This window comes from Dermacentor silvarum, chromosome 5 (assembly GCF_013339745.2).
Source record: "Dermacentor silvarum isolate Dsil-2018 chromosome 5, BIME_Dsil_1.4, whole genome shotgun sequence".
NCBI lineage: Eukaryota > Metazoa > Arthropoda > Arachnida > Ixodida > Ixodidae > Dermacentor > Dermacentor silvarum.
In genome coordinates, this window is record NC_051158.1 from 141,101,116 (window position 1) to 141,173,204 (window position 72,089).

At 46.2% G+C, this 72,089-nt stretch overlaps 2 protein-coding genes and 1 long non-coding RNA gene across 4 annotated transcripts; 2 read left to right on the forward strand and 1 right to left on the reverse strand.

Annotated features, from left to right (window-relative positions):
- Positions 1-8,074: 8,074 nt before the first annotated feature.
- On the reverse strand, positions 8,075-9,421 carry LOC125945780 (uncharacterized). The gene has a single exon (XM_049668070.1). It carries the CDS (start codon positions 9,263-9,265, stop codon positions 8,075-8,077), a length of 1,191 nt encoding a protein of 396 aa, XP_049524027.1. The 5' UTR covers positions 9,266-9,421.
- A 12,240-nt stretch (positions 9,422-21,661) lies between these two features.
- Positions 21,662-27,360, forward strand: LOC125946034 (uncharacterized). 2 transcript variants are annotated; one of them, XM_049668507.1, is made up of 4 exons: positions 21,662-21,978; positions 22,765-22,860; positions 23,761-23,923; positions 27,236-27,360. In XM_049668507.1, exons 2-4 carry the CDS (start codon positions 22,819-22,821, stop codon positions 27,313-27,315), a joined length of 285 nt encoding a protein of 94 aa, XP_049524464.1. In that variant the 5' UTR covers positions 21,662-21,978; positions 22,765-22,818; the 3' UTR covers positions 27,316-27,360. The 2 variants fall into 2 exon arrangements, with proteins under 2 accessions (XP_049524464.1, XP_049524463.1); XM_049668506.1 differs by having other exon boundaries at positions 22,786-22,860.
- A 5,158-nt stretch (positions 27,361-32,518) lies between these two features.
- On the forward strand, positions 32,519-36,258 carry LOC125946036 (uncharacterized). Its single transcript, XR_007467336.1, has 3 exons — positions 32,519-32,568; positions 33,633-33,713; positions 36,050-36,258. It is a non-coding gene; the product is annotated as an uncharacterized LOC125946036 (long non-coding RNA).
- Positions 36,259-72,089: the final 35,831 nt, after the last annotated feature.

Genomic DNA, 72,089 nt, shown 5'->3' on the forward strand with positions numbered 1-72,089 from the left:
TCATTGAATAAGCGCCCCAATATCGGAGATATTTCTGGCTTCAATGTGCTATACAAAGCCGCACTTAGCCCGTCAGGGCCAGGGGACTTCCCGGGATTTAGGTCTTTGCTTTCTCTACCTCTACTACCAAGTTCCAGTGTATCCTTTGTTTCGTCATTTATTTGTGGCATGAAGGACAAAAATTCACCTTTGAAGTGGTCGCCATCTACAATACCTAAAGAAAACATAGCACTATAATACTCGTAAAAGGCTTCCTCAATATCGTCTTTCGCGCTTGTCAAGGCACCATTTTATGTTATTTCGGCAATTAAATTACGTTGCGCGTAGCTTTTTTCCGTCCCTAGGCCTTTCGGCCATTACCGTTTTCTGTGCTCTCGCTCTTGTATTGGCACCTCGAAATCTTTCCATGTATAGCAACTCCAATTTTTCTTTCACCACACGAATGATCTTCCTTAAAGGTTGCAGGTGTTAGACACTCTTCTTGGACAATAGTTTGCAAGTTGGAACGTAACAGTATCTCATGAATTCGTTCTTCATGTTTAAGTATTTTATTTATTTATTTATTTATTTTTAAATACTGTCAGCCAATGATTTGGCTCGAGCAGGAAGGGCTTTATGTAAAATGCAAAAGTACAGTATCGAACAACGCAAGTGATGAACACAAGAAATAGTACGTATCGTAAAAAAATTAAATCCGTCTCATGAAAATTGTTTAACAAATGTGGTCATAAACAGGGAAAAAACACAATACACATGCTGTAGAAATACCTAACAAAATAACCATAAGCATAAAATAAGTAGAGAGGTAACAAATTCAAAACATGGAACTGCATTTCATTAACAAAATCACCAGACGTAAATATGCTGGCTGGCAAAGAATTCCACTCCACGACTGTGCGTGGGAAGAAACTATATGAAAATGCATTTGTGCGAGCGAAGATTGGAGCTAAAGAATGTTCATGACTGTGTCGCGTTGTCCTCGTACTAAGGCGCCTAACTGATTATGGGAGAGCTAAGTTAATTTTTCCAGAAAGGCAGTTATGAAGGAATGAAAGGCCACTAACTTTTCTTCGGGCTTCCAACGTCGGTATAGTATTGGGTTTCAATAAATGTGAAGGAGAATCTAGGCGTTTGTACTTAGCGAATATAAATCTAACTGCTTTCCTTTGAATTTTTTCAAGTTGCATAATATCTTTTTATATTGCGGATCCCATACGACGGAATCATAATAGTATGCTGGTTCTTTCTACAGCTTTCATTTAAATTTTTTGCCTAAATGTTGGCACCGTATTCTCACACGTTTTTTATATTGATCAGTGTACAGCGCAGTAAGAATGGAACTGTACGGTAGCCCCACCATTCACGGCCTTTTGTGGTGGTTGTAGAACATCCCTTCCATCGCAAGGCGTGTTCGGATACGGGAACTTCTGAGTTATTGTCACGGTACAGTTCTTGTATGCCCTCATGTACTAAAGATTTGAAAACATAGTCATCAAGTAGTTTATTATTATTTTCCGTGAATTACAGTTACATTTTCTATTTCTTTATTTTTTGCTGCATATGCTGAACATCACGAGGTAATGGTCAGTGAAGGAGAGAGGGGTTACGCAATAATCCTTACACAGAGGCACAATATCCAGCGGCACATATGCACGATCTAAGCGTGCGTGACTAGAACCTTGAAAATGCGTGAATTCGACATTATGCCCACTGAGAATACATTTTCCTACAGCTTCAAGAGCGAAATCGTTCCACATCTTCAAGAGCGAAATGATATCCATTAACTTTATCGTGCTAGTCTCACGATGCGGTGTAGTACTCGTCTTGTCTCGTGCTGAGCATACACAATTAAAATCACCGAGAAGGATGAGTATACGATCAGTGTTACAATACTCACTAACGCGGCAGATAAAGTTAAGACGCTGTGCAACGTCGGTTCGAGCATACAAACAAACCAAGCGCCATTCATTGTCAGCAAAAACAAAGTCAAAACTACAAAGCGCCCCGATGGATAACTTATAAACGACTGTATAACAATCCCTAAGCAACTACGCACAAATAATACACACCCTCCTGACGTCCCCACCGCATGACTGACGCACACACTATAATGCGCCGAGAACGAGCGTAACATGCCGTCGGTCTGGTCCTCGCCTTGAACTATTGTTTCCTGCACGGCGATTATATCCAATTCTTGTTCTATCGAAATACGATAGAACTGATTTTGCCTTCTTTAAGTCGGCAATCCACGTACATTAATTGTTCCTACGCGCAGGGACCTTTCCAACGACACAGTTTTCCTGCCGGACGAGACCGCCGGCAAGACGCCCTCATTTTCCATCTCGACGCTTTGTGCAGTCGCCATATTGGCGTCTAAGGAGTTCACCTCTTTGCCGCCCCTTGTCAGGGACTACCCACGCGTCCGAACGGCGCTGCGAGGTTTCTTTTTCACCCCACTCGCTTCCAGCGAAGCTTCGACCTGGCTCAGACGCTGCTCCTGCGACAGTAGTAGTTGTTGTTGTTGTTGTTGTAGCCTATCACGCCTGTGGCTCCTACCCACGGAGGGGGATTGGCCAAGAAATGGGTGGATTATTCCAAATTAATATTGAGGATACATTTCCGAATATCTATGAAATTAGTATTCAACAGCGTAGAGTTGTAGTAGTAGTAGTGATTTTATTAAAGAAGATGACGCTTATTTCTGCTGCCCAATATAGGGAGCACGGCGCAGCGTCATGCTGCTGCGACACCGCAACCACATCGTCATTGCTCCTGCGACACCGCAACCACATCGTAATTGCGACGCTTTGCAAGGGTTGCCTCCGCGTCCATCTTTCCCACAGTACTTTCGTCGACCGCTGACTTTATGCTTGCTGCCGGCTGCGTTTGAGAGACGCTGGTCGTGTCCGAGGACTCTCCCTTGGGGCCCTCATCCTGGAGCACCGGACCAATGCCAACCGCGTTCGTTGTGGCAGTCTCTTGGTGCTCACCGACGCTGGACACCGTCATTGCCGGCGTCTGCAGCCCCGAGACGCGGTCTTCCTTGCCTGCTTCCTGATCGGTTCCGCTGTTTGCTTGCTCGCTTGCTTGCTTGATCCTCTCCTGTGGCGCTTACCCACTACGTGGATTGGCCAAGAGGCCGGTGGTTAAAGGTTGAAGGGAAGGGGGAGACGGAAGAAAACTAGTGAAAAAAGTAAATCAGGGTGAATTATAGCGTTTATGATAATTTGTAAAGAGATTAACAGGGCAGAGACGGAATTAAAATCATTGTAATTGTATATAAACAGCGAAAAATTGTTGCTGGTATTAGAGTAATTTCCAAACAACAATAAGCGATTTAATGAGTTATCCAATGATTTATTTCGAGAATTACCTGGGTAGTCTTTTTGTGTCACAGATATAGTCACAGATGGCCACGCAGATGTTCCTGTGGCTAAAGCCCATTGAAGAAGCCCGGAAGGAGAGGATATTTTGAGGGAGTGGTTAACGATATTGGAGGGGTCTCGTGGGGAGGGGTCAAACAATATTTTTAACATACCTGATGTAATGCGATCTGGACCCGGAGCTGTGTCAGGGAGCAGCCGAATAACGTGCTGAAGTTCTTCCATTGATACCTCTATAAAGTCATTCCGTCATAGAACCCCTATGGAGTTTACCTGCAGCTGAGTTCTAAAACGCTATTCTAAGGATTTTGCTATCTTATTTAATGATTCTAATAATTATTTTGGTGGCAGAACCACTGATTCAATATTTATGGGCACTGGAAAGGCCTTATGAGATCGAAGAAACCTAAATAATGTTGTTTATTATCACTTTTTTGATAAAAAGTTGTACCGTTTGTCATCATAATTATACTTCGCTAAGGAAAGTGTTCTTTTAAACGTAGCAGAAACCTATTTATAATTATTTCAACTAGTAGGGCACTGATTGGAAATAAGTTTCTTCCATGCAGCTTTTCGGCGTCGATAATCTCGTGCGCAATCACTATTCCACCATGGACAATCAATGCGCTCTTTCGTTGGTGATACTACAAATTCTGATTTTTTAATAGTACCCTTCAAAATTACACAAAGGCTCATCGCTTTAATATATGTTTCCATATCTGGCCTAGAAAACAAAGTTGACTGTAAATTATTTTAAAATTTTCAATAGTCACGAATCTATGCGCATGGTTATTTAAAGAAATGAGAGGGTTGTTAATATCAACGACAATCGGGCGGTGGTCACTACTAGTGGCGGCATCAACCACACTCCAAGAAGAAATGGAAATGCCTGAGCTAGCAAATGTCAAATCTAGGACAGATCGTGACAGCCAACGCACGAAAGTGGCAACTTGAGCATTTAAACATGTAAAATTGTTAACATTTACCCAATCCCATAAACGTTTTCCAGATGAATCCGTGCGGAAGCCCCATGACACATGATGTGTGTTGAAGTCACCCGCAAGCAATATGTTATTTTCGCAGTATTTTACTGCGACGTCAAGTGGGCGTACGTTTTGCACTCCAGCGGGAAAGTAGGAGTTTATTATAGAGATCGGGGCGCAAACCGGAATAGTTTTTTCTAATATTAAGATTTCACTTTCGGATGATAGGGTGTGATGCGAAATTTTTGCTTTATGACAGAATTTAGACGAAATTAAAAACCTAATCCGCCACATCGGGAAGGTATACCCAATCGAAAACACTAATAATTGTTTAAATGAAAGTCTTGGCCCGCGGACAAACAACTTTCTTGTGATAGTATACCGTCTGGCGATTGTTGGGAGATTATATATAATAAATCTGTAGTTGCAGAAAGTATTGGTCGGCAGTTTCACTGCAGCATCCTTAGGCACCCTAAGTTGACGGTAGACAAGCTGCCACAACTGCTTGGTCCGGGATACTGTCTTTTAGGAAGTCAGTCTTTGTAAGTGATTCTTTCACACACTTTTCTTTTTTTTGTTTTAGAGTTAGGAGAATGAGGCATTTTGTTGTTAGGCGGTCTTGTACGTTTAAGAACTCGAGTGTACATATCTACATATCGATTGCCTAGAGAGTCTGAATTGGAATGGCATTCATGATCAACCTGAGCGGAAGTCGAAGGACGTACTGAATCCAGACTGTTAGAAGGAAGAGCTGGCTGATATTTAGGTGATGTTGCAAGCCAGGCGGCCGAAGTTTGTGCACAGTTTGTTAGTGTCTGAGATATACCAGCCGATTGCGTTGATATTACTGTAGCCAAAGATTCATATAGATTTAGTATAATTTTTTCTAATGCCTTTTCCATCGCTCTTTCTATTTCTGCTGTAATTGCCTGGGGCATTGACGGATCCATGCCGAGTGACTGACGGGCTTTTACACCGGCATAACCCTGGGTCCTGCCCTGAACTTCATCAAGAGCTTCTCGACGAGAGCACCGCCGCCTCTCAATTATTTCGATCACCTGGATTTCTTTCGATCTGGCAGGGCAGTTGGAGTTGTCGGCAGCATGATTCGCATTGCATAAACAGCATGACTGCTCCTGAGACGTGCAATCGTTGGCATCATGTTCTCCGCATAATCGACATCGAACACTTGAACGACAGGCATTAGCGCTGTGTCCGTACCGCCAGCACTTGAGACATTGTAGTGGTCGTGGAGCTAAGGGTTCAACCCTGTAGAATAATGGCCATGCCTTTATCTCTGATGGGAGAGCCGTCCCTGCAAATGTCACTATGATTGTTTCTGTAGGGACCCTCTTACTGTCTACAAGTCTGGTACAGTGGTACACGGAAACTACACCTGCTGGAGAAAGTATCTGTAGAATTTCTGGTGGAGTTAAGCTTATGTCCACACCGCGGACTAGGCTTTTGCAGCAAGCTAGATGAGGAGGGATGAAAGATCTCACCGGCTGCGTGGCAAAGTTAGTGCATTTGAGCAGATCCTGTACACAGGCCTGGTCTGGTGAACAGCAAAGGATTCCCCCCGTTCAAACGGTCTGACCTCGGTGATTTGCTGAAAGTGAGATGAGATTGCTCGAAGTTCTGATTGAATAGCCTTGGGGTTCTTCATACGGATAATTCCTCTATTGTTAGGTACCAAAGCCACGGGAGTGCTACTGGCTTCACTGCGAAGAAACAATTCCACCGGTAGATCCTGAGGGGGAATAGAAGCAGACCAGAGGGTCAGAGATGAGAGGCCCAGAAGTGAGACAGACATCACCTTATCAATAACCACAGTGTATCTCAAGGGGATAAGAAGGAAACAATAAAGGTAAGAAAAGTAAAAGCCGGCTACTTGTCAGCAATCCCGGATGAAGACCGGATCAGGGCACACCAGGGCAGCGTCATTTGAACAGGAACAGGAACAGAACCAACAGAACCACAGCTGCAACAACGCTTCGCTTTCAATTCCGCTGCTGTCAGATGTCGCGGGTGCCGCAGCTTGCTCTGCCTCTTCCTCGTCCATGACAAGCTCGCTTTAATCTGCAACCATAGATCTGCCCACGGCTTTGGCGTAGCTGCGAGTACATGCCTCCTGCTAATGGCCAAACGCATGACATTCGGCGCACTTCGGTACCCTGCAATTACGCCGTATATGACCCAATGAAGGCAAAGAGGGGCTCGTTCTGGCGCCACAATGAGCACTGTACCGCTGGAAAGACGCATCTGGTGCGATATGTGGTCCAGTGCGATACCTTCTTTCAAAAACAATCGCACAAACTTTGTAAGAGAGTCAGCACAATCGAAGCCTTCTGCTTCCCACCTATCATTGGTCACCTCCTTCACTTCGCCGTATTCACTGAATGCCCACCGAATGTTATCATTCGTGACATCCAAAGCCACTCAATGCAACTTCAGATGGACCTCCTGCCTGTTGGGGTCGATGACGATGCAAAGACGATCCTTGACGACCAACCTTCCTGCTTCTATGAGCTTGTTCAGTTTCATCCGTCCGCAGGTTAACGAGCCACACTTGGGACATCTGGTAGGCACTTATTACAGGGTGATTCCATGTAAGATCGAACAAAGGATGGCCGGTCGACCTTTTAAATTTAGTTCAAAATTTTATATATTGTTGCCTGATGAGTGGAAAGAAGAGATCCGCAATGGGTTTTGATGCCAAAAATTTTTTTGAAGCACCGCGAATCAATAATGACGAAGTGGAAGAATGACACGCTTACCTGTTCTGCTGTTTTGGCCAACTTTGGTTATGAATTACACAAAACATATTAAAGTTAGGTAGCTGAAATTTCTCTAAATAATTATATGCATGTTCTTGCTTGTGTTCAGTTATTTTTGGTTTTTGTGGATAGTGTAGATGTTTAAAAAAAAACCTCAAAATCGGCCCAGGAAACGTTTGTTTGTCTACTTTGCAGGTCTTTATCTCAAAAAAGGCTTGTGGTAGAGCGGTAAGAATTCCGCATTCCGCTCTAAGCATACTTATTTACCAAACTGCTAAAGCTTATATTTATATCACTTTTCATTAAAGAGATATTACCGGTGTAACTTCAAGAAAACACCGAACAATGTAAATTTCTGATGACAATTAAAAAAAAGCACCATTTTTGACATTACTTAAACTTTGCTCACTTATTCTCCTCTACACCAGCTTTCATAATCATTAAAAACATATTGCATAATTTTGTTCCATTCGTAGTTACAGCACGTCGAATGAGGCCCCTACGCAAGGCTCAGCGCACCATGCAGGTCTGAAGATTCTATGACATTTGTGATCGCGTACGACCTTTAAATTTTGGCATGATATTGTATCCAGTCATTTATGCCTTAACGCTGCAAATTAGCTGTGGGACAAACCGCAGTGAATGATTCAGAATCAGTTTTGTACGCGTGGGGTTCCTGGTTGCGCTGCGGCATCGGAGAGCACACAGATGTTTTGCGCAATTAACCTCTACGAAAACGCACTCAGAAATCGATACCCAGCTTTGATAATCCAAAAATAGGATAAAATTCAATAAGCAAGCAACTGTATTCCAAATAATCTTTAGCGTAATGAAAAAAATTGTGAACGTAACGGAGAACCGCTTCATTAAAACAGAATTTGTTTCTGGGTTGCAATCGTTTATTCGAATGATTCAATAACGATGATTTCCTTCATTCCTGTACACATAGTTTCTTCCATGCAGACCCGGCTATGCGTGCCACGTACAATTCAGGAGATGCTTCCGTTGACCTGGATAGCTGCCAGGCATGCCAAGACTGAATGCCATGGAAGGCGGGCACTTCCATCCACTCATCCTTCTTTAAGTCGCGGAAGGCAACAACTTCTTTTTCTTCAAGATGTATTAGATGCACACCCTTCAGTTTTTCTGTTAAAATTGTTACAAAGTCTCTAGCTGCCCGAATTGCACTTTCAGGGCTTGTTCTGAAGTTGTTGAGCATTGCTTGATGCTCGACGAGTCCTCCAACTCCGTCGCACGCGTTTTTCCCGTGTCCAGTTGCTGAGAATATCCATTGGGTATTGGGACAATCGCTCTTTCCGAACTCGTAAAGGCGGTATCTATTTTTGAAATGACTGGCGGCTCCATCACTCACATACGTCACCTTGGAGTACACCGGCAGGTTATCGTCCACCCATTCTGTCGCTTTCTTTAGAGCCAAGCAGGCGTGAGCGGAGTCGTGGTTCAAGTCGTCACTAACAATAGCGAAACTCTCCGTAGATGTTTTCGTTGTTACCACGCATGTAAACACGGATACTTGCTGCTTTTTCCAGTGGTATGCCTGAACTTCGTCAGGAAGCACGACAGTCCAGTTTTCGGCAAAATCAAAGTGGAATACAATGCTCCCACGCTGTGTACATTGCTTTTCCTCGTAGATAGCTTTGCCTTGTGTCTTCCTGATGTGGTTGTGCACGATCCACTTTGCCACTAGAACCCGAAGATGATTCAAAAAAGTATCAGCATCCAAAACCTTTTTCACAAGGTCGCCTGCCTCCCACGTCACTAGCTGTATTTCTTCTTCTTCTTCTGGGATATTAAGTTCCTCCACTGTCAGGGACCCGCCTTTTAGACACTGATTGCATTCGCCTAAAAGGCACTGTGCTGATGACGGAATGCAAATGAATGCGGAGTGAAGGTCATCAGAATTGATTCTGTGGCCAGTAATGTTCTCAAGAGCGGCAAGGCAAAGTTTATAGTTGGCGCAAATGACACAAACGCACACATCATGCTGGGGATAACATTTTACCCAGCGCGGTCGCAAGGTGTAGAATTTTGATAGGCCAATGCCAGAATCAGGATGCTCGTCTTTGTATATGCGGAATGCCTCTCTAATAGATCTGGTCATGAAACGCTTTGTTACTAATACTTTTTCTCCATCGATCGTAACCGACAAGACATCCTTTCTGTTAGGGCTTTGTCTCGCGCATTCCAACTCGTCCTTCGTGTAGTACTCACGTGCCGCAGATACGCACTCAGGGCTCACCTTGTGCCTGGTGAAAGGATCCGGCCGGTACCACACACCGTGATTTTCTTTCAATTTCCTGGACTTGTTTATTTCATACATCGATGCTTCAGGAATAAGCTTCTTAATCTCATGTTTAGCTAGTGTCGATGGCAGGAGAGTCAGAAGTTGATAACGTTCCTGGGGTGTCGTCGACGCTGCATAGGCTTGCCGAAAGCTTTCTGTCCACTGCTCGCAGAAGGAGCACTTTCTTTCGGCTGAATTTCCAGATGCATCACATTGGTTGTACGCCCGCCGTATCTTGTTGCGAACATTTTCCGCTACCGCCTTCTGCACCTCACTTTGTTTTCTTTTGATGTAAGTAGGCCTGTCCCGACTTCTCACTGCGCCTGGGCGTTTCAAAGGGGACACGCAGGTAGTCGCAATGATCTGGTTGACGATGTTGATTTCTGCTTCAGGGGGCATAAAAATGTCATCGCTCAACTGTGTGTTCCGTGAGGATATTTCATTGCAGAAGTAGCGAAAGCACGGGTAGCACAAGTAGTCATTCTCTTTGACAGTTACTGATGTTTCGGATGTTAAAAGTTGCTCCAAAGCATTAACGTCTACGTCGGTAAGTCTGAGAAAATTTCGCTTCTTTGCAATGAGCTTCTTGTGCTTAGAAAGGTAGTCTGCACAATACACTCGCTCAGAGCTATATTTTGCCGCCATGAGACGCACATGAACAGTAGAGTAAGAGCAAAGCACAAGCACTATCGGTGTCGAATGAAGTGTGAACAGCGGATCGATTCAGGCTATCTCCTGTCAGGCCATCTGCTGTTCAGGCCGTCTGCTGTTCAGGCCATAGAGTTTCTCACTATAACACCTAGAGGGTAAACTGGCGCCACCGTCTATGCGAGTTTCTTATGAGGCGCCGTGCCCTCATGGGAATGACCGGATATGTGTCTGCGAGGCTTGTGTTGGCTGGTGTTGAACAAGGCTTCGTCTAAAACGTGGATATGGCTACACAAATAATGCGTTCTTAAAGTAAAATCTACATAAAAGGCTTTCATTCACCCATATTACATATCTCAATAAAGTTTACTCACCTACAATGCCGAATGAAGTGAAGAAAAGCAAGAACAGACGACAAGTTGTTCCAAAGCAAGCGACAATCTTGTCGTCTGCCCTCTAATTTTAGCGGCCAGCTGATACTTTTTACGTTTCATATAATTGTGCATCCAATAGTAAGTCATCAAAATTAAACAACATATGTTTTTGTGTAATAATAAAGCTAAAGCAGTTTTTTAGGTGCTATTTTAGCAGGAAATGAATCATTGTGACAGACGAAACGGTGCTAGCCAGGCACGTCTTGAATGCGTTCTGGCTCTCCAAGAACGCTGCCAATCCGAAGTCACGATGTACCGGCATTCCCATGGATACCACAGCACTGCAGCGCCAGTTCTGCCTCTAGGTAATATAGTGAGAAACTCTATGGTTCAGGCAGTCTGCTGCCGTCATCTGAGATAGGCGCGCACATCCGGTTACCGATAGTTTTGCTTTTGTTTCCCTTGGCATTCTACATCTTGATTTGCCACTGGAGTGCCGCGTTAATACTTTCCACCTCTTTCGGTACTACTGGCCTTTCAAGAAAAAGAAATCCAATCCTACCTGCATTCTAAACACTTAGGGGGCAAGAAGTCGATCTACAACAATTGCCTATCCTTGCGTAAGGGCCTCATTCGACGTGCTGTTAACTACGAATGGAACAAAATTATGCAATATGTTTTTAATGATTATGAAAGCTGATGTGGAGGAGAATAAGTGAGTAAAGTTTAAGTAATATCAAAAATGATGTTTTTTTATTGTCATCAGAAATTTTCATTATTCGGTGTTTTCTTGAAGTTAGACCTGTAGTATCTCTTTATTGAAAAGTGATATAAATATAAGCTTTAGCAGTTTGGTAAATAAGTATGCTTAGAACGTAATGCGGAATTCTTGCCGCTCTAACACAAGCCTTTTTTAAGATAAAGAGCTGCAAAGTAGACAAACAAACGTTTCTTGGGCTGATTTCGAGGTTTTTTATAAAAACATCTACACTACCCACAAAAACAAAAAATAACTGAACACATGCACAAACATGCATATAATTATTTAGAGAAATTTTAGCTACCTAACTGTAATATATTTTGTGTAATTCACAGCCAAAGTTGGCCAAAACAGCAGAGCAGGTAAGCGCGGCACTCCACCTCTTCGTCATTACTGATTCGCGGTGCTTCGAAAAAATATTTGGCAGCAAAACCAATTGCGGATCTCTTCTTTCCACTCATCAGGCAACAATATGCAAAATTTTGAACTAAATTTGAAAGGTCGACCAGCCATCCTTTGTTCGATCTTACATGGAATCACCCTACAGCAACGTCCTTGATGACGCCGGCGTCTTGCAAGGGCTTTCGGAAGTCTTCGATACGATATTGACGACCTGAGATGTCGCAGTACAGCATGACTGCACGCTTGAAAGCTTCCCCTGATGAAACGTTGGGCATAAAAATGCCACCGCTGTTGACGACCGCTGTCGCAGCTCTCTCAGAGCCAACCATCCTGCGTCCGCACGCGTCGGTGACCGGTAGCAGAATGTGCCCCAAGGACTCAGGCATGGACATGCGACATATAACGCCCTTATAAATGTATCGCGACAAGCAAGTGCATTAAGGCGCTTGGCGCGTTTCGATTTAGCCACCTGCTGAACCTTTGTAATTAGTAGGGATTGTGCGTGTTCGCAACATCTTCTCCATATCGAAAAGTAGAGATTGCTCTGAAATTTACAGCAATAGAGGCACACAAAGCGAAATAAACAAACCCACAAGAACGTATAAATCCACAAGCACAAAGATCAGACAAATTCATGTTCTTCTGTGGCCTCGTTTTAGGCAATTAGCGTCGGATTATGCTATGCCGCCTCGTCGCCTATGGATTGCGGCTTCAACGTGCATCAGCAGTGCATCGCCTACTGTATCGCTTGCGATGGCACCACCTAAGACAACTTCTGCGCTAAAAGGTGCAGAAAGGCAACGACGTCGTCGGGCAGAACTCCCTTTGCTCCGGCGACAGACACATCAGCGTGACGCAGAAGGTCTTCGCGCGTTCGCGGCTCATGGTGCGAACTCTGCCACTGGAATTCCTGCAGCGCTGCGCGTCGCAGCTCGAATCTCGCTGCCGTAGCCACTACGGAGCTGGACCAGAAAGCTCGCACCTTAGCCGATGCCACTCACAAGCAGGACGGCGCTCGCCAACAGGACGCCGCGCTCGAAGAAACCTGCAACATGGTCGCTGACCCGCGAATCGTGTGCCTTTCGCAGCCGCGGACTGTGAGTTCACGAAGCAAATATGCAATGGCTTCTTTCAAGACACCTTTACCTTCGTATTCTAGCGATTACTATGAAAGAGGGATCAACCATAATTGATTGTTTATACCTCTTCTTAGGAGGTATATCTTAGGAGTAACGAAAAATCTTAGGAGTAACGTTAAGAGACAGGAAGAGAGCGGTGTGGATCAGAGAACAAACGGGGGTAGACGATATTCTAGTTGACATTAAGCGGAAGAAATGGAGCTGGGCAGGCCATGTAATGCGTAGGATGGATAACCGGTGGACCATTAGGGTTACAGAATGGATACCAAGAGAAGGGAAGCGCAGTCGAGGACGGCAGAAAGTCAGGTGGGATGATGAGGGTAGGAAATTCGCAGGCGCAAGTTGGAATACGCAAGCGCAAGACAGGGGTAATTGGAGATCTCAGGGAGAGGCCTTCGTCCTGCAGTGGACATAAATATAGGCTGATGATGATGATGATGATGACCTCTTCGAAGAATCAGAACACTTCTGAATCTTCGCTAATCGCTCATAATGGGTATGAGCCATATATAGAGGTAAATAAACAAACCTAAGTAACAATTGCACATTTGATGTAGATGTAGATCCTTAGTATATATTGGCACGTACCCACCGCGAGGAATTGGCCTAGAACCCGGTAGGTCGAAATGATATGTCCAATAGAGTGCAAAATTTTAAACTGCCTCAGTTGGAATTCGAAGATAGAGATTAAAGCCTGCGTGATTTTGGTATTATAAAAATTTTACCATAACCATAAATATAGCAATTACATACGGGACTGACGGCATTTCTTTTTCATGAGAAAAGTGGCCTTGCAAATTAGCACCGAACTGTCCCCATTGCGGGCAACATGAAACATTAGATCATTGCATCATTGTCTGACAAAGATATGCTTATTGCGAAAAAGAACCTTAGAAACACCGTTCCGACTTCTTAGATTAGAATTAAATGTTCAAAATTTACTATCTTTGGGGGACTCAACCCTTTGGAACAGCGACAGCAAGGTTGGCGATGGCATCCAGAATTTCATAGCAGGGTCAGAGAGATTTAGACACTAAATTAGAGCTGAAGGTTCTGTTATATTTTTACAAAATTTATGATTAGCTGTTTATTTTTTTCAGTTTTCATTTATTTCTTTCCCCTATTAAAATAATGTTTTATAATCTAACGATTATTTCTCATAGACGTACCTATTCCCGAATTTAAGTTTGCAGTATTTTATAATTTTCGAACACGGCATAGCGCTATCATACCACCATGAGGAAGGGTGCTAGGGTGGACGATGCCGCCCAACAGCACAGACTCCCTCTCTGGAATGATCCTTACCAGACCACGAGAATTGGGAACAGCGTCTCCAGGGACACAAACCCCGATCTTACCTTTGCGGCGGACGTCCCCTGGACACAGTGGAGTCCACTTCCGGAAACCCTACGTAGCGATCACCATATCCTCCAATTAGATGTGGCACCTACATCAGTAGACAGACCAAGACCGGAATTGCACGACTAACTGAATGGATGGAAATCATATAGGGACAACCCAGATTGCACAGCAACTATAACCGACGTTGACGAGTGGCTGAAAAATGTACTACATACAGCAGAACGCCACACCAAGGTCATACAACTCAATGTCGATACGCCCTAGGTCTCCGCGCCTCTCCTCCCACTCTGGGAAGCCAGAAGTGCCCTCCTCAAGAAATGGCAGCGACAAAAGCTCAACAGAAAGCTAAAGACATGCGTTGCTCTCCTTACCAAGTAAGCTCAAGACTATGCAGAGAAACTCGCCAGGCAGAACTGGTACGCTTTATGTGACAAGCTACAGGGGACTCTGAGCACCTAAAAGACCGGGCACCTCCTACGCGCACTCCTAGCCACGGAACCTACCAAAACGGAACAGAAGCAACATCTCCACAGACTTATCCACAACAACGACGGATCAGAAGAACACCTCCTCCGAGAAACACAAAAGAAGCTCTGTGGAGATGCACGTTGTAAGGCGTCAATTCACACCACAGAATACGCTGGAAAACCGAATCTAGAACTCGACTGACCCTTCACGCCGACCGAACTCCACGTAGCCCTATCCGAGCTGACTAGAAATACCAGCCCTGGCAAAGACCGGATTGCCAACAAACATCTACGCAACCTACCGCAGCAGGCCACTGCGGCTGTCCTCCGGTACTACAACGAGTGCTGGGGGAAAGGAGAACTGCCTGCTGTATGGAAGCACTCGGAGATCACCATGATAAAGCCCAACAAACCTGTCAGCATGGAGAGCCTTCGCCTGATCTCCCTCACCTCGTGCGTGGTAAAGCTCTTCGAACATATTGTTCACGATCGCATTACCCAGTGCCTCGAAGATAACGGCCACCTAGCGGACACAATGTTCGGTTTCAGGCAGCACCTTTCAATGCAGGACGTAAGCTTACAACTGAAAGAAGACCTCCTCTATCACCTTAACAATCGGAGCAAGTACTGCGTACTGGCAGTAGACGTCAATGAAGCCTTTGATAACATCAGCCACGATGCGATCCTCAACAACCTCGAAGGCACCGGCTGTGGCACTGGGCTCTACGCACACGTCAGAAACTTTGTGACCAACCGCACTGCAACCGTCGGGATCTGCAACATCCGCAGCGAAATCTTCCAACTTCTAAACAGAGGCATCCCGCAAGGGTCAGTCATCTCACCGCTACTCTTCAAGATATCTGTGATCAAGTTACCCAAACTCCTCGAGACCATACCTGATCTGCCTGACGCGATGTACGCTGATGACATCACGCTCTGGACCAGAGTTGCGCACATTGGCAGGCACGAAAACGCCCTACAAGAAACCGCAAACACTATCGAAAGCTATCTCCGAAACTGTGGTCTCCGTTGCGCCCCCGAGAAGTCTGAACATCTCGTCCTGAAAGCAAGAACGAGAGGCAGGCCACCTAGCTGCGTAGAGCCCGACCCCTGCGTCACCCTCAATGGGACGTGAATCCCGAAAGTCGATAGGCTACGAATACTGGGACTCCTTACTCACAGGGACGGATCCGGAGCGGCCAGCCTACCAAGACTACAACGCACCCTTTCGTAACTCACTTACCTCGACAAGAGGATCTCAAGCCAAAGAAGCGGGCTCAGGGAGCAAGACATGCTAAGAATAATACAAGCACTGCTCATCAGCCGCATCAGATACTGCATGCCGTACCTGGCTTTATAGAACGCAGAAATAGAAAAGATCCACATCACGATAAGGAAGGCAGTCAAAGTCGCCATGGGACTAACCCCCACCCCCATGGCCTCTACTACACGTCTCCTAAAGATGGGCGTACACAACACGTGGTAAGAGCTCGCCGAAGCGCACAAGAAAAGACAACTGGAATGACTCAAGCTCACGCCCACCGGGAGATCAGTACTGCGATACGTAAACTACAGCGAGAAGTACGTCGCAGACACGGAGAAGAAAGAAGGAATCCCATCGGACGTTCGAGAGTCCATTTGCATCGCACCCGTCCCACGCAACATGCATCCCATATGCATGTTGCGTGGGACGGGTGCCATCAAACGAAAATTTAAGCAAGACCTGGACGCCCGCTTCGCCGAAGCGGCCAAGTATCCGCATAGAAACGCGTACGCTCTCAGCGTCGTTGACTCCTGAGGCCGCGAGTTAGCATCAGCAACCGCCAAGGCACGCAACCCGGAAACGGCGGTAGAAGCGGCAATCGCTCTCGTCACTACCACATGCACAGACGCAGCAGTCATTTTCAACTACTCGCAAGCCGCCTATAGAAACTTCTCGAGGAGCCGCATCTCGGCTAAAGCACCCAAGTTACTAAAACGACGAAGCACTCCGCTCTCGTACACCTGGGTAACGTGGGTACCCGGACACGAGTGACTAGAGGGCAACGAAGCGGCCCACACCACTGCCCACGAGCACGTCAGCCGGGCTCCCCTCGCCCCACACGCTCTCCGACCCGCGGCAGAAGAGCCGGAAGCCGTACCCAAGAACTATTGGGCGATATTAGCCCACTACAGGCTCGAGCGCCGGGTTTTCCCTCCAGCGCACCCAAAACTCGCAGAGAAGGAAGGGTGATCCTAAGACGCTTGCAAAGCAATACGTACACTCACGGTATTATAATGCATCGTTTCTACTCGACGGTCCACGACTACCTCTGCCCAGTCTGCAACGTTCCCGACAGCCTGGCAAACTTGCTCCTGGAATGCCCGTGGTATGAAGACAGCGAAATGCAGCCGGAAACAGGTGCGAACTGAGCACCACAATCAAACGAAGATCACCTAGTCGACAGTGGGAGGGGAGGAAGCTCGCCCTCGGGGACCTGGGAGACTAACGACAACTCATCACCAGGGCCAAGGGGGCAGTCGACGCCAGAGCGTTCCTGGACTAAGGAACCTTCCCACCTCACAGTGATATCGGGCCTCGCTCGGGACACTGTTTCACTAATAAACGTTCCTCTCTATCTCTCTCTCCTTTCTTATTGTTATATCTAATTACCCGGTTGTTGGCCAATCCACCAGAGTGGGCCGCGTCACTACCATCTAGGATCTACAGCTACATCTACATAGAATGGGTGACTTCGGCCTTCCACAGAAATATCCTATGCTGCCGTCTTTCGGGGCTTATGTGCAGCGAATCTCACGCAGAGATGTAGCATCGTCCTTAGTAAATTCATTTATGAATGTAATTGGCTTCATTGTTTCTTTTATGGCTCGTTTCATCATTTGCTTATCCTCTATTTTATCTATCCACATTTTTTTTCTTTTCGTGCGTGCTACAGAATCACAGTTTACGAAATAATCTTTCACATACTTTAAAACTTCATGAATCCTTAATTATGACCACTCACGCTTATCGGAAATATACCCAATTCTGGACCAATGCACCTGAGTAGGCAGGTAAGGTGAACGTCACCACCACTAACTAGCCATTAAACGGAAGCCAGCGGATTGACAACAAGCAGAAAAGTTGCTAAACGACTATTGAAATGCTTCAGGCATTTCAATAGGATACGTGATCAATTTCTGGACTAGGGCGATGGCGATCGTACACTGTATGGCCCGGCTAACGCTCAGATTGCTGTAAGTCACTATCATCAGAAGGCACCAGAAAATTACAACATTTAATACATGGAGTGGAATGCTGTTTATTTAATTACCTGCAATGTAAAAATGATGTATGAAGGGAATAGATGGTGGACAAGCAACTACGGCTTACAGGACACCAACCCTAGTCTTCCTAAAACACGGGCAATGTTCTTATCATTCAGGCACCGTGGCACTGTATTCCCTCACACTTCCTCGGGTAAACCAATTTACGATACTTTAATGCACCGATGATGACCAAAAATAACACCCGGCTATGCAATGAAGGAAAAGAAAGAAACGCTAGGGACCAGATTGCCGTAAGTCACTACCATGATAATACATATCATACAATTACAACATTTAATACATCGAGGAAAATGCTGTTTATTTAACTGAAATGCAGAAATGATATATCAAGGGAATACATAGTGGACAAGTGACTACTGCCTACAGGTGGGACACTAACCCGCGTCTTCGCTAAATGCGTGCGATGTGCTTGTCATTCAGCTGCTGTGAAACCGTATTCCCTCACACTTTCTTGGATATTGATCCGTTTGCAGCGCAGTAACACTGCAACTGTTCGGCAGCCCCTACACTCACGGCCTTTTGCGGTGGTAAAAAAGTCACAGGCCTGCGCGACACACGCAGCACAGTCACAGCGTGCTGCGTGTGCGGCAGGGTCTTCGCGGCGAAGTCTCTTCGCCTCGTTTTGAAAAGAACGATCTCAACTGTCCGCCCGGCGTCGACGGCGAGCTGCGGCTTGCAATGTTCTCTGCACAGCAGCCTGCTGAGCTCGATGATGCCTGGTTGTAGCCGCGCACGTAGCTCTATGGTTCGCTTCTTCAGCAGCGGTTCGTACCTTGGAGGTAACGCCATAACGGGTATCGAAGAGGTATGCAGTATACGTGGCTCGCACCTCACATCCCTTGACCCGTGGCATGGTACGTTGATGTTGTTGACGATGATGATCATGATTGTTTATTGCAATGTTCCAAATGGGCTGATGACAAATAGTCACCTAGCCTGCTTGAGTTAACCAGGTCCAGTTACATGCAGCGTGCAACTGCTATATGCAACTTACATGTCGAACACCGTGTGTTCGCATGCACCTTAACTAGATGGCTCCACAATACTGCGGGAGGCAGGGGATCGCTTTGATTGCGCGCCTCATCTGAATCGCATGTCGTCGTCTGCGACTGTGCGCCTGCTCAGGGCGCATTTATAGGTCATTTTTCGCTCGTGCATTTTTTTTCTTTTACAGCGAAGCTGTCTATGGTTGCGATGTAGAAAAAAAATATATCCGAGATGTTGACAAAAAGCAAGTGGGCCGATCCTGATGATTGTGCAGAAGGGGTCCAAGCTCCATGGCACGAACATTGTACGATAATTATTTTTGATAGTTCATTGAACAACCAACTATATAAGAAATTACTTTTCCACATTTCATTTAAAGTTTTTTTTAATAGTAAAAGAGCTATTCTTGTTGACATAGGACACATGCAAGCTGCAGAGACATGGCTCTTTCGAAGAATCTGTGTGGGTCACACAGATTCTTCGAAACACACAAACACGAAAGCAAGATTCGGACGACACGGGTGTAACCTGTGCCACACGAGCGAAGGAATATCGTAGATTTGATGCTTTCCGACAGTTACACTGCACACTGAAACATCGCACACTGCACATGTGTACCTCAAAGATTGTTGCAACCATTTCTGGGGCTAAAGTTGATGTTAACAACATCAGGAAGTTATCTAGAAGGAAGTACCAGCGCATGTAGTACACAAATCATTCAAATCACGTCCCAGCGATGGCTTTCAAAGGACAACATAACCCGATCTCTAAGGCCATTCTTTTGCTGGCTGCAGACGGCACAAGGAATTCAAAATTAAAAGTACGTCATAAAATTTCTTTCTACGATAAACTATAGCGTAAAATATGGAGTGTTCGGTGGTTTGTTTTATCTCGCAACATGTATACGTAGCTGGGGGCGCAACACGACACAAAACAGGAGTTTACTGGTTAATATATTTGGCATCACGGAGGCCACAACAACCTCACAAGTACGCAGATGGCGCTGTTGTTTTTCCTGCGTCTTACCTAGTGGCGGGTGCTCTACCTAGTGGTAAAGCGCCCGCCTCGGCTGCGGGAGGTTGTTTGTTCGATTCCCACTGCCGCCGGGCACCCACTGGATCAAATGGGTACAAGCGTACCCCGGCCTGGCGTTCGGCTTCCTTCAGGGGTGATACGCTTGGGAAAGGAGTCTGCGCCCTGAATTCCCGTCGAAACCCTCGTGTGCACGAAAACAAGTGACGTCTCGGCCGCTCCCATGGCGGCCATTTCCCATGTGGCGCCCCAAGCACCTTTTGAGGTGGGGACGCCTTCGGGTTGAGGTGAAACACCCCTTTCCAAGCGTTGAGGTCCCAAAATGGCCGAGCACCAGGCCGGGAACGCGCTTGTAGCTATTTTACCGGTAGGTACCCGGCGGCAGCACTTGCCTCCCACAGCCGCGTCGGATGCTCGTCCACAAGGCCGTCTGTGGTTGGACAAGAGGCGCCCAGAGACAACTGCTGAAATCTCTTTTGGGCCCTCTTTCTAGATGTGAACCCCCACGACAGCCGAGCACCAGGCCAGGGGACATCTCTACCCATTAGAAAAACCGGTGGGTTCCCGGCGGCACCAGGATTTGAACTCGGTACCTCCCGTATACGAGGCGGATGCTCTACCGCTAGACCACCGCTACGCTAGACCACCGCCACATGGCGGTGGTCTAGCGTAGCGGTGGTCATACTTATTGTACAATAAGTATGAGGTGGTGCGTGGAATCTGGAAAGGAGTAATGGTGCCAGCGCTAACATTCACAAATGCCATTATATGCTTAAAATCGAATATCTTGTCCGGTTTGGAAGTTAACCAAAGATCAGTAGGCCGGTTGGCTTTGGGAGCCCACGGTAATACCACAAATGAGGCAGTGCAGGGTGACATGGGTTGAGCCTCTTTTGAAGTCAGAGAAGCACAGAGAAAAATTAGTTTTGAAGAAAGGCTCAGGAACATGGATGAAAAGAAATGGGTGGCTAAAGTGCACAAGTATCTCTACATGAAACGCGTGGACACAGAATGGAGGAAGAGATCAAAGAAGTTGGCAGCCAAGTACAGGATAATCGAAACTGCAAATAGACAACCAGGAGTCATCAGAAAGAAAGTGAGAGAAAAGGAGACCGTGAATTGGATGCAAAGAATGGAAACAAAAAGGACAATAGAGATTTACAAGAATGAGAAGAAAAAAATTAGAAGGGAAAATCTGTACGATAAAACAAAGGGCAGTGCTTTGCTATTAGAGGTTCGAGCCGGTTGCCTAAGGACCAAAACATACCGGAGCAAATATTCGGAACTAGATGAGGCATGTGTATGCTTCAGTAAAGATCCAGAGACCACTCAGCACATCCTAATGGAATGCGACGGCATCCACCCAGCGAGAACCGTAGGTAACGTGCAACTCCAAGAAGCGCTTGGGTTTAAAGTGGAAGGAAACATCAACAGATCAGCCGTAGAGATAAGCAAGAGACGATTAGAGTACTGGTGGAAAAAAAGCAGGGAAAAGATGGATACGACCGGATCTTTTAAAATCATAGGTAGCGGTACAAGGTAAATTTTTGAAAAAGAAAAATAATGAGAGGTATACAAAAATGCTAGATAAAGAACATGTATAGTATACCTGATTAAATTAAGCAGGCTAGGCGACTATATGTCGCCGCCCCGTTTCAAAGGGGATACCAATAAATCATCAAATCATCGTCTTCCACGTGCTGGTCGTCTGTGTGAGCTGCTTGATCGTGTGTTGTTGTGTCTGCTGTAATGAAATGGGACGTAGTTAGCGTGCAGAAAAGTGCCAGAAGATACCTTTTGTCTCGCTGCAAACTCGCCGTATGCGTGGCGTGCCAGGCAAACATGGACCAACGATTTTTGTGCCGTGGCCTTTGTGTCTGGTTGTAGTGGAAAGTTGGGTGGACATCGCAAAGAAATAATTCCTATTGGTAGCGTGCCTCAGATCGTCAACTACGCAGCGGCATGTATGCTGGGAGTAACATCGTCGACGCAGCACCGGCAACTTGGAGAGCGTCGTGCCATTGAAAAGGTGAGCAATCGTGCTTGCTAACTACACGTGTTGTGCGTACTCCTCGTGTGTGCATAGGGTGCCTTGCGAACATAGGAAATAGAACTCCCCCGACAACAGTGAAGCCTGTGCTTATGCATGTTACGTGCTGGTTGTCAGAACTTAGTTTTGCAAATGTAATGCCTCGATGCGTATTTGAATATCCTGATAAGCGTTTTCTTCCGATGTTACAGATTACGTTCTGAAATAATCGTGTTCATCATGTGCACCTGTGCGTGCGCTCCCGCTTTTCTGCTGAAGTTGCATATAACGACCCATCTGTCTCTTCACCAATACTTACTGCAAATACGTTTCTTCGCTTATAAACTCTTCGACGTAGTAAATAATATCTGCTTACCAGGTTTTTGGTTTACGAGCAGTTTTAGGGGGAAGAAAGTAAGCAGTCACAGCTTGCCATACTAGTACAGCTGTCTTTTCAAGACAAGGGATGTTGCCATAACTTTGACGTATCTAAACATGTTAGGGGAAAGTAGCTTAAGCCAAGTCATGAAAGCAAACTCTAAAATTGTTTGTAAACAAGCATTTCTTGTAATGTGCTGCTGCTGCGTGCGGGTTCAAAATTTTGCTTTGATGAAGGGGTCCCTATTATCATGACATTCATCAATGACTCGACCTTGTGCTCTGTTGCCACCCTGCGATAGTGCAGACATGTTTTCGTGACTGTTTTTACGTGAACCTTGCGTGTGTTCACAATATGACAGTTTTATTGTGCCAGTGCTATAAGTTAACACAGAATTCATTTTGTAGTGGTGAGGCCGTGACCCACAGCCGTGTCCACATGATGGCAGGGAACCTGTGGCCATGGCTACAGCAGCACAGCGTGTAATCTGGATGTCATGTCAGGTCTGTATGAAGTGTACGTGTACCTGAAAGTATGATCTCGGTATGATTTGTGTGTTAGCTAACAGACATAATACTTAACGGAGCACTAAATAGGCTAGATATTTATGCAAGTTTATTAAATTTGCTGCTTGTTTGTGTTCGTAACATTATGCACAAATTATAGTGTTATATATATAACTAAACTTAACATGTCCTGATTCTGAGTATTTTTTTTCTCTCTTTGATCACTTGGCTGCAAATTAAGTTTTATTTTTGCTTTGCACACAGTATATTTTACTTCTTATTTTGGTTTTATTGTTTTGGAACTGTTTCCGATGCTGTAGCTTTTATTTCTGTATTTTTTCCTCTGTTTATGCTACACGCATGTGCAGTTTTTGTGCATGTTGGAATTCGAAGTGTAGTGTGCCAAATATGCCACAGGTCTAAGCATACAGCGTGCATACCTTTGTTTACCATTGCTATTTACAATTATTTCTGTCTTGTTCTCAGAATAATTGCCACTGGCAAATACACATTTGATGAGCTTCAATTTATCTGAAACTGAAATATGAAGGTGCAGCCGTGTGACAGATGAAGTACTGCAGCAATGTCGAAGCTAGCTTGCACTCACTATTACTACAGTATGCCAACGGATACCCATCACTGTATTTGTGCATTTTCTGAGAACCAGCCGTGTCCACTAGGTCAAATTAAATAAAGTAGGACTGGATGTGTGCTTGCATTAAAACAGTATTTGCATAGAAAAAAGTAAGCAGACATAGACTAATTTCTATCTCTTGTCATCTACGAAGGGTGCCTTTTTCATGAATTAATAATGGGTCTGGCTCACACATGCTATGTTATTTATGCGGTATGCCTCACTGATTTCTCGTGTCAATTTTCCACTGTGGGTGAAAATAGGTGAACGATCTTATCTGGCCTGAAATCGTACGGCGGCAATGCACGGACCACATTGGGGAGGCTGAGCTTCAGGGCAAGAGCCTTTATGGAAAGGGCCGTAACAGGCACAAGGAGAACCCAGTGAAGGAGGGATTGGACCCAGTTCTTCTGAATGCTGCAATTGGTATGTACTATTTTCATTGTGAAGACTGAATAATACTGTTTGGGAAAGTTGTACTTTCGGGCAGTGTAGCGTACTTTCATAATTTCTGTAGATGAGGCTCGCAAGCAGAAACCACCTTTGCACTCTCATGGAGGAAAGCCGCCATTTGTGTGGGTTATTCCACGCCAACCGTCCCAAAATCATCAGCCCTTGGTAAATTGTCGAGCTGCCATGGTCCATTGATCCTTGGAGAAGTCCTGAACGAGCACCCCTTCCCTAACTGGTTGTGTTTGTGAGAATTGTCGAAGCAGAAATGGCTCACTGATAGCTATTTGTAATGCTACATTTTCCTTTCTATCATGTGTTGGTGAATAGAAAATGTTTATAGCGGAAATTTTGTCATCGCAGCATTTGTTGTAGTGTGGTGCGGCTGTAACTAGCGTTAATATTCGTGACGTATATGCAAATTTTACCTGAGCTGCCTCAGTGCACACAATGTGCAGGAATGATGATTTTAATGTATTCCTTATGAACCATCCCACCTCTATTTGGAATAATATGCCTCTCTACACTCAGCAGTAATTTTAATTATTTGAAATAAACAGCCCCGGTGTTTCTTGCAGAAATCTGGAATAGTTGAATGCAATGTCTTAAACAGTTTTGTGGGAAAATGTGTGTTGATGTTTGTTGTATACATCTCTTTGAGTGTTCATACAAAAAAACTTGCTTGCAAGACCAAGTGTAGCTAAACCGCAATATTGCATTCTATAACTGCCTATTTGTGCCCTTAATCTTGGTGGAGTGAAACTCTCCTGCATTTTAGCGCAGTGCACATCAATCTAGTTTCTTAACTTAAAGATTTCTTTTGCTTAAAACAAAAAGTACCTTTCTTAAATTTCTTATTCGAATAGTCTTGTCATTCTCTGTGATTGCCATAAGCTCGAGGACAAAAAGTACAGCGCGAAGCAGACGAGGACGAGGTTACACAAAGAATGACATATATGGGCACCAACATCCAGCTGTTTATTCGGCAGAAAACACGCTGTTTTATACATCACACCGTGCAAAGTAATCATAGTAAAGATAAACGAACAGGAGTGAAGGGATCCAACAAGTGCTCGTGAGGCAGTGATCATCACGGTAGAGAGGAATGCGAAGGTGACAGCAGGAACCTAAACTGAACTATCAGGCAAGCGCATAGGAACACGAGTCCATTACAGGCTCAAATCACATAACCAGAGCACCTGCATTGCCCGCCTGTGTTGCTGTTGACCACCAACCGGCGCTCTCTTGCACGATCGTTGAAGCATCGTCCCATTTGTCCAATACACATGCTGGTGGTCAGCAGCAACACGGGCGGGCACTGCAGGTGCTGTGGTTGTGCGCCACAACTGGACCAAATGACCTTTCTAAAGAAAGCAAGAAACCGCACTGAAATGGAAATAATCGAGGCGTTCTTAATAAATAGAGCAGGCAGTCAGTGTGTTAGCACGCAGTCAATAATATTAAGTGACAAAGAATTCTCGTTCTTAATGATAGCCTGTAATCACCGCCAAGATTAGAACATGCAGCTGTCGTGTTTGTATGCCACTTGACTTGAGCCTGTAATGGACGCGTGTTCCTATGTGCTTGCCTGATATTTCAGCTTAGGTCCCTGCTGTAACCTTTGCATTCCTCTCTACTGTGATGATCGCTGCCTCACGAGCACTTGTTGGATCCCTTCACACCTGTTCATTTATCTTTACTATGATTACTTTGGACGGTGTCATGTATAAAACATCGTGTTTTCTGCCGAAAAAACAGTTGGAAGTTGGAGCCTGTTTATGTCATTCTTTGTCTATCTTCGTCCTTGTCTGCTTAGCGCCATACTTTTTGTCCTGAAATCATGAACCAACTAGCTGCTAAATTGCCATAAGCTGGATGTCTTAAAGGTCTGCTACAGTGCTCTATTATCACCTAAACTTTGGTAAAAATACTACTATATTTTATATACAGGGTGTTTTATTTTAACTGTATCAAATTAAAAACAATGCCTGTGGCAGATAGCACAGTTCTAATCCTTGATCTAAACTACTCGATGAGGTGGCCATTACTGACGTAAGAAATCAAAATGCTTAACTGAATATTTAATCAAATTACGATACTTAACTGTAATTAATTATTCACGGCACATATTTTAATCTACAAACTGTAGCTAATGAGTTTCCAAGGTGTATCCACTTCGAACAAATTTTCTGAGCTGCGCTAGTTTCAACATATTAACTTTCAAAGTGTCCGACGAAATGCATTAGTGTTCCAGTTACTTATGTGCTTCAATGCAGGAAACAGCGTTTCCTTTAAAAAAGTGAACTGGAACGCCCATTCATTTCGTCGGACACTTTGGAAATTATCTCGAAACTGGTTCAGTACCAAGAATTCGTTCCAAGTGGATATGCTTGCGAGCCCGCCGGCTATAGTTCGTATATAGAAATAAGTCCTGTAATGAAATTCACTAAAATTTTATTTACATAATTATTTTAATTTTTCACTTAGGCATTTTGATTTCTCATGGAAGTAATGGCTGCCTAATTGAGTAGTTTAGGTAAAAGATCAGAATTATGCTATCTGCCACAGGCAATTTTTAAAATTTTGGTGCAGCTAAAATAAAACACCCTGTATAGCGCATTTACTGGGGCCTATGCAAAATATTGTTCGTAAAGAAATGAAATTTTAGCATTCATATGACACCAATATAGGGTGGCCATCTTATACATTTTTGTGTTAATAGTGTCTATAAAGGTGCAGCAATTTTATGATTATTTGTTAGTAAATGTTAGCAATGACCAAAATAAGTGCGCAGTAAGTAGAAAAGTGTAAATGTAACTAGAACTGCATTACAATACATTTTAAAAAATGTGTAATTCACAACACACTTCATGTGCGCACATCCACTCAATTAGCTCGTATCGCACGCTACTATCCATTTCTGTGCCTCTTGGTCCGTTATCGCACACCCCTTGCTTTTTCAGGGCTGCGCAAGTGGACCCACACACACAGTAGCTATACACGCACATGGTCATTCACAACCACATGCACACAGTAGCAGGTCGTTCGGGAATTTTGCCCTGCGCCATTTCTTTTCCCGTTAAGGCGCTCCGCACGTATGACCACCAGGGGACACACTCGCGCTACCTTCGCGTGCACAGCCATAAATAAAGGCGGCACCATGCATCTGACATTGGTTGAAGTTCAGCATGTGTTCGTTCACATGTTACACCAAACGATAAAGAAAGTTGGTATTGTTCTGCTGGTGTGCTGCAATGCTATGCTAAATTTCCATCTTGTTTCTTGCAGGTTACATCCTACAGCAAGTTCACGACGACAACTGTGCAGCTCAAAAGCAGCCTGTCCTCCATGCTAAGCAGGGAGATTAAGTAGCCTGGAATGCAGGTGGTCCTGTAAATACAGGGTGCTTTTTGTTTTTTGAGCTGGACCAAATTTTTAAAGTTAGAAATATGTATATCTTGGTCACGTTAGGTTTACCATTCGAGTGTACGTATTGGCAGCCTCTAGATACAGAGCAATTTAGTAACTTAAGGGTGTAATTAGTGAAGTTAAGCTAATTAACTTTCTAATTATCAACTATAGGTGGCTACAGCAAATGCGTACTTTGGGGCCCGTCGTCCACACTACCTATCCCAACGATCAAATTTTGAATAGCGGAGTTCATGTGGGAGCTACACGAACAATTAGTTCCCCTTGGCAGGCTCCTTGAAACCGAAAGTGGTCGCAAAAAGAGCGTCTGTGTGGTCGATGTCACCGCCCCTCTGCCTTTCGTAACATTTCCGAAGTAAGCGCCAGTCCGGCCCCGCGAGCAGCTTGCATTATTTCCTTGGTATCTGCGGCGTTCGCGGTCGACGCTACAGACTGATATGATGCCGTGCCTCCAGTATCTAAAATCCCAATTTAAGGAGCAGGGTTGGCGCTACAGCGCAACATGGTGCCCGACAGAATGACGAAGTAAATTAGGCGGCCCACCAGCATTGAAGCGCTAGGCCAACGCTGCAGACAGCAAGGAGATAACGCAAGCTGCTCATTGGGTTGGACCGGCGGTGACGTCGGAGACACAAACGCTCTTTTTGCGGCCAGTTTCGGTTTCAAGGAGCCTGCCAAGGGGAACTAATTGTTCGCGTAGCTCCCACATGAACTCCGCTATTCAAAATTTGATTGTTGGGATAGGTAGTACTCATTTGTACTCAGTACTCATTTGCTGTAGCCACGTATTGTTGATAATTAGAAGCTTAATTAGTGTAACTTCGGTAATTACGCACGTAAGTGCTGAAATTGCTATGTACCTAGAGGCTGCCAATCCGCACACTCGAATGGTAAAGATAACGTGACCAAGATTCACATCTTTCTAAATTCAAAAATTTAGTGCAACTAAAAAAAAAACACCCCGTATGTGCTATCTAGTCATGTTTGTGATTTCTATGTCAACACATTGTTAAATAAATATGAACCAACTCAACTATATATACATCTGCTCATTTATTGCCCTGTTTAATTTATAGCTAGCTCAACAATGCACCATTTGTATCCAAATGCCTGCATTGCTAGGCATCCAAGATTGATGGGCATGGGTAGACTCGCTTATAACGAACGATGGATAACCACTCATTGCCATAAATGGTCTGCTGGAGTTTACATTACAACTCTTTGTAGTGACCATACTTTCATGTTGATGATTTGTGCCACGCAAATTGAGGAATGTTATTGTAGTGCATAGAAAGCCAAGTGTGCAGGCATTCAGAAGGGTTACTAATACACTGTGCTAGAATAGCAATGAAGCAAAAAAATATGTATATTGACCTGTGTACTGCAAACATTTGCTTGCATAGGCTAGCTATACAGATGTCTGCATTGCAGCATTTAATGTCAACCTAATGTTAACGTTCAATTGCATGTCATTAGGAAACGCATCAGAAGCTCATGCGTCAGGTGCACATCAGAAACTCGTGCGTCATATGCACATCAGAAACTCATGCGTCAGGTGCACATCAGAAACTCGTGCATCAGGTGCTCTATAGAAATACGGTGGCCAATTTGTAATAGACTCACCTTAGGAATATATCAGAAAGCGCATCAGACAGTCATTAGCCACTCAAATGATTATGTTGCATAAAGACATCAGCCTCTCTATAGAAAGACATTAAATTTTTTCATAAGGGTGGCTTATAAAGGTAATAGATAGTGGACAAGCAACTACTGCCTACAGATAGGACACTAAACCCAGTCTTGGCAAAACGCGTGTGATTCTCTTGCCATTCAGCTATTGTGGCACCGTATTCTCCCACACGTTCTTGGGTATTGATCCGTGTGCATCGAAGTAACAAACGAACGGTTCGGGTGCTCCTACACTCACGGCTTCTTGGGGTGGTTGTAGAACATCCCTTCCACCCAAAGGCGTGTTGTGATACGCGAATTATAGATTAGGCAACTGACCTGTAAACTAATTTACGATACTTTGATGCACCAATGATGACAAGAAATGACACCCTTGCTATGCAATAAACTTAAAGAGAAAAAGACAAGATTGCCTGTAAGTCCCTACCATGATAATGCATCATACAATTCCAACATTTATTACATCGAGGAAAATGCTGTTTATTTAAATGAAATGTCGAAATTATATACCAATGAATAGATAGGGGACAAGCAACTGCCTACAGATGCCTACAGATGCCTACATACGGCCTACAGATGGGACACTAAACCCAGTCTTGGCAAAACGCGTACGATTCTCTTGTCATCCAGCTATTGTGGCACCGTATTCCCTCACACTTTCTGGCGTATTGATCGGTGTGCATCGAAGTAACAAAGGAACGGTTCGGCCGCCTCTACACTCACGGCTTTTTGTTTTGGTTGTAGTACGTCCCTTCCACCACAAGGCGTGTTGTGATACACTCTTAGTCCGGTCCTGGATAATAGTCTGCCTAGAAACGGCACCCTTAGAGGTACTGCCTAATATAACGGCTATGGGCATCCCGACAAATGGAGATATACGTGACACTCTTCAAGCGGCCTCCAAACCAACTAGTACTGCCTATATACACTCGTCGTTACGCGGCCCATGTCCGTGTACGGCCCCTCACACCGATGTTCGTGCGCGATAGGCGTCCGAATACGCTGAAGCCGAAGCGGCAGAAGCTGCCGAAGCGCCGTAAACAAATCACCACGCACGCGCGAAGGAAAAAAAAATACACGAGAGAGAAGTTTCAGATTGACATCGGAGGAGACGCCGAGCCGCGCGGACGCGCCATGTCGAAGCTCCCGTTCTGCGGACTTTTCTGCGAAGCTCTGCGAAGCTCCCGTTCTGTGGACATGAAAGGTGTGTTGCAAGGCCAATGCACTGCCCCGCAAAGTGAGTGTGACGGATTTTGCCGTTCTGCGAACAATGAACCTGCTGCACCATTCCAGGCAGGTTGGTGCTCATACTGTGGGCACAGCCTAGTAAAACATGCTCGAATTGGTGAGTGGAACTTCGGACTTTTTCTATTTCTGTGTCGTGAGGTTTACTGACGCGCGTATATGTGCAGTGCCACACAGTATGGCTAATGCAAAAAAGGGCAGATATATGTAGCTCACTGTACACGACACAGGGCAAAGGGAATCCGTGTTTAGCAACTATATTAAATGCCATGTACGTAAATTTTACAGCGCTACTCATTCGAAGCGCGCACAGGTGCGCCTTGAAGAAATGTTTTGCAGGGTAAAGCCCAAACCGCAAGAGAGCGATTTAAATTTGTGCGCGACTGCGACGAGCGACAGCTTCGACCGACGAAACGGGCCGTCGCGCGAACAGATCGCTAAATTTAGGAAATCTATAATTCGTCTCTCGTCGCCCGAAAGTGCTATGAGCGACTAGCGAATAGCGCGAAGCTATAACAGGATGTACAGAACATCAGTCGAGTGCTACGAATTGTCGCACGGAACGAGCGAACGATTTTTTGATACGTGCAAGGATAAGAACCAGGTGCAAGACCTTTAGAAATATTTATGCTGCTCTTTACAGCAAAACACAAATTAATAAAGCACGCTTCAAGCCAGTTTCGGCGCGTATTTTCTGCCCTCATACCGGCTACACCGGGGAGACGTCGCTCAAAGTTGTCGTTCGCATGCGGTACGTATTGTAGACGACGAGCGAACGCGACAGCCATCTCCATCGCGTGGCTTGTCGCAGTCGCGCGCAAGATCGCCTCAATGCGTGAATTATTTGACTATATTTGACACGAAGAAACCTAGAGCGAGTTAAATTGTGTGTCAACTTTGTGTGTAGTCTTTCCTTTGCATTAGGTTTTTTGCGCAATGCATTAGCAGTTGACAGCCTATCATATTGTCACGTAGCTTTGACGCTGAAGTAAACAGTCGTAAAACTGTATGACGAAACTGGTTGTTTATTGGGCGAACCTCTGCCCACAAAAGCAAGCTACACTCAAAGCACAACGATAGCGGGGAACACAGTCGGCGATCGTCGAAAATCTGATCAGCGGCGAAACGCGTCGGCTTTTATACCTGAGTCATCGAAGGTTCCAGATTTTTCCCTGATGCCCGCGTGTCTTCCAGAAAGTTCTATACAATTCGCGTCGGTCATACAATCAGATAACATAAGCTTCGGTGAAAATAAAGCCCCTATATTTATAAAAGTAGCGCCATTCTTAGATCTTGCCGCCACCGCGCTCACCCCGGCGCTTCCTCCTCGCCCTCTCTTAGCCGCCTCCTGTCGCCCCAGCCTCCTCCGCTCCCCCATTGGCCAATCCGTGTCACGTGGAAGTTCGCGTCGCGCTTTTGTATATTTTTTTTCTTTCCAGCGCGCTCCGACTGCCATTCTCGGGCCTGTGCGACGAAAGTGCTGTACGCACAAACGGATCAAACGTGTTAGGGACAAGAACTTCGTTGTGATGGCATGCTGCTGCGCCTTAAGTTGCCGCAACAGACAAGGCGAGGGCAAAAGGCTTTTTTTGTTTACCATCCGGCGTGCGCAAACGCTTGCTGCACACTTGATTTTTGCGCCGTCTCGCATCGTCGCGTTGCTACTTCCAAAACGGCATTATTAAGACCAGTTACTGACTGACGAAGCAAAATCGCGCCTCAAAAACGTCTCCGCAGGGCGCGATCGAAGTTTTCCTCGGATTTCCTCTGGTAGCGCGTTAGCTGTCGTCTGCCACGGCAGGCCCGACGCAGGCGGCGCCACTGTCGATTATCGCGCCTCGATCGCGCTGGTCGCGCCGAGCGCGATAGTGGAACGGAGGAGGAGGGAAGTGGATGGCGCTACTTTTATAAATATAGGGGCTTTAGGTGAAAACAGACAACGGAAAGAAGCATCGATAGCGTTCTAGAAACTTCCGATACAGGTGCATCCTGCGCCGAGCGATAACGTTTAACATTTGTTAGCCGGTGGAAAGCAGCCACCGGTGAAAGATAAACATGTATACGTGTCAATATGATGCGTACTCTGTTTACATCACATTTTCTTTAGTTTACTCGTTTGTTTTGAGACCTAATTAATAAAGCCGGCGTTTTACAATTTCAACATTTGACATAACCCTGTATGTTTTGTAGGGTCAACCCAGGATTGCGTTTTTTAGCACGCAGTCAACTGCCAGAAGTGACTCAACCACAGGCCACCAGTAAGTGGACATCAGTTGCAATTTCACATTATGCAGTCGGCTGCTGGCTTGTAATGGGTTATTATTTTTTAATGAGGTGGTTATGTCGTACTAACGTGCATTTTCACCACAACAGTGAGATCATGTCTCATAGAGGTATATATGGTTGCCATTCTCTGCGAGGGACGTGTGCTCGTGTTCGTAAAGCATCTGTATTAGGCAGTATTGTCGCCCAATGAGTCACGTATCAACGCTGTAACTTGCCAATGCCGACAAGTAGTTGTGAGAAGTACACGATATATTATGACGCTGTAAAGTTATTTCATTTATTTGAAGGGAAGTTCTACAGGAGGAAAAAAAGGCTGCTATTCCAGGTATACATGTCTTTTTCTCACAAGTTATTTAACCAAACTGTGGGTGTGGGAAATTCGTGACATATGAATAATTTTAATTCTGCCGTTAGTAATGCTTCTAAAAGAGACTATAAATGGCATGTGACTACCTCTCCAATCAGCAGATCATACATATACCGTCATAAGTGGTAGTTCCATGCAATTTCGCACTCTGTATAACCTTTCCTGTCAGCAGCATTCGAACTGGTGGCTGTGTTTTCAGAAGGAGAAGTGCACATGGCACTATATATCTGTGAACTCGGTTTTCTTTGTATGGGTTGGCTCACTGACACAAACAGTGCAAAAATCAGTTGTACCATGAGGCTAACGACGACTTCTAGTGCTAGAAATGCTGCACTTCATATTTTCTAGTACTGCATGACATTCAAAGCAAAGCTAGCACATAAAATCATCAAAAAAACTAACAGCTGTTAAAGATGTTTTCCTCAAAGAAAACTTGTCCTTTATGGGCGGTGGTAATCTGTGAGCTCTGGACTGATGTTTCAGTAGTATTATCCTTTAGTGTGTTAGAGGTCAGCGGCAGTTAATCATGTTAGTGTTTAAATGGTGTTTTATTTATGCGAATTTTTCCAAAAAAAGTTGTCTAGATTACTTTATTGTTCAGTGGACAGCTTACGAAAGTGTCAGCAACCACTGAGTTGTTAACATGCATATGCATTTATCTCTATGCAGGAGGTACTCAGCTGTACCACTGCACTGCTTCTAAAATTTCCAGCACCAGCGGCTTTGTAACAGCTGTTTCACAGCATCTCGGTATGTGCTAATTTATAGTTATGTTAGGATGGGCTAATATTATGGACCACTGCTATTCTGTATTGTGAGAGATCCACATGATAATTGATGTAATGGGTACAGTGAAAACCTTTGAATGTTCTTTGATACTATAGTAGATAGAAAGGCTTTCCTTTTCGTCACTGGAGCAGGGGAGAAGAGCATGCAGGCACTCCTGAATGTACATATAGTCGAAACATGAGAGAGACATATATATATATATATATATATATATATATACAAATAAATTAAAGGCATGGACGTTACATCTATCATTTGAATTGATTTGTGCTGCGCAAATATACAACACAGACCACACAGAAGGACACATGTTCACCAATTTGACAGATCAGGTGCGCTACTTTACACAAGAAGGGAGGCAGAAGGGGAGAAAGTCAGAAAAAAGAGTGGAGACTAAAAGAAAGCAATCGTGCCATCGTGCAGCCAGGATCACCAGCAGGACATCTAAAAAGTGCAGTGATACAATTACATACAGGGCAACCTTAAGTATTGTTTGTTTCTATCAACCCAGACCACATGCAGCCATTACTGCAATCAAGTTGTTTCCTTATGTCATATAAGGGAGTGATTTGGGCCCAAAAACTGTTTAGAGCTAAAGGGTCATGTTCTATGCTAGCCTCTTCGCCCGCTTTTTTATCATATTGTTAACAGCCACTTCTAGTAGGGACAAAAAGTAAGAGTATAAGCGGTTTCCTGCTTCCCCATTCCACGCAACATGTCTTTGTGACTATACATGTGCATGTAGATGTTCCATAGATGAAAAATATTTAGTAGAATCTCGTTGGTTGTTAGATACCTTTGAAAATGGTTTGGTTGGTTTTCCAGTGTTTGCCACGTTAATAACATTGCATACAAGAGACACCTTTGTTACTAAGGGTGACTTTTTAAGTGTTCTTCACTATTTCGAAGGGACACAACCCAGACACATTCACTTCGTGCACCTCGTGTGCTCCGAAGGACCTAAAGATCATGCAATCCTCACACAAGTGAATTGCACATGTCGCCTTAAGCATGAATTAGAAAAGGAGGCCAATGAGGACAGTGGAGGGCAGAATGTGTCGGCAGTTGAAGCTGACGAGCGTCTAAGAGCACCTCAAAGGTTTTGCTAGCAACAAGGAGGCTGGCAAAGTGAAGTGAAACACCTCCAGTGAAACACCTCCAGAAGTTTGGAAGGAAGCTAATACAATCTGCAGTCACAAAACAAAAGTGCTGTGAATGTCCTCTTTAAAGGGCCCCTAAACCACCCAGAGGTCGAAATTTAGTTGCGGTGTTGCAGTTGTACACGATACGGTAACGAACACGTAGCCACTAGAATGTTTAACAATGGTACAGTAGTAGCAGAGTTATCTGTGTTTGATGATCGAAAAGTACTCCCCGCTCATTTCACTTTTTCATCTCGTACACGCCGTCTGCACGGTATCGTCTTTTCCTCGCCCAGTACACCTCCAAATGTAATGTGACAGGCCATCGCCAATGAGCTCTGTTGCTGCCGTGCCGGCCTGTCGCCCTGGTAGGGGTGCTGCTAATGACCTAGCCTATACAGTGGAACCGTATGGTGACTCGCTGCGCTGAAGAGCCTCATCGGGAGACCCTTCTGTCGATGTTTCTGTTTTTTGCCCCCACTGGCTGCCCACAATGGCATGGCAAGCAATGCGACGAGGAAGAGGGAGTGCGTGTTTTGCTTGCAGACCTTGCCGGCAGTCGTACACTGTCGTTGACCAATCCACAGCACCAGAAACCGGGGTGACATCATCAGAGACAGCCTGGCGATGTCAGGACGAACTGGGGGGGGGGGGGGGGGGGTGCAGGAAAAGTCCGGAAAGGCGCACGGGGTGGTTTTCTTCATTTTGTGGCGCTCCCGCGGCGCATAGCACTGCCCCCGCGTTTGGCATCGATGATAGTGGCGGCATTCTGATTTCGATGCGTGTAATTAATTGAAATGTTTAAGAAATATCGAGAGGTGGTTTAGGGGCCCTTTAAGTCACCCTGAGCAATTATTCATTCAGAAATAAACATCTAAACATACTTTAGTGATGATACATAATAAAGTGATCTAGTGTGGCTCCTCAGTGTTTTTAAAATTTTGGGGTTCAAGTGACATGTTTCCCGTGCCCTTTGAGTATCTCTTCTGTTGAGGCTATTCTGTAATGAACACACACCATTGTGTAACTCCTGCTGCAAGTATTATTCATTCAGCCTGGTCACTGTTGTGCAAAGCTTGTGATTAGGTTTTGATGTCCGCATTTTTGAGAGCTATGTTTTTTATTCAGGCTGTTCTTATTGGTCCTTCGATGCAGGAATCAATGCCTACGAAATTATTGGCCCTGATGACGAGAGCCCTCAAGGGGGCAAACGACATCTCTGTTGCAGAAGCGAGCCCGATACCACCTGAAGATACCATGACAGATGACACGGCTGCAATAGATACAGAGACTGCCGTGTCTAATGCAGCTGCAACGCTGTACGAGGCAAGCAGCAGCACATCAGCATCAGCAGTAGTGTCAGCAGGAACTGAACCAGGCCTGGTAGGGCAACATGTGTGCTACCACTGTGACTTTCTTGTAGTGCATACGCCTCATTTGCTCAACATACAACAGCTTTTCACCATGAATGTGAGCCAGTGTTCTTGTGTAGCGAAAGCAAGAGTGCGTTTGGTTTTATAACACAGAATTAGCATCACTTTAAAATATGCAAATCAATTACAGTTGATGCCTCCCCGGCCAGCCCACATAACGACAACAATGTGAAACGCATGGTGGGACACACCTCTCGCACATTAGAAGATAGTAGAGAGACTGTCAGTGTTGTTGCTATATTAACTGGTCATTCTAGCCGACTAGAAGGACAACACAGGTGTCATAAGGTTGTTGATGTTGTTGTTGAAGAGGTAAAAAAGATGTTTGATGCAGCTGAAACATTGTTATTGAGCAAATCAAAAGCGACCGCTTGTGAAAGCAATACCATCGAAATTTAGGTATCTATGTGCCGCCAACTCTGGTAAAGCTCACAGAAAATGCGAAGGCTTATGTTGTAAAGTTAGCAGACATACTTGACAATGTGCTAAGGCACCCAAACATTGTTGACTATGTAAGGAAGCCCTGCAGAATGCAGACTGACTCTGTACTTGGTGACTTCTGGGATAGAACAAGGTTTCATTCGCATCCGATTTTTAACAAACACAAGAAAATGTTGTTCTTCAAAACCTATATTATGCTGACATAGAACTTGCTAACCCGATTGGTACCAAAAGAGGCAAATTGGGCAAGCTCAGTGTACTTTAATTACCAATATTAAACCTGCTGCCTTCTCAGCGTTCTAAACTGGCAAGCATCTTTTTGATGCGGGTTGGTCACACAGCTGACCTGAAGAAGCATAATGCCGGGTTAAAGTTTTTTGAAGATTTCATTCATGTGTTGAGAGTGCTCGCCAACGAACGAATCGTCTTTGATACAGACAAAGGCCGTGAAAGGTTTCTGGTGCTGCGATGACCGTTACAGGACATTCTTTAGCTGCCCACTCAGCAGGTTTTAGAGAATCTTTTGGCCCGACTGTGTTTCGATCCTGTCGAACTTGCCTTGAACCGTCACATAGTTATGCGCAACATGTTCGACTTGGAGTGTGTAACCTGAGATCGGAGAGTGAAATCAAGTTGCAAATGCAGGAACTGAATCAAGCAGCACCAGTTTCAAATAGGAAGCAGCTTTCCAAAGAATTTGGGATCAATGGAGAATCAGTGCTGACCTCATTTCCTTTCTTTTTGTTGACACAAGATATTTTGTACCACCCGATGCATATCCTGCGACCACTCCATGTCACCACTTTTCATGTTATTCTACATGATACAGCTCAACCTCCAGAAACGAGACCACAACGTGTCTGTAAAAAAACTTTCACAAAAAATTATTCAGAACACTATTAAAACAGCAGTATTTTTTCTTGTAGGTTTGAGGTTCCTGGACGTTCACTAATGCAAAAAGTGAAAAAAAAAAGAACAAGTGTCGTACTTACACCTCTTTAACAAGTACGAGGGGGACACAACTTTTCTAGTCGTACGTCTTCATCACACTATCAAGTTTCTAAACGCCTTTTATGATTAGTATTGCCAGTTACTTATATCTGAGTGCATTGTATGCATGTAGCGGGTGTAAAATCAGCTCAGTTTGATCAGATGCCTTATCTGGAAGAGAGCCCTATATGAAAAAAATTGAATTAAAATAGTGTAGTGGGGAAGAGGGTCAAAAACTATTGAGAGAGGACGACGAGGGCCGGCAGCCAGGAGAGCGCGAGACAGCGACCGACGCTCTTGGGTGAAGCCTGTTGTTACGTAGCCCCTGCTTGCAAATAAACCCCCTTACAGTTTGGTGGAAAGGTGCTGGGTAGTCTCCTAGTCTCCCAACCTGGAACTACGAAGCCGTACCCAGCCTCCAGCGCGAGCGATGGCTGAAGAAACCACCAACCAAGGCACCTCTCAGACTCAACCCACCGTCTGGGACGGCGTGGTGCCTCAGCGTCACCCGCCGATATTCAGTGGGACTGACGACCAAGACGTCGAGGACTGGTTGGCCACTTATCAGAGGGTGAGCGCAGTCAACAAATGGGTCGACGCGACTAGGCTGACCAATGTCATATTTTACTTGACCGGCGTCGCCAGTCTCTGGTTCCGCAATCACGAAGCGGAGATTCATAACTGGGCCTCGTTCAAGACCACTTTTTCAGAAATCTTCAGCCGCCCCGCGGTACGCAAGCTCCGCGCAGAACAGCGACTTCGTGAACGCGCTCAACAACCTGGTGAGAACTTCACCAGCTATATTGAAGACGTCGTCGACTTGTGTAAGCGTATCAACCCGTCGATGCACGAGTCAGATAAGATAAAGCAAATCCTGAAAGGAATAGCCGATGACGCATTTCAAATGTTATTGGCCAAGGACCCACAAACCGTCCCAGATGTTGTCAGCTTGTGCCAGAGTTTCGACGAATTGAGCAAGGAACGCGCCCAAACTCGACGCCCTCTGGAACAGAACGACTCGATCGCAGCCTTCATTCTGGGTGACCAGAATGTACTGCTGATTCAGATCAAGCAGTTCGTGCGTGAGGAGTTCGCCAGACAACTCTCTATTTTATCGAGCACGCCGGAACCAGCACAGGCACAACATCTGGCCCCAGTCATACGCCAAGTTATCCAGGAAGAGGTCACTGACGCTTTGCCTTTCGCTCGTCCGCCACCTCCGGAGTCTGCGCCCCTGACGTACGCGCAAGTCGTCGCTGCCGGGTCGCATCGTCAGCCGACCTATTCTTCCGCGCCGCCACCCGTTCGACCACCACCTGTTCCGTTCAGCCGACCAGTCCCTACGTTTTCAAATCCATGGCGCACTGCGGACAATCGCCCTATATGCTATTCTTGCGGTTATGCAGGACATGTGGCACGCTTCTGCCGCCGTCGCCCTCCTGTTCAAATAGACGCCATGCGACCGTCTGCGTACAATCCTAGACGCTTTGATGACACAGCGCCGCTACAACAATCTTCTTCGCCCGAGCGCCTGCCCGAGCGCCTGCCGTCCGCTACCCACCGGTCTCCATCCCCTCGACGTCGCTCTCTGTCGCCTATGCGCCGTCGGCCCTGCCCTTCTGACGCGGAAAACTAGATGCCGCAGTTCCCAAGACACGAACTGGGTCGTCATCGATTAATTTAAGTCCCCGCATTTCTCCGGCCAACCTCATCGACGTCATTGGGATGGCTTTCATACCCTTGCGCTTGTGGACACCGGTGCTGTAGTTTCAGTGATAGACATGAAACTTTGCCGCTTGCTTAGGAAGGTTACGACGACATCAAAGGGATTGTCCCTCCGTACCGCCAGCGCAGACCATATTCAGCCATCAGCCGCCTGCACAGCCCGCGTCGTCATTCAAGATGGTGTGTATCCCATTGAGTTTCTTGTTTACCGGCCTGTTCGCATGATGTCATCCTCGGATGAGATTTTCTCTCTCACCATCATGCCGTTATTGACTGTGCTCGTGCCGAGGTGGCGTTCTCTTCGTTGTGTTCCGCGTCGTCTGCCCCTACGCTGGAGAAGTTGTTTGTCGCCGATGATACGAACATACCACCCAGTAGTGCAGCCCTTGTCCCCGTGTCCTGTGCCACCGTTGGTGAATCCACAGTTCTATTTACCCCCTCCGAGACCGTTCAACGCCGCAGGAACCTCACATTGCCATTTGCCGTTCTCGACATACCCAACGGCGCTACATCGTTGTTTGTTATGAATCCGTTGCCAGTTCCCTCAACCTTACTCCGTGGAGAGTGTATAGGCAAAACTCAGGCATTCGACGTCTCCTCCATCTTCTGCCTTGACGACGCGGACAACTTTCAACTTAGTGCCCTGACACATTCTGCTTGTACGCCTGATCGCCCACCGTTAAGCATGTTTGGCTCCGCCATCGACGACGAACTTACAGAGGCGCACCGCGAGAAACTTCTTGCACTTCTACACCAGTTTCGTGGCTCGTTTCATTGCCAGCAGAAGTCATTAGGCCGCACGCACACTGTTCTCCATCCGATTGACACTGGCTCACAACCGCCTCTCCGACAGCGTCCTTACCGCGTCTCCCCTGCTGAGCGGCATGTGATCTCCGAACAAGTCGACGACATGCTTCAGCGCGGCATCATTCAACCGTCCTGCAGTCCCTGGTCGTCGCCTGTTGTTCTCGTCAAGAAAAAGGACGGTTCGATACGCTTCTGCGTCGATTACCGCCGATTAAACAAAGTTACGCGCAAAGATGTGTATGCTCTGCCACGAATCGATGATGCCCTGCACTGCTTGCAAGGAGCCGAATTCTTTTCATCACTAGACTTAAGATCCGGCGATTGGCAGGTCCCTATGGCGCCATCCGAGCGCCCGAAAACTGCCTTCGTAACGCCCGATGGGCTGTACGAATTCAATGTCATGCCCTTCGGTTTATGTAATGCCCCAGCCACATTCGAAGGGATGATGGACAGTGTCTTGCGTGGGTTAAAGTGGAAGACATACCTGTGCTATCTGGATGACGTCGTTGTTTTGTCCCCTGATTTCGATAGTCACCTGCATCGTCTTTGCGAAGTATTGAGCTGCTTGACGCGCGCAGGACTTCAGCTTAACATCAAGAAGTGCCGATTCGGAGCTCGCAAACTCACCATCCTGGGCCACGTAGTCTCGAAGGACGGCGTCCTTCCCGATCCGCAGAAACTTCGTGCTGTTGCTGAATTCCCGAAGCCTACCACCGTGAAAGCGCTTCGCAGCTTCATTGGTCTCTGTTCATACTTTCGACGCTTTGTGAAGAACTTCGCGTCTATTATAGCACCACTAATGAAGCTGCTCACCGGTGATAGTCCTCTGTCTGGTTGGTCGACGGCATGTGATGAGGCTTTCGCAACATTACGTCATCTCTTGACTTCACCGTCCATTTTACGTCACTTCGACCCTACCGCTCCAACCGAGGTACACACGGATGCTAGTGGGATCGGACTTGGCGCGGTACTTGCCCAACGAAAGCCGGGCTTCACTGAGTACGTAGTTGCATATGCTAGTCGTGCCCTCACGAAGGCAGAGTGCAAGTACTCGGTTACCGAAAAGGAATGTTTGGCCATTGTTTGGGCGTTGCAGAAATTTCGCCCTTACTTGTACGGCCATTCGTTTGATGTCGTCACCGATCACCATTCGCTCTGCTGGTTGGCTTCATTGAAGGATCCGTCGGGTCGACTTGGACGCTGGGCACTACCTTTACAAGAATTTGATATTCGCGTTCTTTACCGCTCCGGACGCAAGCACGCCGACGCCGACGCACTTTCCCGCTCGCCGGTGTCTTCTGACGTTGCGCCTGTTCCCCTTTCGGCAACTTCCTTCGCCAGCATCAATATCACTGACATGCCTTCCGAACAGCGCAAGGATCCCTGGATCGCCACGCTGATCGACGTTCTAGCTGCGCCTTCGACGACACCTGCCCCACGGCTCTCTCGTGCGCTTCGTCGACAGGTAGCTCATTATACACTCCGGGACGCAATGTTGTACCGCCGCAACTGTCAGCCAGATGGTCGAAAATGGCTTCTTGTTGTACCTCGCCATTTACGCTCCGATCTGTGCACGCACTTCCACGCCGACCCACAAAACGCGCACGCTGGCGTTTTGAAAACCTGTGATAGACTTCGCCAGCGATTCTACTGGCGGGGAATGTACACATACATCCGCAAGCACATTCGCTCCTGCATTGAGTGTCAACGCCGGAAGACAACTTGTCACACGCCTGGCCCATTACAACCTTTGCCCTGCCCCGGTCACCCGTTTGATAGAATCGGCATAGACCTGTACGGGCCTCTTCCTTCCACCCCTGCGGGCAATCGGTGGATTATTGTGGCCGTCGACCATATCACTCGTTATGCCGAAACCACTGCTCTTCCAACAGCTTCAGCTCGTGATGTTGCCTTCTTCATCTTGCGCAGCTTTGTTCTTCGCCATGGCGCGCCACGCGAGCTGCTTAGCGACCTAGGGCGTGTGTTCCTTTCTCAAGTCGTCTAAGAGCTTCTCAGTGCATGCAATACTATTCATCGCACCACTACAAGCTATCATCCACAGACTAATGGCTTGACGGAGCGCTTTAACCGGACACTTGGTGATATGCTCTCCATGTACATAGCTTCTGACCATTCTAATTGGGACTTGGTGCTTCCTTTTGTGACATACGCCTACAATACAGCCACGCAAGCCACCACTGGATTTTCCCCTTTCTTTCTCCTATACGGACGTGAGCCTTCTTCCACACTGGATACCATACTTCCGTACCGCCCGGATGCGTCCGGATACCGCCCAGCCTTAGAACTCGCTCAATGTGCCGAAGAGTGCCGCCAACTAGCACGCTCATTTACATCCGTGGCACAAGGTCTTCAAAAAGAACGCTATGACCCGGCTAAACCTGCCCCTACCTTCCCTGTTGGCTCGTTCGTGTGGCTTTCAGTTCCATGCCAGACCCCCGGTCTCTCCCGCAAATTTGCAGCGAAATATCATGGTCCCTACCGGATCGTACATTGCCAGTCGCCGGTGAACTACGTCGTCGAGTCTGTGACACCTCCCACCGACAGACGCTGCCGTGGTCGTGAAACAGTCCACGTGAGCCGCTTAAAGCCCTACTACGACCCTCTTGTGCTTGCAGCGCCCTGAGTCGCCAGGATGGCTCCTCTTCGCCGCCGGGGCCAATGTAGTGGGGAAGAGGGTCAAGAACTATTGAGAGAGAACGACGAGGGCCGGCAGCCAGGAGAGCGCGAGACAGCGACCGACGCTCTTGGGTCAAGCCTGTTGTTACGTAGCCCCTGCTTGCAAATAAACCCCCTTACAATAGGTACGTTGTACCTATTGGTACGTTGTAAACGCGCCTTCTTCCGACGCGCGAGAGGCCGTGGGGGAGGGGGGGAGGGGGAGGGAAAGAAGGCGACGTTTAGCTGCGGCACCAAGTGCCTATTTATATCAGAGGCTCCGGCAACAGTCACCAACGCCGCACGCATTTTGAGCGAACGCGGGCTAAACGCCGACGGCGTCGACAACAGTTCTGCGTGTTGCCGGTGCTGCTGCATGTCCAAGTTTATACAGCTGATAAAGCTAATATCATTACTCTGTATATCTCTCTACAAATTTGCTAACGCAATTGATGCTTCGCCTTTTAGGTGAAACTGCGACAACTTTTTTACTGAATATAATGCTTGTGTAATGAGGTCGCGGGATCGAATCCCGGCCACGGCGGCCGCATTTCTAAGGGGGGCGACAAGCGAAAACACCCAAGTACTTAGATTTAGGTGCACGTTAAAGAACCCCAGGAGGTCCAAATTTCCGGCGTGCCTCATACGGCGTGCCTCATAATCAGAACTGGTTTTGGCATGTAAAACCCCATAATTTTTTAAAGCTTGTGTAAGACAGTGTACTCGGGAGATGTTGAGAAACGTACTTGAGAAAGGCCTTGTGACACTTTCCAATACTTTTACAAGGAATTTTGAACATTGGCTACATTTAATCCCCACGCATTAAACTATGCGCAGAAATTTGACATAGCGTACCTCGTGTGTTCGCTAATTGTGATCTTGGTGGCATTTGTAGTAATGACGGGGCAGCGTACTCAATTTTGCATTACTTAAAAATAATGATAACGCTCCGGATAACTTGCATAGGTGATTTCATTCAAAAGTAGCAATTAAAGCACACGCCGAGAGTTTCGCATGCGAATAACCAATAACGCGCCCTTATTTTCGGCAAATAAAAACTAGGAGCCTAGGTAGATAAGTTCAATGATGACACCGCAGAAACCAACTACAAACGCTTTATGACTCTTTAAAAAAGAAGAGAAAAAGACGAGGTTTAGTAAAAATGTACAACAATTCTATATTTGACAATAACGTGCAATTTTCACGATACAGTAAATAAATTTTTCCATTATTTCCATTGAATTAAAAGCTGGTGTCTCGCGCAGTAGTTTCAGGTCTCTGGAAAACATTGCGGATAACGGCCGTACGACACCCTGTAACGCTTCAATAAGTAACTTTCTAAAAATACTGTAAAAACCTACAAAGTCTAAATATCCTTCGTCGCCCTCAACGTGGTTCCCACTTGAACGAAATATAAATACCGTGCCTTGCATAATTCATCGAGGAGACCAGGTAAAGGCAGCTAAATGCCTTGTATGTTACTCTTAAAAACTTGGAATAAGACTAGTATTCAGTAATTATTTTAAAGATACACGTTTACTCTACACACTTGAAACTTTCGGTTCACGTCACACATAAAGTGTCCCCCATTTCTTGTAAACATAAATTTTCTTTAGCTTAGGATCCGGCCGATGTAAGTGGAGTAAAGTTGAGGCATTTCATATATCGCCTCGTAAATCGACCGAGAACATCATCATCATCAGCGTATATTTATGTCCACTGCAGGACGAAGGCCTCTCCCTGCGATCTCCAATTACCCCTGTCTTGCGCTAGCGTATTCCAACTTGCGCCTGCGAATTTCCTAACCTCATCATCCCACCTGACTTTCTGCCATCCTCGACTGCGCTTCCCTTCTCTTGGTATCCATTCTGTAACCCTAATGGTCCACCGGTTATCCATCCTACGCATTACATGGCCTGCCCAGCTCCATTTTTTCCGCTTAATGTCAACTAGAATATCGTCTACCCCCGTTTGTTCTCTGATCCACACCGCTCTATTCCTGTCTCTTAACGTTACTCCTAAGATTTTTCGTTCCATCGCTCTTTGTGCGGTCTTTAACTTGTTCTCGAGCTTCTTTGTTAACCTCCAAGTTTCTGCCCCATATGTTAGCACCGGTAGAATGCAATGATTGTACACTTTTCTTTTCAACGACAGTGGTAAGCTCCCAGTCAGGATTTGGCAATGCCTGCCGTATGCACTCCAACCCAATTTTATTCTTCTGTAAATTTCTTTCTCGTGATCAGGGTCCCCTGTGAGTAGTTGACCTAGATAAACATATTCCTTTACAGACTCTAGAGGCTGACTGGCGATCCTGAATTCTTGTTCCCTTGCCAGACTATTGAACATTATCTTTGTCTTCTGCATATTCATCTTCAACCCAATTCTTGCACTTTCTCGATGAAGGTCCTCAATCATTTGTTGTAATTCCTCTCCATTGTTGCTCAATAGGACGATGTCATCTGCAAACCGAAGGTTGCTGAGATATTCGCCGTCGATCCTCACTCCTAATCCTTCCCAGTCTAAGAGCTTGAATACTTCTTCTAAGCATGCAGTGAATAGCATTGGAGAGATTGTGTCTCCTTGCCTGACCCCTTTCGTGATAGGTATCTTTCTACTTTTCTTGTGGAGAACCAAGGTAGCTGTGGAATCCTTGTAGATATTTGCTAAGATATTCACGTATGCCTCCTCTACTCCTTGATTACGCAATGCCTCTATGACTGCTGGTATCTCTACTGAATCGAATGCCTTCTCATAATATATGAAAGCCATATAGAGATTATGAAAAGGCATTCGATTCAGTAGAGATACCAGCAGTCATAGACCGAGAACAAGCGTTTAACAATTAAAATTTTACCCCTAATTGAAACGTACACATCAAAATCTCCCTAAATATTTACCCTAACATTACCCATATCTACATAAAATATGCACTTTGTGAAGCATATAGTTCTTTCAAAGAACTGTGAAAACTGGAACATGGCATTTTATGAGCGCTTCCATCCGCTTCAACAGCGTCGCTGTAAAGGTTGCCTCGTTGCTATGTCCGGTGACGTTGTGTTGAAAGCGAAACATGCTGAAGTGTTTTTTTTTTTCAATCTCTGGCACCTCTTGACCGAAATGCATTTCTAATGAAATGCCTTTCATTAGAAAGCATATATTCTTTGGCAAACTTTAGGCCATAGTGCCTAAAGCACGAGCAATGCCCAGAACGTAATTAGCGACCACGCAGTCAGCTTGAGTGCAGCGTCACAAGTTATCACCAGCGCTACATTTCACGGATCTTTACCAGACAGCTTTTGTATTCCGAACGTAAACATGCGCTATAGCATAGCGCGCGCTAAATGATAGAGCACTCCCTACAACGCATGCGGCAAACGCCATTTGCATCCGAGCCGTAACCTACGCTCAGTTTTGCCAACTTTATGGTGATGATAGCGGGAGCGCCCACCAACATTAATTTCAGTAATAGTTATAGTGATCCAGGCATGCGGCTTTGGTCAGTGGTGGGCCGAGATTAAGCAATGCTTCTCGTTGTGTTCAGATGTTGTAATCCAGTCATCACAAGTGCGAGAAAGACAAGATTACTTCGGTTAGGTGGATGCCACAGCGAACACGTTCGAAGAGTCGGTGACTATGCTGCCGGCGGGCGTTATGCTGCGATTTTCGGGAGCGAACGCAAAGTGTTGGGTGTTGCAGTCTCGCTCCTCTCGCCGCCTTCAAGACAGCTCGACATTTTAAAACACGGCGGCGTCCGTCACAGGGGTGCCGCCTGCTTTAGACCGATCAAGTCATTCTCCTGCACTGTTTGATACGCTGAATGTACACTGTTGCTTGTATTGGTATTGTACTTGTGCCGTGGGGCCTTTATAGCAGCGTAGAAATGCACTTTAGCACTGTTCCGAGACATGTTTTCAATCTTGCGGCGCCAGTAAGCTTAACGGAGAGGCCGTATTAGCTGTGCATGCCCTCAAAATTATGGCACAGTAAGCCATGTGTGCCACACAATGTCAGAGATGATAGACTAAGAATATTACTTAGTTCTTTTAATTTCATGTTTACTGTTCCGCAAGACGCATGTGATGATGATGGCGGTGATCATTATAAGTATTAATATTCACGACAGGGCAAAGTGAGGTCGGTGCTGTGCTTGCTTTTTGCGGAGCCATCAAATTTACCCTTTAAGCTAACAGTGAAAGTGTCCCAGGATAAAGTAAATAATACATTCGGAAATCATTAATGCCTAGAATATTTTCAATAAAGAAATTTGCCTTTCAGGGTGGGCACCGATACAATGAAAATGAAATCTTTAAAACAATATTTTTGTCAATCGTGGTCAAAAGAAGAAAACTTCACTTACAAAACACATCTAGCGCGACTGCTAATGGGACGAATGAAGCGCTGAACCTCATAGCTAAATTGGATCAAGAACGCGCAATGTCTTGTAATCATGCCTCCAACTAGTAGTCAGCTTTGTAATGAGCGCAAGGTTACTATTTCGTTTGGCTGAACTTTGATGGACGTGCACTGGAAACACTGTCGCGTATTACTGTTACTATTACTATTATTGTTTTTGTTGTAGTTATATTAATATTATTATTATAAAGACACATAAACACTGCAAAGAAAGAAAGAGTAGTTGGCCAGCAATGTATCCTGAACGGGAGAAAACGTTGAGTGGAGCAAAAAAAAAAAAAATAGAGAGAAAGAAAACAGAAAAACGATAAAGAAAAAAAGAGGAAGAGAGCAACAAAACACATCCCAGCATTACAGACGCGAGTCTAGTTCCGCGGTTAATATAAATTATAAGCCGACAAGTCCAAGCATTTGGACAAGTACAAAAGAAGTCCAAGTTTTACGAGCCGAAAACTTGGACTTGGACTTGGTCTCTACGACGCTAGCTTCGCGCGCTTGGTATTCTGCCCTCTCCAGTGAAGCAGTTCGCCGGGTGAGCGCGGTCAAATGAACTCAATAGACGAGAAAACGATCGCCTGAAGGCGCTGCTGCGCCTCCTGACAGCGCCCCCAATGTGGAAATTTCAAGCAGCGCGGTCGCTCCGCGGTGCAGTCTCCGCTTTGTTTACATTGTTTCGCCCGCGCTTTCCTTCGCTGCTCGTGCTCACGGCGCTCCGTTTTCGACGGCGGCAGATCGCCTGCTTGCTTAACAGCGATGCAAAGACTGCAGTGCGATTTCAAGACGGTTGCCAACGCCAACAGTTTTTTTCGTGGCGGCAACCTCAAGAAAGGGGAGCGTCTGCTTCCACACGTGCGTGGTGTTGAAAAATTGTGGGCGGCGATGTGACAGTGAAAGCCAAGTGGGTGTCGGATGTGTCCAACAAGATTGTATACGACATCGAGTTAGAGGTACACACCGAGTTCAGTCATTCAGTCACTTTTATTTCTCTATGGTGCAGTCACAAAGCGGTCATGCATGCTTACAGAGATGTGCAGAGACGGTGACGATTGCGGTTGGTTTCGTTGGTCGCTGGGCGCGCACACACGGCTGCTCTCGATTTGGCTCCCAGGGAGTGGAATCAGCACTGTCGGAACAGAAAGAACACATGCATTAGGCACCAATAAGCCAATAAAATTAATTAACGATGTAAGTACTACATATGTGTATAATGCCTTATATCATGCTGTATAAATACTTAATGTATATCATGCCTTATTCAATGCTAGAGTCATGGCAACTCATTGCATTATTGAGCAAGGTATCTTTTCACTGGTCATGAGAAATCACTCGTACAAGCTGCTCCGCGAAATGAAACCAGGTCCCGGAAACCAGCGATTACCTTGGGACCAGCAGCACGAGCGCAAGAATTAGCTATACATGCCTCACCAAAGCAAATCTAGTTTCTTGTCGGGCGAATGCCCCGCCGCAGCAAAAGTAAGCTCACACCGATGGCCGGCTACTACACGAAACGAAGATTCTTGGCGGGAAGAGTGAAGCAGGAAGAATGTGCAAGGTGGCAATTACTTTAAAACATGCTTGGATATTGTGAACCCAGAAAGCATGGCCAAGCAACAAACATAACGCGCGCGTCTCGGGCAGCTGCTTTGCGATCTGCCGCTTACCGACGCATGCGATTACCGCAGCTTGCATTAAATACAGATTGCCACCACACAAAAGACAAGTAACGTGCGGTCCTATTTGTTGCCTGTAGAACTAGTAATTTAAGTTGCAGCGTTTGGACAAAGGATATAATTATCTTGAGCCAGTCTTTGCCGATCGCGAGTGAACGAACAGTACAATCAATGAAATTCGTAGGTTTTACGTGCCAAAAGCAGAATATCATGATGAGGCACGCTGTAATGGAGGATCTCAGGAATAAATTTGACCACCGGGGGTTCTTTAACGTGCACAAAAATCAAAGTACATGGCAAAAACTGTATTCTTGCATTTTGCCCCCATCGAAATGCGGCCGCCGTGGCCGGGAATCGTGCTCGCGTCGTCGAGCTTAGCGGCGCTACACGTATGCATTTACCGCTAAGCTAACACGGCGGATTTCACTGTACGATTCAACTACGCGACACGTCTAAACAAACGGCTATGCACTAAATACAGGCACATTACTATTGCGTGTTTATCGAGCAGCCGTGACATTGCACGCGAATGCGAAAGTACGTGACTTACTTGACTCGGCGCACTGCAGTTATCCACGCTTGTCGTCTGTCCTCCTCGTACCACCTCTCCGGAATTCTGTAGAACTTCACGGGCGGCTTTCGACTTTCCGAGGATCTTGTGGCAATCAACAACACAGCAGTATTGCGTGCCACCTTTCCTGGTTGAGGAGGTCGCGCTCGCGGTCACGAAAACAACGCACGCGGTCGCTCGCGCCGTAGAGAACACAGGCGCGCACTGGCCCGGCGGCGACCTTCGACACTTATATCCTTCCGCCAGGGGAGTGGGCGGCGCTGGTGCCGTAAAGCCCCTTGATGTTAGAAAGTAGCGACACGCTTTGATCTACGCCGCCACACCCTCGCCGGCGCGGTCAACCTCCTCCTTTTCTCCCCCTCTTTCGCGGAGGCAGCGCATCCGCCACGCTGAATGGCTGCGGCGCGCGAGACTACCCGGTCAGGTGACCCTGACGTCACGAAAACTGCGCGGAACTTGCTTTCGCGCGCCTTTGGTTTCTCCCGCTCGCCATGAGCAGTCCAAGTAGTGGTCGCCCTGCCGCTCCGAACGTGTGTTTCCCAAGTTTTTCCATCCTTTCGTAGGAATCTGAGCTTCGTTTTCAGTGAAAATGCCTTGCTGCTGCGCGTTTCAATGCAGCAGCAGGTCAGAGAAAGGGCAAGCCTTATTTTATATCCCCCGAGGTGAACGGAATGTCGTGCGTCGGAAGCAGTGGCTCCATAACATCTGGAGAAGAGATTTCGCCCCTTCTAAGCACGCCGTTCTTTGCGAGGCGAATGTTGCAGCTTTCCTCATATTTGCGGATGAAGTTGCATGAAGATTTTAATGCTCTTCGCATAGCCGGACTCTTCGTTCAGTTCAATACAGAGCACCGATAACTGTGCATATAGTTTTTTTCTTAAAGTGAGTCGGCTCAAATTTTTGTTGACTCTTCGACCCGTGACAAAGCTTTTTGTGTTTTCGCGCGTGCGTTAGTTTTCAAATGTATGTAATTTGTGAGTTAATGCCTGTAACTCATATTTTGTAGTTGTGTGCGTGTGTGTGTGCGTGTTTGTGTATGTGCGTGCGTGTGTGCGTGTATGTGTGTGCGCGCGCGTGTGTGTGTGCGTGTGATCCTTGCGCCTGATACTTGTGAAGCCAAGGAACTATTTTACTCTTATTGCGTGCTTATTGTATCTTTGCAAAGTTTCAATACTGCGAGCATTTCTTTTTCTTTACGTACTTTATGTTGCGAAGGCATGAACCGCAATGTATATGTAGATAAGTGGTATTATGTATTATTCGCGCATGCTCATTAAGTACAAGCCACGCGCTTCTGATAATCTCCCTCAATTCTGATTAACTTGCCATCTTGAAGTCTGTAAGTTAATTATCAAGTGCCAGTCTTAGCAGTTTCCGTGTAAGCAATCAGCCTTTTGTTGTTGTTGTTGTTGTTTTTTGAGAGAGAGACTTAGGTTACTCCCAGAGGTGATGGAATGTAATTTCTCGTCGTTTCATAGTGACGGAATACAGGCGCGTGTGTAAAGTTCTATGTTGGCTGTTTCGCAAACACAGCACGTATTTTGCACAGTGGCATTGGTACAAAGGCTTTTGGCCCACTGATTTTGGCGAATTCACTTTAAGTAAACTATCACATTTCTTCTTGGTTATCTTCTCTGAGCATTTTAAGAGCGAATATTTTGAACCAAATTCTAGTTTATACTCTACGCTGCTTATATTGTATGCACCCAATACACCTCCGCGTTACGGACAACCCAAGTGGCGACGTAGAGGGAAACAGCTCAGCCACTGCTTGGTACTCATTTTTTCGGAGCGCTTCCGCTTGTATTTATCGAAGCGTCCTCAAAAAAAAATGTCACGACGTTCTATCGGAAACGTACTTTCGTCATGACAGTTTCACAAGGGATAAATTCCCATACAACGCTTGAAAGGGCCGAATAAACAAGCGCGCGCATTGATTCTAATGCGGCTGCAGCGAGCCACTGGAGGGTTCAGCGCCGCGCCGGCCCGGTGAGGGGGAGAAATCCGAGGAGAATTGAGGAGGAAAGCGCGCGCGGGGGGGAGAGTGTCGCTACTTTCTAACATCAAGGGGCTTTATGGTGCCGCGCGGGCAAACTTTAGGTTGCCTCGTCTATAGGCGAGCGCGCCGCTCTTAGCCAGGCGCGCGTCGAGTCACGTGGTCAGGCGGCGACCCAGCTGCGGAGAGCGCATGCGGCAAGCCTGCGGCGGCGGGGCCCGGCGCGACGAGTCACGTGATGCGCTGCCGAGGCGACGGCGCAGCTGCGGTCAAATGAAGGCGAAATTGCTGGCGACGGAGAAAGTTGGCTCTACTAGGTTAATAAAGCTTTCGGTTTAAAAAAAAATATCACATTTTCGGGAAGGTGATTCCATCTAGGAGCGCATCCATTTAAAAGATATAATAAAACGGTTGAGTAGAACTTGTTGCTGGGCGAGTTGGTTGACATCTCAGGAAAGCATGGTTGCGCGAACAGAAAAAGAAAGACTTAGAAAGAAAAAAAAATGTCACAGTTTCGCCCTAAGGGCGAAGCAATGAATGCGATAGCAACACAGCAATGTCATACGATGTAAGGTGAGCGGCTTTGGTAGCAATATGAATTGTAGTAAACATGAGCTGATTAAGTAAGCAGGTGTGCTGCGGCGTAAGTAGACCGACATGAAGAGAGACTCGATGACCACGAGAAGGCGCGTGTGAAACGGTGGTGTTGATGAGAAGCGCTTCCCGTGGGCAGCGCGCGTGCGAAGGGACACACCTGTAGCGCTGCACTGCCGATACGGGCAGCATTACATGTGTAGCGTGCGTTGGAAAATGTGGCCCGACTATTACTAACTGAATGAACAAGCGCGGTGTGAGCGCGCACAAACAAACATGAACAGATCACACTGAATGACTGCAGACAACGACTGTCAAAACGCTGGCAGCAAGCAGCGGGCGAAGGTACATGTACGTGCGGTCTATCGCTTCAACGGAAACTGAGCGGCCAGTGCATAAAGGTCAGAGCCGTGTTGAGATAAGAGACGGAGCGGCGAGCGACGAGCGCGGTTGCTGGCAGAGGAAAAGTGCGCCCCCCCCCCCCCCCCCGCTCCCTCCGGCGCTGGCTTCCCGCTTCCTTGCTTGCGCGTGGGAGATTGAGTGTGTTCGCTCTCCGTGATAGCGCGCGTCCCCGCACGCTTCCGCTCGGGCATACGGCGCGCGGTGAAGATTTTATCTATACGGAACCTCACGGCGACGGCGACGGCGACGGTGACGGCGACGCCGACGGCAGAAATCCGGTTGAAGTGTCCATATAATTGCTATCGCAATAAAATAGGAAACGACAGGTCAGGCGCTGAACTTCAACTGTTTTTTTTCTTACAGCAGAGCAAGAGGGATTCAACAAATGTGCATGCGTGTGTCAGTGTCGTCTCAGGCGATTACAGTGACGTTTTAGCAGCTGCATCTCGTTGTCAAACAGAAGTTGGATGGACCGTGTCCGCGCATTAGCCGTGTTGACAAAAAGTCAGGATGCCAGAAAAACCACACCCGACCTTACGTAAAATGTGCGACTGGCGTTGAATATGATACTGCTGGAATGTAGGAAGTCCTACGTGGGCCAAACGGAAAGATGTGTCAATGACCGGACACGGGAGCATGAATTGTTAATCATAAACAAAGGTAATGCGCAATTACCTGCGCATTGCATGGTTTGCTTGGCCGGCACATGTGAACCACTACTGCGTGACATTAAGATAATTGGCAAGAGTGGTGATACGTTAGCTAGAGAACTTTTGGAGGCCTGTCACATAAAAGAGAGGCACGAGTTCTATTAGTGATACGTCTGTTTTTCTGTTTGACAACGAGATGCAACTGCTAAAAACGTCACTGTAATCGCCTTAGACGACACTGATACACGCATGCGCATTTGTTGAATCCCTCTTACTCTGCTGTAAGAATAAACAGTTGAAGTTCAGCGCCTGACCTGTCGTTTCCTACTTTTCTTTCCAACTCTTTCTTTTCCTGTACGCGCAACCATACTTTCCTCAAATAAAACGGTTGTTTTGGTCTGCGGCATTGAGAAGACGAAAGCAAAATCTCGGGATGAGTGAGACTTGTACTTGGCATGGAAGGGCTAGAGGAAGCCCGGTTTCGACAGATCGGTGCATCTGCCTCACTTTACTGTGGTGACAGGGAGGCTGTCATGTTAAGCTTTTCAGAGAGGATAATTGCGAGATAAAATAATCTCTCTTTATAAACGTACCGTCAAGAACAACACTGGTAAATCGACATATTTTTGCTGTTAATCTCTGACATTTTCCCCCTTTGCAGCCGTTGATTGCATTTGTATTTACAATCCAGACTGCACAATGCATGGCCTGCTGTCTCAGAAGCAGAGAATGTCTTGCCCAAGCAGAGAAATTGAAGTTACCCAAGTTCCTTTGTTGTCCATTTGGCTTTTTGTCCATATTGTGTGAAGCGCTTGTGACTGTATGCATGCTGTATAATAGTGGCTGCTGTGATAGTCTTCACGGCATTTGGGACTGTGCTCCTTCGATAGTCACAGTTCGCTTTACTGCAGTAAACGAAACAGGCTGCAACGGCCAAAATATGAGGTTGTTGCTTGCATCGCTTCTCGCCATCATCCTTCTTGAAGCCATTATTGCATGTGAGTATGCCACAGAAAGGACCCCTAGTATGCCGAGAAACATTTTCGCTTGCCTAGGAAGCGGCGTTTGTAAGAACTGTTACTGGGAAAAACTAATGGTGAGAAGCGCGCAGAGGCACAGACGAAAACAACCTAACTAGCTCCTATCAAGACAATGGGAATGGAGAAATCAGTTTCGTCGGTGGCCACTGCACCGATGTTGATGAAATTTATTTTATGCAAAAGGAAAAGAACTTCAAACATAGTAACTGTAACAAGCGACATTGTTTTAGGCCGTCAATTTTTCTAAAAACTGTTGAAAATTCGAAAAGCGGTAGAATTTCAAATAACAAGATTACAGCTCAGTAATTATATAACAAGTAATGGTATCACAATTCTCTAAACTGCAGCTTTTATAAATTTTCAAGCAGAAAAAAACTGATGTGGTATGAACCGCTCTGAATTATACCGCTGATTTGTGAGTAGGACATTTAAGAAACCCTCGTCAACAGTGTAACAATTACACGTAAGCTTTAAAGTAATATAGCAATGTTTTCCGCTTTAGGTGGTCCAAGAGATGCAATTGACAGAACTGCGATATTTGTTTATGGTGCAAAGTTAGGTATCTGTAAAATTTGTACTATCGCCGCCAAACTAGCGATCCTGCACAGATGCGTGCCGACGCAGTCATCAACGGACTCTGGTGTTGAGCTGCTAAGCACGATGTCGCGGTATCGAATCCCGGCCACGGGGGCCGCATTTCAATGGGGGCGTTATGCGAAAACACCCGTGTACTTAGCTTTAGGCGCACGTTAAGGAACCCAAGGTGGTCCAAATTTTCCGGTGTCCCCCACTACAGCGTGCCTCATAATAAAATCGTGGTTTTGGCACGTAAAATTCCATAATTTTGTCACCAACGGAAGAAACACGATAGCACTTTCGCTGATTATCTGTGTCATATCGTGACGGGGCAAAGCGTACAAGTGTACTACTGCAAGTTACTGAAAAGTGTTCCAGTCGCACACCAATCTGAACACCTGTCACCTTATTCACACCACCATGTGGAACATGCATCAAAATTGGGAGCAGTACCTACCAGTGAACGTGGGTCGCAAACATGTGAGGAACGCCAGTCAATGAGATCACCGTTGGGCAGACATGCTAGACACCACTTAAAACCAAAGTTTAAAAAATATTTATCGGGTTTTACAGGCAAGAACCAGGACCTGAAGATGAGGAACGCCGTAGTTGTAGATTTAGAAATAATTTTGACCACCCGAGGTTCTTTAACGTGTACTCAATGCCAAGCACATGAGCCCTTTTGCATTTCGTCGCCATCGATATGCGGCCATCGCAGGTAGGGAAGCGAAACCGCGACCTCGTGCTGAGCAGAGCAATGCCAAAGCTACTAAGCCACCACTGTGGGTTTTAACGCGAGAGCGTTAAGAGCCCCGTACTGCAGAAAGTCCGGCGTCGGCGTGGGTGTCGCTGTCTCCGTAAGCGCCATCGTTCATGGCGCAGAAGATCATTCCGAACTACCCTGACCGTGCAGGTCCTCCGCGTGGCGCAAGGTGTTAGTGAACACAAAGTGAATTTCTCACAGTGAAATCCGTCAGAAAAATGGTAAAGTACGGCTTAATCACAACTTGCAGACATGGTGGCATCGGATTGTAATTTGACTGTACGAGAAAACATTATTCTGTTACGAGGAAACTCGATCAAACACAAACCTCTTTTCCAGCATTTCTACCATTCCAACACTATACGAGCTCGGGTAATTTACTTGCGAAAATGCTATCCAGATGGCGCTCGCTTCCTCGGCAGGTCAAATTAGGACTTCCTCTGCCTAATGCGTTTTGGACACGCGCGCGTCGGGGCAATAACAAACAATTAAAAAATAATAAAGAAAGGTGCTAGGGCCTTGACATTTTAATATATTACTACATATATTTTCCCTGGAAAAACGACTTCCCAGCAATGCACTTCTGTTTAAACCTGAGGCCGACTTTAAGGGGATCGGTGTAAGCTTAGTCTGTAAGCTGGCTTTCCCAAGTTCGGTGTTGCGATGAAGGCAAATGAAACAAAAATGCGATGTGAACGAAGCCCGATAACGCTATCACGTTCCACTCTTAAAGGCGAAGCTTAAGGTCCTCCAATTTTCCAGTGGAGCTGTGAAACTGAGCTGGTTCTAGTAACGTTGACTAAAAAATCCCCACGTTCATCTTGGGCGCGATCTTGTACGCGTTCCAAAATGGAACGGAGGCGTTCCGTTCCATCGAGCCGCACACTATTGGTCAATTTGAACGTCGCGGTTCAAATTGACCAATTGTGTGGGGCTCGATGGAACGAAACGCCTCCGTTCCATATTGGAACGCGTACAAGATCGCGCCCCTTGTTTTCGCCAAAGTTCATGGTGTGTTGTATGAGGGATGTGTGAAATTGGGCAGTAGACAATATCGAGTCAATTTCGACTACATTTCATAGAAGCGGGAAATAGTTCCAGGAAGTAAGTATAACTAGCGACATTTTGGTTGCGTGAATTTAGTCATGAAGCTGCCTTTATTCCCTATTGCAATTCACGACCCACCGTGTAGGGAGCACGAGGTTAAGAAGGAAGCTATGAGCAGCAACTGTGGTGAGCAGAAGCGTGGTCGTAGGCCGAAGTGCTGCAAAAGAGACTCACGGAGCGGATGTTTTTGCGTGACCGAATTCCATCGAGACCAAGGAGCAAGCCGCCCATGTGTCGTTAAGAAGGAGTGCAAGAATGAAAAAGGAAGATGATGACAATGTCTACGCAGCCAGAACACCATTTCATAAAGTAAGCGTGGACGTGTCGTAATTTACCCTATCAGAATGGAAAACCCGTCGCCCTAGCCCTGTGGCTACGATGTTGAGCTGTTGAGCTCGAGGTGGCGGGTTCAATCCAGGCCGCGTAGGCTGTCTTCTGATGGGGGCGAAATACAAAATGCCCGTCCTCTGCGGCCTACCTCATAACCAGATTGTAGTTTTGAGGCATCACGCCACATATTTTAATATAACTATACACTGTTAGCAAATGTTAGCCGAGATTGGGGTTTTTTGCGGCTCATGAGCTTTGAAGACTACCTTGCACCACAACATTACTCTGACGTGTGGCAGTAAAATGCGTTACATTACATCGTTTTACTACCATCTCTGAGAAACGTAGTAAAAGGATGTCATGAGCCGGCTTCACGACGTCCAAAGCTATAGATCACGTGACCAAAAACCTTCTATTGAGAGTTTAAAACCACGTGATCTGGAACCAACCTCATGATCACGTGAATAAATACTACCACTGTACTCCGTAAGGTCTCCATCATGGGCGCTGACTTAGGAGGGGGAGGGGCTCGATCCCCCTTCGGAGTTTTTCCGGGGGGGGGGGGCTGAACCCCCTCCCCTCTCCCCCGGAGATCCGTAGCCTACGCCCCCCAGCCCGCCCCGAAAGTGTCATTACCGCAGTTCCGTTACCCACATAATGTGAGGATTCCCTTGCGTTGCCTCTACATTTTCACTTTTGTAGTGGCTAAAAGCTTGCGGCACCATTGTTGGCGCGGACGTGCACGGCATTTCATTTATGCTTTCGATTTATTTCGGCAAATCCTGAGAAAAAATTACCGGACGCTTAAGCTTCGCATTTAAGAGTGGAACATGATAGCATTCAAAGATCCCTGACTGCTACTCACGGTTCCTGACGACTGCAGCTTATGCAACCGTAATGGTTACTGGCAAACACTGGCGACGAACGCTATGCACGTAGGCGAGCTTTCTGGTACAAACGCGGCCTCATGCGTGGGCCTATCCCGGAGATTGTGCACAACCGCGCCAAAGAAATTACATCATTTTCAGGTTTCCGTATTTGTTTCGCACTTGTAATGTTTCAGTCTGAGAAGATTTAATAAAAAAAAGCATGCGCTGTGCGTGTTTTGTTTCATGACATTATTTTGTGGATTGTCATGCTCAAAATTCCGAGGAATAGCTTTGTCAAGAATCGGAGACAAGCTATGAGCAACATTGTGATAGAGTGGTGTGGCAATATAACCCCCATATACCGCACGCCATATAAGAAGGCGTGGCATGTCCATAAACCTAAATTCATTCGGAGGGCCTGCGTGGTTGGGGATGATTTTCTTGGCCGCGGACGCCGACACCGACGCCAGAATTTCTGCGACACGGGGCCCTTAACGCTCTCGCGTTAATAGGAGGACAATTGCAATAGAGGCACCGGAGGCGGCTACCTCATCCGTGTTTCCTCACTTCAACATTTGTTTTTTTCTTTATTTCCGCTCAGAACAGCACCCACACACACAATACATTTAAATATATACACAGGACAAAGCTTATTATATTTTTTAAAGAGAAGCAGGTAGCCAACTAAATTGATAGCCTATACCTAGAGAATGAATATGTTGATGTATGTTCACCTCAATTAAAATTACTTTGCCTGCTTTTTTGACCCTGAAAAAAACTTGCAGATATCAGCGACCCCTTCGGCAGAGTCTTCTATCAACGGCGTGTGAAAAGCACGTGATTGATATGTGTCTCAATATTGATTCTCTTTGCAGTAGGCAATGCTAACGACTGGCGACAAAAAAAAGAAAAACTCTTCTAATTATTTACAACATTTACGCATTAGGGATGGAAACATCGCCTCTTGCATGCAGAGGCCATAAATACGGGGTATTTCAGCCAACACTTTCAACAAAACTTTAAAGGTCGCCTGTGGCAGAGAGCACAATTCTAGTTCATGAGCAGGTCTACTCGAAGAGGTGGACATTACTTGCACAAAAAAATTGAAATGCATAAGCGACTAATTAAAAAAATTCACCAATTAGGTTTTAACATATTAACTTATGGCCCATGTTGCAATTTACAAATTCTAGTCGTGGAGTTTGGATCCACTTGGAACTAATTCTCAGTATGGCACCAGTTTCGAGATATTAATTCCCGAACATTGCGAACAAATGCATTGGTTGCTTAGTGGCTATTGTGTTGGACTGCTATAAGCATGAGGTCGCCGGATCAAATCACGGACACGGCGGCTGCATTTCTGTGGGGGCGAAATGCTAGAACACCCGTATACTTAGATTTAGATGCAAGTTAAAGAACTCCAGGTGGTCTAAATTATTCCGGAGTCCTCCACTACGGCGTGCCTCATCATCAGATCGTGGTTTTGCACGTAAAAGCCGATAATTTCTTCTATTCATACTTTTGTGCTTCGATGTATAAAACTACGTTTTGCTGAGAAAGTTACTGGCACACCAATGCATTTTTCCGCAACGTTAGAGAATTAATATCTCGACACTGGTGTCAGCCTGAGAATTAGTTCTAAGTGGATCCGTACTCCACGGCTAGAATTTGTAAACTGCAACATGGATCATAATGTAATTAGCTAAACCTTATTGGTTAATTTTGTTCATTAGTCGATTGTGCATTTAAATGTTCTGTGCAAGTAATGTCCGCCTTTTCGAGTAGACGAGCTCATGAATTAGAATTGTGCTATCTGCCACAGGCCACCTTTAAATATTTTGGAAAGTGTTCGCTGAAACAACTTGTATATATAATTCACTCGGTAACCGAAATGGTGCCAAGCCGGAATCACTTGAAATCAAAATAAACAGAAGTCTAGAAGTCATGCGCAGCAGCGCTTATACTCGGACTCAAAGTAGTAAAAAAAACAAAAAAAGCTAAGAGTAGAATTTGGCCGGAAAGGCGAAGCAGTATTAGTGATAGCGAAGTTGAAGAAAATTACACGAAGAAGGATTCTTACCGTGTAAATCCGTGTAAGGATCGCACTAGTGTAAGGGCCGCACCCACAACTTGACAGCCGATATTTAAAAAAAAAAAACATCCAACCGAGAAGCAATCGTGTGTCGTGCGCTGATTCTGATCGAGCTCAACAGCCAATTGTCGCGCGCAGCGTACTTTCGCGCGTCGCTACTGGATGTCGAGAGCTAGGAGGTGATCACGGAGGTTTACTGCGGATTTTATACTCGTGGTTGGAAAAATTGGGTCAAATGGATCAGTTCCATGAACGGCCCGTCAAAATCGTGACAGAAAAGTGCGGCCCTTACACGAGTCTATACGTTAGTTATAGTGGCCATATAAATTGTAGCAAACTTTCAACTAAAGTTAAAATAGTAAGCATAGTGTAATGTACGGACAATGTAAACCTGTACATACCTCACTGGATGACCTCCAGCACTCGCTTTCACAACGCAAGCATTACGAAGAACGCCGGCAGAAGAGGCGAACAGTTCGCACAGCCGTGCGATTCGCTGCAATTCCGAAAATTGGATTCATCATCATTAGCGGCCTATTTTTATGTCCACTACTGACGGCCTTTGTCAGTGATCTGAAATGACCTCTGTCTCTTATCTCTGCAACACTAGGAACGCGGAAAGACAGCCCGGCCAGGAAAACAGCACCCATGAAGTTAGCAGCCATCCCTGGTCGCTCTTTATCATTGCACCCACCAATGCTTACGACAATTAGATATGGCACGTGGGCCGCATAAGCGTCAGCTGCGCACAGCCATTCACAGCTACGGTAGGGCTAGAGGAGAAGAGGCCTGCTCTCCTTCCCATTCGCGTTTGATTACGTGACCTACAACTAACCCGAATATTGAGCGCGTGGGAAGATAATGCCCATCAAGCCCCAATCCTTTTCGGCTGACTGTTACGTGCTTTTTTCCTACACTACAGGGTATGGGTCAGTCATGTATATGGCTTTCGGATTTAATACGGAACATCACGGCGACGACAACAGCGCAAACTTGCCTGAAGTGTTTCGCCATAAGGCGAGAAATGGAAAATTGTGAGCAAAGGGTGCATATTTATATACATATACATGGGTATGTTTAGGAAAGCTGATCGGGCCCCAGCCCCCCCCCCCCCCCCCCCCGGAAAAATGAAGAATTTCCGCCTATGGTCTCGATCATTACAAGCTGCGCCCCATCCAGTTAAGCCTATGCTCGGCGACAGGCACGCCCACGGCGAAAATGGCAAATACGCACCGTGGGGTGCATCTGGATGCGAACGGGACCGCATACCGTTGGAAACTTGGAACGTATGTACGTCGCGGAAGAGGTGTATCAAGTGGACGCGGCTTTCTCACGGAGCGCCGCCCGTTGCACGGCCGGCGAGCCAAACGACGGCAGTGCGTCAGTGCGAACTCATCGAAAAATAATGTTCCGATTCCGCTCTGCACGGCGAACCACCCTATTGAAAATTTGCCGGATGCTGGGCATGTTGGAATCCATCATCCATCATCGTGGTGCATTATGGTAATGGGCATGCTGGGCGATCGGCATGCTGGGTGATGGGTGGAATGCTGGGTGATGGGTGGAATGCTGGGTGATGGGTGAAATGCTGGGCGATGGGTGGAATGCTGGGTGGCACGCTGGGTGGTCGTTAGCACGCTGGGTGGCACACTGGGTACGACAGTGGGCACATCAGGTCGAAGGCAGGGTGTGTAATGAATCAAAGGAGCAGCCATTGCACTTGGGAAGCTCATGATGGGCTATCTTCATGCGTTCTTGAGTCTTGCAAAGTGTGCAGTCTGTGTCTTACATGTGGCCAAGTATGCCGCGACATTTTCATGCCATAAGAAAATGGTCACTGACATTTTGAAGGGCATCACAGATGATGCATTCAATCTGCTAGTCTTCACAACCACAAAGGGAGCTATGCACGGCTAAGTGGCTGCCAACACATACCTTCATTAAATTGGAGTGTTCTCTGAGGGAAGCATTAATACAACGGCTAGTTTGGCCGATGTAGCATCAACCGCAGGAGAGGCGGATCGCGTACACTTTGTTGTGGCAGCAATCAACTGGCTTTTTAGTGTTTCTTATCAGATGTGTGGGGCCCCGTGTCTTCCTTATTGACTTTTTGGCACATACTAGAGAACTTGTTCCTTGCCGAAAAAACAACTCTAATGCCGGCCTTATGTGCTACCTTTTGTTTATACGATGAGACACTTGGTGCAAATAGGGAATGACCGCAGTACTTGAATGCTAACTTTTCTTTATGAAACACAGCGGTGACCACGACGGCAGAAATGCGCCTGGAGCATCCATCCACAATTGTTACGTTTCACAGGGTTTGGCTGTTTTAAGTCTGCTAAAAGACATTCGACAATGGTGGACAGCAAATTGTCCAGGTAGCCTGCCATTCGCAGTCTGAGCACCTGGGAATCGAAACAGCTCTGCATTGTGTGAAGGCACGACTGTGACAAAGCAGCCCCTAAACAAAATTTGGCAATCGCACGCTTCACAAGTTTTGAATGCACCAAGCTGTAAGGTACGAGGCTCTTCGTGGTTAGAGTGGGAGGGCATACTATCAGCACGTACGTGGTCAGATAAAACAGTTAGAGATCAAGGAACCTAAGTTGGTATTATCTGGAAATTCAGTAGTTAGTTCTAGTTTCTTCATGCAGGAATGAAACACGTCAACAATTTGTCCAAAGGAACTCGCGTATCTTGCACTTGGATGATGACGACCATTTAGTTGTGCAGTGTTTGCATTCTCCATTGTGGCTATCTTCTTGATAATGTATTCCTACTATGATATGTTCTCTCCCTCCTGCCTATTCAAGCCCCTGTATATATTGCTGTGTGCACAATAAAATATTGGTTGAAAGTCAGCGCTTCGTCTGTCTCAGTCATGTCCCATTAATGGGACATGACTGAAATTGCTCAGTGCTGATACTTGTTTTCATCAAAATTGACTTACTTGCAATTTAATTGTTTAGAAATGCTTGCCGATAAGGTACAATCCACAAAGAATGTTCTGTCAGTTTGTAGTTATTTATGCACCTAAAGATTTAATATCTCAAATTAACGAAATTGACGATTTAACAAAACTTTTCGCTGCAGGTATGACTTGGTTAAATTGAGGTTTGACTGTATTAGTTCCGCTGTTAGCCAATTCAATTGCAGATGCACGTGAGGTATGACGCCACACACACCTTTCACAAGTAAAATTATCTCCAACAACATCAAGCAAGCACTGGCTTTGCAAAACCTGTAAGCAGCTATCAAAGTTTGCAGAAAGTAAACAAGGCAAGTAAGAGGAATATGTACCGTCGCAAGAACAAGTTTGAAGACCACGGCATCAGCAAAAAATTAACATATATAACTTGTGCAACAGCGCGAAAAATAACAAGGAAGGGACGACGATAGAGACAGAGTGAAAAGAGCGCTGACTTCCAACTGTTTATTCTACTGACGATGCTAGGTATATGTACACATACGAAGCGTCAGCAGGAAAGGAAAATCAAGGAAATAAGGAAAGAAACATCAGTCAGCATGAATGGCAAAAGGTGATATCAACCCCCATGGACCCAATCACCAACCATCTAAAAACCGTAGTTCTTCCTTAGTCAGTGTTAGTGATGGCATGCTCACACACCTTTCCCTCGCACGAGCAATCTTAACCACCTCAATTATCTCTCTGATGATGATGATGATATTTGGTGTTTTTTGGCGCAAGGGCCAAATGTGGCCAAAGAGCGCCAAGACAATGAATGGTATGTTTGCCATGATCAGTGGGTTCCGATGGTAGGATGCTATGTGGCTGTAAAGGGGCCTAAGAGCAAATCGCGGTATATAAGCGTAAAACATATATCGAATAGAATTATGGCAGTGACGTGTGGAGTGATCTGTGGGTCGTGAATGTATGAGAAGTGGTCATGGTGCTAAAATTAAGGATATAAAAGCAGCACAACGCCTACCGAAGGCCTTTGTGAACAAAGACCACGAGGCACGTGCTTTCTTTAATAAATTACCGCAGCAGTGGCCTCTGCAGAGAGGCCGTGCTACACGTCACCTGGATAGATAACACGGAAATTATGTATGTCTTTTAAAAACGCGAGAAGTGATTCATATTTAAAAAGAGGTTCATTGCCCAAAAACATAGAAGGATGTAATGGGAGATATTGCCGTGATGGTAATGGAAAATGTTTTTTCCTCCGAGGCTCCAGTTCAGGGCACTGTAAGAGGACATGAAGTACACTTAGTGGCTCGCCACATTCATCACAGACAGGCGGATCACCACCGGACAATAAGTAAGCATGTGTACTGTATGTGTGTCCTATCCTGAGTCTGCAAAGTGTAACCTGTGTGCGGCGTGTCTTCGATTCTGGTGGCCAATGAGCGAGATGAGGCTTGATAGTGTGTAATTTGTTGCCCGTTTCTCTGTCCCACAGACGTTGCCAGTAGGTCCTGACCTTTTTCTTGATAAAGGGCTTTAGGTCCATTACAGGGACGGCTATGGGTGAAGTGGCAGCGTCTGTATGAACTGATGTGGCTAGCTTGTCGGCCAACTCATTCCCTTCGATCTCGCGGTGCCCTGGCACCCAGCAGAGCACAATTTGCTGCTTGGATACATACGCGGTGCAAATGGTGGAATAAAGAGTTATGATTACGGGGTTTCTGTGCCTACTTGGAGTGTTTAAACATTTCAACACGCTCAAAGAGTCAGTGTAAATGACTGCCTTGCGTATGTCTAGCTGTTTGATGTGTTTAACCGCCGCCAGGATGGCGTAGGCCTCCGCTGTAAAGATGCTTGTGTTTGGGTGTAGAACTCCCGCAGCAGAAAATGATGGACCGACCGCCGCGTAAGACACGCCAGCGTGTGACTTTGAAGCGTCAGTAAAATATTCCGGGCAAGAGTATTTGTGCTGCAATTCGAGGAAATGCATACGGATATGTAGGACCGGCGCATGCTTTGTAACCTCAATGAAAGACAGATCACACTGAATCAGCTGCCACTGCCATGGTGGCAGCTGTAGAGGAGGGGGCATGACACCGTGCTCGTGGAGTGACACATCCATTTCTTCGGCAAGACTTCTTACTCGCAGTGCGTAGGGCTTTCTCACGGAAGGGCGGTTCAGAAAGGTTTGGGCACTGGACAGATCGTTTATAGTTGTGTAGGCAGGGTGTGTATTGTTTGAGTTCACTTTTAGGAAATATACAAAGGATAAGTAAGTTCGCTGTAGATGTAGCGACCATTCATTTGATTCGGCATAAAGGCTTTCTACGGGGCTTGTTCTGAACGCACCCGTAGAGAGGCGGATACCCAGATGGTGGACAGGGTCTAACATCTTCAAGGCGCTCGGCGTCGCGGAGTGATATATAATGGAAACGTAGTCTATACGTGAACGAATGAGGCTCTTATATAGATTCAATAGACATCTTGTGTCACTACCCCACGTAGTGCGATACAACACTTTCAAGAGGCTCATTGTCTTCAGGCACTTGTTTCTTAAATACTTGAGATGTGGGATAAACGTTAACTTCGCGTCCAGAATTAGGCCTAGGAATTTGTGTTCAGTTTTTACAGGTAGACCCTCACCCTGTATCTCGATGTTGGGATCAGGGTGCAGACCTCTCTTTCTGGAGAAGAGGACGCATGTGGACTTTTGTGGGTTAAGCCGAAAACCATTCTCGTCTGCCCACTTAGACAATTTGTTCACTCCAAGCTGAACCTGCCGCTCACAGATTGCAAGTTTACATGATGTGAAGCCTATCTGTACATCGTCGACATATACTGAATAAAATATGTTGCGTGGGATGTACAGACGCAGAGAGTTCATTTTTATGATAAAAAGGGTGCAACTGAGCACACCACCCTGTAGTACTCCAGTTTCCTGCACATATGGTCTTGATAGGGCATTACCCACACGAACACGGAATCTGCGGTTGGACAGATAACTTTCAATGATATTCAGCATAATGCCACGTATTCCAAAGTGTGCGAGGTCTCTTAGTATTCCGAATCGCCACGTGGTGTCATATGCTTTTTCCATATCAAGGAAAACAGACAGGAAGAATTGCTTGTGGACAAAAGCCTCGCGAATCTGAGCCTCTAGGCGTATCAGATGGTCAGTGGTGGATCGGCCGTCGCGGAATCCACACTGGTATGGGTCAAGCAGCTTGTTTGATTCTAGGAAATGTATCAGACGGCGGTTTATCATCTTCTCAAAGACTTTGCAGATGCAGCTTGTTAGAGCTATGGGCCGATAACTAGATACGGACGATGGATCCTTGCCCTGCTTCAGGATAGGGATTACTATGGCCTCTTTCCAGGCAGAGGGGATCTCGCCGGAGGTCCATATAGAGTTGTACAGGCAGAGAAGGGTTTTCTTTGTTTCAGAGGACAGGTTCTTCAACATTTCATATAGTATGCGGTCAGAGCCTGGGGCAGATTGGTTGCAGCAGGAGAGTGATGCATCCAGTTCTGCTAGAGAGAAAGGTAAGTTGTATGGCTCGTTCCCGGTGCTCTTTCGGTCTAGTTTTTGTTTTTCTATTGCTGATTTGTATGTTGTAAATGCTGTAGAATAGTGCGATGAACTGGACACTTGTTCAAAATGTGCACCCAGATGGTTCGCTTGGTCCTCCAGGCTGTCTCCCTGCGTGTCTACCAGGGGAGGCGGATGTGTTTGTCGTCCTCTTACTCTATTGACCCGGTTCCAAACCTTGGCCTCATCAGTGTATGAATTGATGCTTGATAAGAATGTTTGCCAGCTGTCTCTCCTGGCTTGTCTGCGCGTTCTCCTACCTTGGGACTTGATTTTCTTAAAATTGAAAAGGTTTTCAGCAGTAGGAGAATCGCGAAGCTGCCTCCATGCTTTGTTCTGCTGCCTACGCGCGTTCCGGCATTGTTCATTCCACCATGGAACACGGCGTTTGCTAGAAAGTCCACTTGTTTGGGGGATACATTTAGAAGCTGCATCATTTATCAAGTTAGAAAAATACTCGACGGCACCATCAATTTCGAACGAAGACATGTCAACCCACGAGATCGTACTGGTAAGTGTTTGGTATTTCTCCCAGTCCGCTGCATCGACCTTCCACCGGGGTGCATGTGGTGGAGATTCGTGTTGTCTTGTTGCTCTCAGCAGTATTGGGAAATGGTCGCTCCCGTAAGGGTTTTTTATAACTTCCCATTCAAGTTCGGGTAATATGGATGGAGAAGCTATGCTGAGATCTATAGAAGAAAAAGTTTTGTTTGCAAGACAATAATATGTAGGTTCTTTTTTGTTTAGCAGACATGCACCGGATGAGAAAAGAAAGCCTTCAATTAGACGGCCTCGAGCATCGATGCGAGAGTCGCCCCACAGTCCGCTGTGTGCATTGAGATCCCCAAGAACAAGAGAAGGTTCTGGCAATTCGTCTATTAGGGACTGGAATTCATGTTTGTGTAAGTGGTAATGTGGGGGTATGTAAAGCGAGCAAATGGTGACGAGTCTGTTTAAGAGAACAAGTCGAACTGCCACTGCTTCGAGGGGCGTTTGCAGCGGTAAACGTTGACACGCTATGGTTTTCTGAATTATAATGGCAACACCGCCTGAAGATGCAAGAGCATCATCGCGGTCTTTACGAAACGTAACATACTGTCGAAGAAAGTTAGCATGTTCCGATTTTAAGTGAGTTTCCTGTACACACAGCACTTTTGGATTGTGTTCGTGGAGAAGTTCTTGCAAATCATCGAGGTTCCTAAGAATGCCTCGGACGTTCCACTGTATGATTTGTATATCCATACTGAAAGTAAAATTGGTGCTGTGTGTACAAAAGAGGAAGTTTTGCCTTAGATTACAGAACCTTTTCCAGGCCCTGTAACGCGGGATTTGTCCTTTCTGAAGCGGTCGAGGGAGCCTCGCCGCTCCTTAGGCGCTTGATGCGCCGTCGGGATGGGTGTAGTGTCCATTGCCTCATGTGAGGCGCTGGACACACGCTCTTGCGAGCGAGAAATTTCGCGAGAAAGTCTCGCCGCGAAGGACGAGACCTTTGTGCCCACCAGCCCGGAGGTCGATGGGGCTGCCTTTGGGCCTGAGCTGCGCCGGCTGTTGCCAGCGGCAGCAGGGGCCGGAGAGGATGAGGCAGCCTTGACTGCACCCACCGTGGGCGCTGCTGGCGGTCCTGCCGGTTCGCTACGCGAAGCGCAGGATGCCTCCTTGGACTGTTGTGGTGCCGGTAACCCTAGGGTAACCGGGCTTGTTTGCTGGTTGGGTGGGGTAGGCTTAGCTCCTTCCACCCCGGGGGCAGGGGCCACAAGCGACAGCTCGCTGTGTGCGGGCTGGGCAGGTGGCAGTGGCCGCTGCGACGCTGCCCCTCGACGCGCCGCATCAGCATAAGATGTGTTGTGGAAAAGTGAGCACCTCTTACGGGCTTCCTTGAAAGAAATATTTTCTTTGACTTTTAGGGTGATTATGTCTTTTTCTTTTTTCCAGTTTGGACAGGAACGTGAGTAGGATGCGTGGTCACCACTGCAGTTCACACAGTGAGGAGTGCCAGTACAGTTGTCGGAGGAGTGGCCCTGTACTCCACACCTTGCACAAGTTATTTGGCCACGACAGCTCTGTGAGCCATGGCCAAATCTTTGGCATTGGAAGCACCGTCTAGGGTTAGGGACATATGGTCGGACAGTTAACCTAATGTATCCTGTTTCGATGGTTTCAGGCAGAACGCTAGATCCAAATGTGAGGACAAGATGTTTGGTGGGGATTTCTTTGTTGTCCCGTCTGATGATGATACGTTTTACATTGGTGACATTTTGATCTTTCCACCCTTCCAGGAGTTCTGCTTCTGATAATTCTAGGAGGTCTGCTTCTGATACGACTCCACGTGAGCTATTCATTGATCGGTGTGGTGATACAGAAATTGGTATGTTGCCGAAAGTCACAAGGTTGCCGAGTTTCTCGTACTGTTGTTTCTGAGGGACCTCAAGAAGAAGGTCTCCGCTAGCCATTTTGATGACTTTGTAACCTGAGCCTAAAGCTTCCGTCAAAGATTTCGCAACTATGAATGGAGAAATGGATCTGGCCGGTTTTGAAGCATTTTCACTGTGTACAACATGGTATTTCGGATAGATTTCTTTTGGTCGGTTGGAGTACAGGCTAAGTTCATCGGTGCGTCCCCTCTTTAGAGGGTGACGATCAAGTAGGCGGGGAAATGCTGGTGTTCCCATAACGTTTTGTTTTATTTCGGCGGCAATGGCGGCCACCCACCACGGAGCCCAACTAGGGGACGCTGCAGTGCTTAACGTGTAAGGCTGCAGGCGCCAACCGTACATTGCCACTATAACCTAATATATTGTACCCAAGGGAGGGCACATACACAAGGTTAACCCAAGCCGCCTATGAAAATTAGGAAGTGACAGAAGAGAAGAGATGATAGGATAGTTAAAGAAAGGAGACAGGAAAGCAAAAGGTTGGAGAGGGGCATAGGAAAAGGCGACCACCGATTTCCCCCGGGTGGGTCAGTCCGGGGGTGCCGTCTACGTGAAGCCGAGGCCAAAGGGGTGTGTTGCCTCTGCCGAGGGGCCTTAAAGGTCCAAACACCCGGCTTCGGCTCAACCCCCAGGATCCCCTTTTCCCCGGACACGGCTAAGCCACGCACGGTTAAACGCGGGAGGGTCCGACCCTCATGTGCTCGGGTCCGTGGTGGCGCAACTCACCAAACGCCTGCTGACGCAGACGCCCCTGCGGGGGTCAATTATCTCTCTGACGCACTGATCTTTGTGTCGAGATACAATCCATGTACATATGCCTAGCATCGTCAGTAGAATAAACAGTTGGAAGTCAGCGCTCTTTTCACTCTGTCTCTATCGTCGTCCCTTCCTTGTTATTTTTCGCGCTGTTACACAAGTTGTAATGAACCAACTAGCCCAGCAAGCCACCATTCTGTAACATATATACTCTAGTGCAGCTCCGCTGCCTGGAACTAGTTTAATACATTGTGTTCGTCAAACACGTGCACGTAGGTGTGCGCTCTTGATTTCAGCCGGAATGCCCAGACTGCGAAAAAAAAGAATATCACGGCACCTTTGGACCCCAAACTGTTGCTCGCGACTGTACATTGACAGTGTCAACGGTCGCAGACAAAACGGCCCTTGCATTTCTAATGCCCGTATACTTGTCTGTTACGTGCACTTACTGAAACTGCAGCACAGAAAGTGTAGTTTTCAAGCTACACTTTTGCTAAGTAATGGTTTCGTGTAGGTGAGTCGAGCAGCACTTTTTCTACACCAGTTAATAAACTGGCGACTTCCTGCACAAGCTACACTCTCGTAGACAGTGCAGGTAAAAAATTCGCATAGCTTGCACTGGAGGCGCAATGCCAAAGAGACAGCGGAGCTTATGGGCACCTAGCTAGTCCTGGCTTTTGGGCTAGGCTATGTACTACCAACTCATCCCCAGCATTTCCCGGAATTTATTGATTATTGATCCATTAGTTATTGATTGGCTATCGATGACTGACTAAGTAGTACCAACCATGCATAGCTAGATTTAGCCAGGCTCAGCTTTGCTAGTTCACAGCAGTAGGTGTCATTGTGCTTGGACCCCTTCTGGACTACCGCCAGGATCGGTCCACATTTTTTGTTGACAGATTACGCTCAACATAAACAGCTCCGCTGTTAAAAAAATTGCCTAACTGCCAGTCAGTCACATACTTTGCTTATCAGGTGACACATGCATAACATTTCTTTAACATGATTGACACTACATGGGCCATGAAAAAAAGGTCAGCAAGCAGTCCAAAAACAAATAGGCATACAGGAATAACAGTACCTTCATTCAAAGATGGTGTGCTGGTCACTTGGCTGGTTTTTTCATGAGCACCAAAGTCTTCAAGTGGCTGCTGGTGGCCCACCGACAAGTCAGCACACATGCTCTCTGCATGATTACCATGGAGAGCACGGGCACTGGCTTCGGCCTCCTTTTCAGTCTTGCCATGAGCAAGCTCTGCATTTAAATTCATTAATGCGCTGTTCAGATAAATGCGAACAAAAGACTGCTGTACACTTCAATTTGCAGAAAAAGCTCATTACCGCCTGCCACTGCTTCAGAAACATGAGGAACAGGTCATAAATTGAGTACAGAAAGTGGATTCCAAAAGGTATGCCTAGCATGGAGAAGGTGCCATCATGCAAGGGTAGCGATGTAGGCTTGTTGGTACATCTTGACACAAGGGAATAGAAACACCATGACAAAAGAAGGCATAGTGGACACACAGGCCCTACTATCAGCAATAGTGAGCTTAGTTCCTTGACCAAGCTGAACTAAAGTACCTTTAGGATGCAGCGACCCTGAAATAATAAAAATAATAATTTTGGGGTTTTATTATGTGCCAAAACCACGATCTTAATGAGGCACACCGTAGTGGGGGACTCCGGAATATTTTGGACCACCTGTGATTCTTTAACGTGCCCCTAAAGCTAAGTACACAGGCGCTTTCGCACTTTGCCCCCATCGAAATGCGGCCGCTGGGGTCGGGATTTGATCGCGCGGCCTCGTGCTTAGCAGCCCAACACAATAGCCGCTAAGCAACCACGGCGGGTACCTAAATGATCAAGCTGCTCAGCTTCAGTTAATACAGGCCAGTGGCTTCACAATTTCTGCCCACAATAACTCAAACTCATAAACTCTAAGAAACATTCGGGAGGGTCGCCAGGTATGACTAGGGCACGTCCACAGTGGCCATTAACAAATAACTTGGCATCAAGCAAAGATTATCTGAATGTAAATAACAACAGCAATTTTTATGAACAAGAAGTTTGTGTGAAAAATGCACGAAGAACTAGCTGGGAATTCTATATGGCTTTACATGCTGCAGGATGTCAAACAAACTATTAATATAATTAAACTGAATTCTGGAGTTGTGTCAGAACCATGACATGATTACAAGGCGCACTGTAGTGGGGGACTCCGGATAAATTTTTGCAATCTGGGGTTCTTTAACACACACCAACTGCACGGTACACGAGCGTTTTTTTCGCATTTTGCCCCCATCGAATTTGAGCCGCCATGGTTAGGATTTGGACCTGC

Bases quoted from the DNA above. Each gene is read 5' to 3' on its own strand.
- LOC125945780 (XM_049668070.1), bottom strand. From the start codon at position 9,265: ATGACCAGATCTATTAGAGAGGCATTCCGCATATACAAAGACGAGCAT.
- LOC125946034 (XM_049668506.1), top strand. From the start codon at position 21,916: ATGCTGGGAGTAACATCGTCGACGCAGCACCGGCAACTTGGAGAGCGT. The intron at 21,979-22,785 runs GTGAGCAATCGT...CGTGACCCACAG, and splicing joins AGCGTCGTGCCATTGAAAAG to CCGTGTCCACATGATGGCAG. The intron at 22,861-23,760 runs GTCTGTATGAAG...GGGTGAAAATAG, and splicing joins TAATCTGGATGTCATGTCAG to GTGAACGATCTTATCTGGCC.